We start from the raw sequence: 72,089 nt of genomic DNA, 5'->3' as shown, positions 1-72,089 counted from the left end.
GCTTAATCCTCAGTTTTGCATAAACAGAAAAGGCTGAAAGTGGCACTGTGGCTCAAGTAGTAGAGTGCTAGCCTTAAGCAAAAGTATCTCAGGGAGAGTGCCCAGGCCCCTAGTTCAAGCCCCAGAACTAGCATAATAAGAAGAAATGTATAGGAAAAAAATGGCACTTACCGTTTTCAGAACATCAGCTATGAATATGTTGAGGTCCCTTGTAAATGAAAGAATTTATAAAATATAAAATTAATTTTGTCCTTGGTACTGGCCTGTTTTTCCTGAAGAGCATATGAACACAAGTCTAGAGTGCCTCATGGGCATATAAACAGGTATAATTTCTTGGGTTTGGGGAAAACACCTGAAATACTAAATTTTACATTGTAAGAAAACCATCTAAGAAGAGACTTTGCTCACTGTATGTTCCAGCTGAAACAGAGGTTTTACCTGTGCAGGGGAAGGCCTTTTCTCCTTTCTGTTTCCCATTATTTGTACTTCTGTTTGATGAAGAAGCATCTCATAGAAAGCCTTGGCCACAGCATACACAGCGTTGTATATATTGTAATTGTCTGCAGACATGGACATGTCAAAAACATTCCTAGACAACCAATCCAAAGAGACATCGTGAGGATAATTCTCCCATATGACAGAGTCAGAATCAGAACCTGAGCAATTAAACGAGAGAAACCACAGCCAAGCAAGGGAAAAGTCTTCTGTGTATTTAGAAGGGTTAACTGACTTGACAAAATCTGTGAATCCAGAAACACCTGGGTGATGGTGTGAGAAAATGAAAGGGACATGTAATGAGCCTAGCATGAAATATCTCCTCCTTGTGGTTAACTCCCACTGTGAGTTCATGATAAAAACTTTGCCTTTTATGAAATAATGCTCAACACAGATCATTAAATGCAGTAGGGATTCATAATCACCATATATGATGGGGGCATTTGCTGAAGATTTATTAATCGGTTTAGAAAGTGCCATGAATTTAAATGACACAGAATAGTGTGAGAATGCTAGCTCAAAGGCTATACAGACTATGTTCTTGACCATGTCTTCTTTCAATTCAGGAAGAATCCACAAACCATTCTCATCTTGTAGTGTTAACAGTCTCACCCAGTTCCAGCGGAAGTGAAGCAGTAAGGAAACCATGGCAGTGGCTATTGATGTGTCCTTTGGGGCCATCTAATAGAGAGAAGGAAACTTGTATGATCACTCAGGGCACGATCAAAAGGCCAAAAGGTAATCTAAAGAGAATGAAAATTGGATGCTCCAGGAATGAGGATATTACTATCCATCACAGTTTCAATCATGATGTGCTGTATATAACAAGTTGTAGTAGATGGGAAGTATGTTTTTCTTTTAATATTTAATAAAAAAATATTTGTGGCCAGTCATGGGGCTTCAACTTTGGGCCTACTTGCTCAAAGCTAGCACTCTACTAGTTTAACCTCAGTGCCACTTCTTGTTTTCTGGTGGTTAATGGAAGGTATCATGGACTTTCCTGCCCTGGCTGGTTTGAACCACAATCCTCAGATCTCAGCTTCCTGAGTAGTTAGGATTACAGGCATGAGCCACCAGCGACCAGCAATAGAAAATAATTCTTTTTTTTACTAGTCCTTTGGCTTGAACTCAGGGCCTGGGAATTGTCCCTGGCTTCTTTTTTCTCAAGGCTAGTGCTCTGTCATTTGAGCTACAGTGCCACTTCTGGCTTTCTCTGTGTATGTGGTGCAGAGGAATCAAACCTAAGGCTTCATGCATGCTAGGCAAGCACTCTACCACTAAGCCGCATTACCAGCCCTATAAAATAATTTTAATAGTTTACTACATATAAATTTGTGCATACAATGCATATTGAACTTTGTCACTATTCCAATCATCTTTCCCATCTATATCAATCCTACACATTCCCAGTTTATTGTTTTACATTTCCAAACATGTATTCTCTATTTCTTTGCCCCTTTGCACATTCCCTTAATATCTACACCTCTCAGACAATATATGCTCCATTTTTCTTGCATTCATTTTTATTCTGTTAGTTGAGGGAGGATATAACAAGGTGTTCCAAGCCAATATGTTCTATATGGATAAACTTTGTTTATATGCATATTAATGTGTATTGATGTGGTCCATATTTATTTTATAGTTCATGTTCATATTTTAGGTTTAACTTTCACATATAAGAAAATACATGGCACCTATTTCTGAGACTGACTTACTTTATTTAACATACCTTGTACCTGAGTGTGTGTGTGTGTGTGTGTGTGTGTGTGTATGTGTGTGTGTGTTACAACTGTAATCCTAGCTACTCAGGAGACTTATGACATGTGAAACTGTAAGCCCTCTGTACATCACTTTGACAATAAATAAAGTAATTAAACTTGATAAGGTTTAAAACTTCAAATAATTCATTAATCTATTTTAACTTTCCCATCATCTTTGCTGAACAATGGGACTACATTTCCCATTACCTTGAATTCCTACTTTTGGGTATCTCAAAATTTCATAGGTTCATAAATCCAGTCTCTTCTCACCATTAAGTTCTAACACCTATAATGGCACCAAATGAGCTTTAAAAAAATATATCTCTACTCTTCCCATACTCACCTGTGGAAACCTGTAGATGTCCAATAATGTGCACATTTGGACAGATGTTAATCCTGATGGTCCTGTAAGGACTGCTATAGACTTGCTGTCTCTCATACAAGAGTACTTTGGAATGTTATAGTTCCCAAAGAGACTCATGAAAGGATTTTTGAATGTTTTCCAAGCTTCAAATTGAACATTAGAGATATCAAACCCCAGAGCCACGTTATGTAAAAGTGCAGGGTTTTTGTTGATCTCTTCAACAGCAAAAGTCAAGGCCAAAACAAACTGGTAATTCTTGAAGGTAAACCTGGGAAATGAGCATTGAAAATTAGGAGGCCTACTTCAGAGTTTATTACTTTGATGGGTTGAATGCTTGCTTCATTTCCAATGAGTATGTTAAACCAATACCCGCTATTGTGATGAATGTGAATGTAGTGTCTTATGCTTAGATAAGGACATGAATGAGATCCAGAAATTTACTTCAGCTGAAAGAGATCTCCCTTACTCTCCTTTACCACATTCACCTCAGCAAAAATCTCTTGTCCTTTACATATGGATAGGCTTTCATGAGGCACCAAATATTTTATTGCCTTATCTTGTTGTAACTAGCTTCAGCTGTGGGAAAAATCCTGCGTTCTGAGTGATTCAGTCTACATTATGATGACATCAAGTATGTAAAAACTCAACAGATATGATCTGAGCTGGAAAATCATGCTAGAAATATAATATTTAAATGCTGTTTCCCCGTGGTAGACATCAAGAATCAGATAATTCAGGTATATTAACTAATTTTAAATTAAATACTTGCAACATCCAGTTTTTTTTAAAGTGTTGCAAGAAGAGAGCCTAAAGTTTATGATCATAAATGTTCCCATGGAGAAAGAATGAGTGTACATTTTCATTCATTGCCTCTTTTTGTAAAGTTCTTCACATAAATGCAATGAGAAGTAGAGGCTATTCATTTTAGAGATGTCTCTTCATATATATATATATTTTTAAATTTTTTATTATAAAACTGATGCACAGAGAGGTTACAGTTTCATACGTTAGGCATTGGATACATTTCTCTTCATATATATTAATAGGTATTCATTTATACTTAAATCTACCTCAGTATAAAACAAACTAGCCCGTCTACATGTGAATGTTCTGAAACACAGAGCATCTCCTGAAATTCACTGCTTAATTTCCGTAGTAGTAAATATAATAAGATGGAGGCAAATTTGTTCCAAGTGTACTACATGCATGTATGTAAATATCACAGTGGCACCTCCTCAAAACATAATTTGTAATAATTCTAAAACAAAATAAAAATTATGAAGACATAAGATGTTAACTGAAAGGAACAACATGTTATGGAAACAAGTGTTATATCACTGTTGTAATTACTTTCAATATGCCATGTGAAACCATAGCTTTTTTTTTGTTAGTGATGATTGTCTTGTGTCCCCTGACTGTGGTTGTCCCTGCACTATCACTGTATCTCATTTGATTACCCTGGATACTGTATATACTGGTATTAGAACTAGGGAAGTGAAAGGTAATATCAAAATTGAGAGAAAAAGGGTAAAAAGACAAAGGACTCGAAAAGCAATACTTGCAAAACCATTTGGTGTAAAGCAACTGAACAACTCATGGAGGGAGAGGGAAAGGGAGTGGAAGGGGGAAATGAGTGAGGATGTCACAAATTGTACAAGAAATGTACCCATTGCCTTACATATGAAATGTAACCCCTCTGTACATCACTTTGAAAATAACTAATTTTTCAGAAAAAAAATCCAAAAGAATTGCAGTTTGGAGGATGGTATATAATAATTAAAAAATAGAGATACCCCATATGATTAAAATTACCTATATTGACACCAATGGTCAATCAGAGACAAAGCCAGCTGGAGGAGAAAAGCATATTGTCATTGTTATTCCCAGTTAACCAACCTAAAGCCAGAAGTGGGGGTGTGCCTCAAGTGGTAGAGCACTAGCCTCTGGAGAAAAGGCCAGTCAAGAGTATAAAGCAAGCTCAGCATTAATGACTCATACCTGTAATGCTAACAAACTAAGAAAGCTGAAAAGGAACAGAGAAAATTAGAGTCATGGGAGAGAAAAAGGAATGTAGGATTAGGTATAAAACGGTTATGCATAGAGACAGTGACTATAATCAAAGTACATGACATGGAACGGAGAGCTACAAAGCGAACCAGATAGTTGGCACAAATACCAGCTTGTATAAAAGTAAAGGAGCATTGTTGGAACATCAGTGGATAGAGAATTGAGTCAAATATTTAACATAACAATGTCTAATGGCAGTGGTCCACTGATACAAGAAAGACGTCATGAATAAATACAGCTATTTGTTTTTAATACTATGCATGAAAACCTACTTCACTCAGACCATAGTTCTCTTCATATCTGTAGATAGCTAAGAACATCCACCAGCCTGTGCCAAGCACTTGTTAAGGATCTTTCCACTTAACTTCGGCAAAAGTTCTTTGCTCTCTCTTATCCCAGAACCGCTGTGCTGCAGAGTGGCCATTGCAGTCCAAATTTAAAAAAATTAGTATGAATAAAGTATGAGAAAGTATATTAATGGGAGAGAAGGGGTATAGTTCCCCCCCTTTTAATTTAGAAATTTGGTGTTTTAACAAACCATTGGCCCATTTGACAATTCCTTGACCATGAGGATTATAGGGAATTCCTGTAGAGTGAACAATTTGGTAAGATTTGCAAAATGTTTGAAAAGCTCGTCCAACATAACCCGGACCATTATCAGTTTTAATTTGTTTAGGAAGTCCCAAGGTAGCAAAGCAGCGTAAGGCATGGGAGATACAATGTTTGCTGGCTTCCCCGCTAAGAGGAGTAGCCATAATAAAATTAGAGTAAATGTCTATTGTAACATGGACAAAGCGGAGCCTTCCAAAAGAGGAGATGTGGGTAACATCCATTTGCCAAACATGGTTGGCCACTAAGCCTTGGGGGTTAATGCCATTGGAGGGCATAGGTAGGAAGGTAGCACAGTTGGGACAAGTTTTTACAATCTGAGGAGCTGCCTCACGAGTAATATGAAATTGCTGACATAAGGCATGACTGTTTTGATGGTGGGCAGAATGTGATTGCTTTGCCAAGTCAATTTGTGTGAGAAAAATTTGGTTAGCCTCATCCGTAATAGCATTGCCCTCACTTAATGGTAAGAAGAGGCAAAGTGAAGTAATTTGTTGGAGGGACAATGATTTGAAATTGTGCCCACAAAATTGGCCCAAGCAATGGCCCAGGAATCACAATGAGTATAAAGCCATTCTTGCTGCTGTAAAGTATAGGGGATATAAATAACCTGTGGATCTTGTCCAAGATACTTACAAGATTCCACACGGCACATATGGACTAAGGTGGCTACCAATTCATAATAAGAAGTTAACACTTTTGAAGGAGTAGCAGGCAAGGAAAGCCACAAAAGGGGTCCCTTCTGCCAGAGGACCGCTGTTGGAGAATGAGGTGTAGTTAAAATATAAGCTTCCCAAGGGGCTGAGTAATCAATATAATTTATATATTGGGAAGAAATCACAGAATTTACTATGCTCTGGCTTTGGCTGCTTCAGTTGTCATTTTACTGGGAGATGTAGGGTCAGGGTCCCCCTTTAATCCAAAATATGTCTGAGGACCCAAAACTCCTTTCTCCTCTAGGGTTTGTGGTGGCTGATGCACCAACTGAAATTAAAGGAACAAGAACGAGCTGAGCAATTTTTTGTCCTGCAGGGATAGGGATAACACTAGCAGGCGCTGAAGTCATGATTTTTATTTTTATTTTTCTCTGTCTGGGCTGGCTTTGAACTGTCCAAGGAGTCTTAGTCATAAAAGCCCCTTTTTATTCCAATTAAAGCAACAGGAGAGCAAAAGGAGTAGAGTTTACCTGTAAGTTGCTAAGAATTGACCAACAAGTAGTTGTCAGAGTTTTACTGTAACACTTAAAGAACAGCAGACTGAATGGGATCCATGTGCCATCAAATTATATTATTTAACCTTACCTTACTGGCACGTGAAAGAGAAAACAAATGAATAACAATAAAAGTCTCAGCTTCAGTGGATCTGAAGTGGCTGTGTCTTCCATCCCAAATTAGCAGGCCAGCAGGAGAGATGGCTTGCATCTGGATAATTCTTTAGTAGAGTTTCCTGGATAGGCTGTCATATTTCCTGCTTGTTGCCTGTAAATTTCTACACAGACTGATTAAGGGCATTTTTAAACAGATTTTAGAAGGCTTGGGCCTTTAACCATCTTTTTAGTCACAAAATCCACAGATTGAAGGCCAACCAAGTCTGCTCTCTGTATCAGCCAGGGCAGTTTCTGAGTCACAAACAACTCCCAGTTTGGGAGCCGACTGTGGAGGCAGCTTTCTGTAGCCATAGACTGCCACGGTCCACTCAGCTAGCACACATGTCAACCTGTATCCTATAAAGCAAAATGTTAATTTGGGGTCCGGAAAATTTAGGTTAATAGTCACACCTGTGCAGTTATTTCAAAATGACTCTGGTCCCTTGATCTTGAAGAGTTTATGAGAGCACAGCGAAAAAAAGAGAAAAAAAATGGAGAACCAAAATCTTAGTCTATACCAAAGAATTGTCAGGATTACATGTACACTTGACTCAGCATAGATAGACATAAAGAATAACACACTGGTTGTACATTATTGTACTTATAACACGTGCTGTATATTAGAACCTTTTGGAGTTTTTCTTAGACACATTTGTTTGCTCCCAAACACAATCAGTTTGGGTTTGAAACCTGTTTTTTGTTTTGTTTTTAAGTTTTACCAACAAATAGACATAGACAGACAGACATACACATACAGACAATGTGCACACGTTTTGGGGCACGCTTAGAATTGTTCTTTAATTGGCCTTGTACGTTTTTCTGGAATTCCAGTGGCAAATGATATTATTTTGCCTATATTCTAGAACCACGTGGTTAGATAGTAAACAACAACAACAAAAAAAAACCTTTTCAGCAAACCAAAATTTTCAGATCATCCAAGAAGCCAAATTTTGAGAAACCAGTATAGCTCACAAAGGGAGCATATTGGAGACAGGATATGAACACAGACAGTGAGCTCACAGTAAGACACCTTCATCTTTCCACATTTGAATTGTAAGGCACCTTTGAAATGCAAGGCCAAAGGACTCCAAGTCCCTGCCCAGCCTCCAGGAATTTGGCATGCTTGTCACCTGGGGGATGGGCAGGCTTTTACTCCAACCAGTCCTATTGTCTACTATGTGCTCAATGTTAGAGAAAGCTTATGATTTAGCCAAACAAGCAGAATTTAACTGAGTCTCGAAAACTTAAACATCAATAACAAGAATAGAAACCCTTTCTTTAAGTCTTTTAAAGCAGATGTTAAACAAATATCGATACCCATCCTATGTCACAGGCAGGCAGGCAGAGTTTAGAGGGAGGCAGAAAAAGAGACAGAGAGAACTTCATGTGCCTGAGCGTTCATAGAAGTTAGGTAAGTCCTGCAAAATATTCCAAATATATATGATTGGGCTCAAACTTGAGCAGCTTTCCTGAAACAATTTAGACTTGATGAGCAACCAGCTGAGCTGAACTAGAGACCAGTTGTCTCCAAACACCCACAATTGCTGATCTCCTTGACTTAGCCCAGTGGATTTATGGAAAATGTAAGCTCCAGGCTAATGGTCACTCACCCTGGTTGGGGTTTCAAATCTCTCGTGGTGGATGGAAATAGAGCGCTTGGTCAGGAGAAGTTACCTCGGTGGTGTTAGCATTTCCCTAGCCTCAGATCCCTTCCCCCAGCTAACAGCCTGCACCTAGGAGAGCTGTAAGTCTGCCAGGACTGTTCATGGGGGCTCACCGGTATCTCCCTATAAAGGAGTTTGTTGTTCTGGATGAAGCTGTGATAATAGAGCTATACTGATTTCAACATATTCTCAACATGAGCCAATCTATCTTTAGTAGGCTTATTGCATAATTTCTCCTCAGTGCCTGAGCCATCTGAGTCTTCCTTAATATCTAGCCCAGTGGGTTCAGATCTTGTTAATTTTCTCAGCTCTTCCCGGGCAGCAGCATACACTCCCGGGGCTGGGCAACACTCATCAGGTCCCTGTTCAGTTTCTCCAATCGGCTGATCGAGTTTAATGTATTCATGTCTAATATCTAAGCAATCTTGGACCAGATACCAAAGAATAATAGCGTTCCCGAATATCCCCCCCCCCTCTCTCTCTCTTTTAAGTTTCTAAGTTATTGGTTCCTTCCTCCAGGAACTGGGGGCATCCTTCCTCAATAAAGTAAAAGAAAACGTTCTAAGTGACTTTGGCCAACTTTCACTGCCCTGGCATTAAGCATGCCTTTGGGGGCCTGCACGTATAGCATGCAGTCTATACTTTATCCCATAATTTCTTACTCCCGACAATACTCTCTCTCTCCCGCTCTCCTTCCCAATTGACCAGACGTCCTTACCTGAGCGGGGGTCCTCAGCCATCATCCCAGTCTTCAGGTCCCTGTTCGGGCGCCACACCTGCCGAACCAGCCGGCAGTGAATGGGAATCCTGACTGAGGGCGGCGAGGATTAAGGAAAAGGAAAAATACAAGACAAGAGAAAAAAGACAAGAGGCAAAGATGGGGTATGGGAGGTCTGCATCTCGAGATTGAAACTCAAGACTGCAGCCCAGTTTATTCTCAACTCCCAGCTTATATGCAGTTTTGGAACCAGGGATTAGCATAGGGTTGTTAAAATTCCAGAGCACAAAGAGGCTTAGAAGTTTGCAACATTTGATTACAGTAAACATAAGGTAACAAAGCAATTCCGGATAGTAGCTGTGGACAAATACCTTTGCATGTAGCATATCCTGGTGGCAACAGCCCAGCCAGAGGTGAGAATGAATTTAGCTGCAAGTTGGGCTCCCGACATTCTGGCGACATCGGCACAGCCAGAGGTCAGGATGAGCTTAGCTGCTGGCTTGGCTCCTGACAGAGGGGCGGGGAGACCCACTCCCTCAGACCCTGCCCCTATAACAACCTGGTTTAAAGGTAGACAATCAAACAACTGCTTGTGACTGAGCTAGATTAAGGCTTTGGGTATCCCTCAGCAATGCCCGATCTCCCACTCCAACCCGGGTCACTGGGAAGAGGAACCACTGTTATGTCCAAATGCTGGACCCCCACAAGGACCACAAGAGACCCACACCAATGCAAAAGCAAAAGGAGTCTTTATTGGAAACTCGAGCTGGGTCCTCCGAGCACTTGGCAACCAGATGGTAAGAGGCCATGAGCCTCGAGCTATCAGCTGCTTTATACATTTTGGGTGTGAAGGCAGGGACTTAGCAAACATCATAGCATCTTTTAACAAATCAACAGACACCGCGGGAAAATTCTAAAATAATTCTAAAGCATGTTTTGCGCATTTGGTGGCAGGAAGGAATCTGGAAAGGGTCATTGGTCAGATCAAGAGACCAACACATTTAAAATTGATTGGTTAAGCCATAAGGGTGTAGCCAGGGGGATAGTGCACAGCTACAGGGTTTTAGATACTGGAAACCACACCTGGCTGGGGGAGTTCTGGTAACTCTAAATCTTGTTCTTCTTCTCTGCTGGTCACTCTTATGGGTGTTTATGGTTTTCCTAAAAACTATCTGCCCGAGAGCATTTTATGGTCTTTCCTAGGTCCTTAGCCACAAAGCTGGTTACATAAGCAAAATTAGCAGTTAGTAACCTCAAAATGGTGATTACAAATTTTAGATTCTCCCCATGAAACCACTGGAAACCCCACCTCTTAGCCTGTAGGAACAGGTGCGAACTCAGTTGTAGGCACCACAGTTAGCACCACAATAAGTCAGTAGCACACATCAGCACGATTAATGAGTCTCTCTGGACGCTGGGGAGGGTGGGTGAAGTTTTCCCTTAAAAGTAGGGACTTTTAGGGTCCTTGACTTCATCACAGAATCAGAACTTCTGGACAAGTCGCCATGGTAAGAACATGGCAGAGCTTTATTGATTGCGCAGGCAAGCAAATACACAAGCAGACAAACAGATGAGCAGAAAGGAAGGGGCACTCTAACAGAGTGTGGGGCTGGGCAGGATCAACAGGGAGACAGATCCTTGGCTGTTAGGAGTATTTGTGTGGCATTCATAATCTGCTAGTATGTGCTACTGCCCTTCGGTTTGTCTGCTATATTGTTTGCTTACTCCATTAAATTCTGCTACGTTTTCTTACCATCCTGCCTTGCCCTGAAATTCTTATTCTGCAAAGTCAACAACCGTAAGTGAAGAGTCTCTACATTTAAAGAAAACTTCAAAACCCTCAACCGTGCACCGTTACAAGCCACTTCCCACCAGGCCACAAACAAAGAGAAGGAAGACATTCCCAGTGCTCCTTCCACACAACAGTGAACTGCAAGCCAGAATACATGGATAGTTTAATAGCAGGAGAATTTTCCGAGCAGTGACCACTACTTCAGCATCATTACTTGGAATTCCAACTCATGAACAAGTCTTCTTTGTTTTTAATATAATAATGCAGTGGAGCACTGTTGGCTCAAGGCTTTAAGCTGAGCCCACCTGAGCTGTTCAGGAAGCTGAGATCTGAGCATCCGGCCTCAATGCCAGCCCAGGCAGAAACATCTCGAGTCATATCTCTAATGAACCACCGAGAAATACGAAGAGGGGTTGTGGCTACCTGTGGTAGTGCGCTAGCCTTCAACAAAACAGGCCTGACACAGAGCTGAGGCCGAGTTCAAGTCCCCCCATTGACATAAAAACAAAAAAAATATGCAAAAACCCGATGCCAAAGTCTCATTTCTTTAAGGAAGGCTTTTGCTATTCACCGGGGACACCATCATCCCAAGACAGTCATCCTCTAGGCTTTCACTCCCAGGCAGTCCCAGCGCTATGCTGAAAGAAGCATAGAGGGAGGAAGAAGTCAGCACCTGCCTCCAGCCCAGGATTTTCAGCTCCTGGGAAAGTAAAGTCCTGGCTCCTCCCACCTGCACACCTCCACCCAATCAACAACTTTGCTCAACAACTCTGAGGAGCACTGGGTAAACAGTCATGCCCAGGGCTGTCTGTCAGCCAGCAGAGGCCAGGCCTCTGAAAAGCAGAGACTGGTTTTGTTCATTACCCAGAGACAGACGCCAGAACTGTGGTGCGGGGAATACAGTCGGCGAGACACAGAGAAGCCACATTTTGAGGTGGGATTGGGAGTGTTCAGTAAAAGGCCTGAGTCTGCAAGCAGACTCTTGTCACAAAGACTGGAGGCCCCGGAAATACACACTTAGCACTGTTAGAAAAAGGAGCCAGGAGAGCAAAAAGAGCTGAAAAACAATGCCAACAACACAGACCAAACCGAAAGGAGCTCAGATGAGTGACGCCTTGCTATCAGAAGCAGGGCTAGGAGGTGGGGCCTGCATGGAAGGCCTGGCATCAGGGTGTCTGCCCTGCTCTTCCCCGAAATTCTGGCCCCCTAGTGGGGTGGGGGATTGGTCCCAGGAAATTCAGGTCCCAGCCCCAGACTATGGGGACTCAAGTGGGGCCCATTGGGGTAAACCATACTATGTCTTTACATACCCGCTTTAGGTCTATGCAACTCACTACGTCTGCAATTCAAAGGATGGCTTGTTTCCCCTCTGGGCCTTGGAAGCTGGGTGGACAGCCCTTCTGAAGTTAAGTGAAGATCTGTGTTTACGTTTGATCTTCATCACCTTAGGTATGAATTTTTATTACCTGCGCTCAGGTCTCTAGGACTGACTTGTTCTTGAAATAGTTGACCATTCTATGTGGACATCCCTTTTAGGAGAGAATGCATCCTGCCATATATTTAAAAACAGGTGTTTGTCGTTGAGAGAGAATGCACGTTCCACAAGAAGGAGCTGTTTTCCCAAGTATTTGCTCTTCCAGGGTACATGTGAACATTTGGTATGTGAACAAGGACAGGTCCTGAACTAGGGCCTAGAATCTGATCCTGAGAGTCTTTTTTCCCAATGCTAGCCCTCTACCACTAGAGGTAAGGCGCCATTTCTGTTTTTTTTTTCTAAGTAGTTTATTGCAGATAAGAGTCTGGAAGATGTTCCTGACTGAGTTGGCTTAGGAAGTTGGTCCTCTGATTTTCAGCTCCTGGGTAGCTAGGATTGTTGTCCTGAGCAGACAGTGCCTAGTGAGATGTCTTATTTACAACCACCAGGGCTGGTTCATTTCCAGGGCATGTGGACTTCTATTCGGAAGATAATTGCTTGTGCTTGTATTATAACTTTTGCTGGGAAACTGAGTCACGAGGGTATAAGAATAAATAGAGCTAACTCAACAGACCAGATAAAGTTTAATGGAGAGTTGAAGAGGGCCATCGGAGCCACAGTGACCTGAGGAGAGTCAGGAGACCCTGCAGACAATTCTGGGCAGAGCTCAAGGGTCTTAAGTAGGGTTGGAGGTGGCCTGAAATTAAAGTTTCAAGACATGCTTTGCAAGTTTGTGGTTTTGCTTTCAGTAACTTACCCAGGCATGGTTCTGGGAGCCTGCTCTGCAAACTCAGTGAGCAAGCCCAGTTTTAACCAGCTGTGGCCTGCGTTGTGAACGCAGGTGCCTTTTACCTGGGAAGATCAGGGATATGCCTCCACATTTTGTAGAGTGTAGATTCCCATCAAATTGTATTACTCTATTTAACAGTGTTACGGGGTTCGAGGATCGATGATCAAAAAAGAGACCACTCAGTCAGATGACAATAAGGGATGTAAAGAATTTTTTTGAGCGAGAAAGTACGGGTAGGATCAAGGCTGGACCTCAAGATGGAGCCCCGAGACATCTGAGAAGGCTGTTTATAAGCCCCAAACCACAGGAATTTCCCCTTTGTTCTAACTATTGGAATCAGTCACACACAGGTCAGGGTGTCTTGACCTTTACTGGAAATCACCTGACCATCTTGCCCCGGCCCGGGGAGGTTTGTCAACAGGAGCACGAGGGGAAATTGACCTGAATGAGAGACAAACCAGACACAAGGAAGGAGACCGAGACAGGATTCTGATCAAGGTCTCGAATTTTATTTTTGCCCGACAGCTTATATAGTAATCAGCAAAGGGTAACTCATGTAGACAGGGTCGTTAGGTTGCTAGGTTACAGAACCATGGGATGCTCTTTCCCAGGACAGGGACTGGATGGAAAGTTCACAAGGTTGTTCATCAAGACCAGACAGAGTGTTAGGCTTAACAGGCAAGGTTATAAGAGCATCAAGTGTTCTTATCAGTTAAGGTTTATATTCTTTTATGTTACAACATGACAGCCAGCACCAGACATCCTTATCAGTTAAGTTTTATAGTTTCTATATGTTACAACATGATAGCCGGCACCAGAGTCCGTATAAGTTAAGTTTTATAGTTTCTTTATGTTATAACATGGAAGCCATTTGGCTCCAAGAATCTCCCCCCTTTTTATTATAATTAAAAAGCCAATTATTACTTTGGTGGGGGTGGAAGGCCCAGAACACAGCCAGCGTTTAGAAGACAGTTATTTTACAGTTATGTCAGGAATGTGGGCATTAACCCATGGAAGGAAGTAGAGACCCATCCCCCTAAGTGTTTCAATGATCCTTTTTGAGCGGAGAGGATTTTAAATGGATCCAACCTCTATGCAGATGGGTATGCTTCCACGAACCCAAATGGCAATTGTTTATAGCCCTCACTGGCAGATACCGCTAGGTTCTACCCTCCCATAGGTGCCCAGGGCATATGTGTGTAGCCGGTACAGGTTCCTGCTGCCTTGAAGGCACAAGGCTATCTGTTGAAGCCACACATGTAGCAGGACACAGTGACCCCACCGCTATTGTTCTGTCCTTGGCTGGCCAAATCCAGCCTATGACAGTGAATGTGAAGGGGTTTAGATGCAAGGGAGTCAATTTGCTGTTTTACAAAGCTCATAATTCAATTAAAAATACAGGGGCCGACAGCCACAACAATTAAATTTCCAAATAGAGGGCTGAGTAAAGAAAGAAGATAGGGAAGGAGTCAGTTTAGTCCGGTCCACAAGAGAATCTCAAGGAGTTAGTGGAGAAGGAGGTATTTGTGCAGGGGACAAGCCTCAGGAACTCGGCCTCGGATGGTGGGTGGTGGCTAGGAAGGCTAGGTTGCAAGTGTCGGGATGGGCGGCTCCCCTGACTGGAACAACGAGAAGAAAGAAGAGCCAAGGGATTTTGGAGCACAGGTCTACGCCTATCTCTGCCCACAGTACCTTGCTTCAGGGTGTAGACCAGAGCAGTAACGAATGCCTTCCCGGTTTGGGGCACTACTGGGGCGTAATTCCGTGGTACTGTTGCATTCACATGTCTCACCTTCATTGCTTTTCCCAAAGAGTTCTTTGCTACCCAGGTCGTACAGTGAATGGGAGACTGGTGAGGACAGCAGGGGGAGACACAAGTGCCAATGGGCTGGACAATACGCAGGGCTATGCTCCATAGCCACGCCCACCACAAGAACATCACCCTTAACTAGAAGAAGTAGGACCCAGTGCCCGGAAAACCCTGAGCATCTTCCGAGCCACTGTGTAATGGGTGTGCTCATTTGTGCGTGTGTGTCCCAGTGCTTGCCTGCATGAGTGCGTGTGTGTTCCTGACACTCTACATGGGTGTGCTCCTAAGTGGAAGTCTGCATATGTGTAAATAGGCATGTGGATGTGGATCCAGGAGGTCCCATCACAGTGTATAGTGCACCACAGTAGTTCCCCAACCTGGGAAGGCATTCGTTACCGCTCTGGTCTACAATCTGAAGGAAGGCACTGCGGGTAGAGAGCAGCACAGGCTTGTAATCTTTGGCTCTTCTTCCTTCTCGTTGATCCAGGGGTGGGGGTTGCCCGTCGTGGTGCATGCAACCTGGCCTTCATAGCCTCCACACACCATCCGCGGCAGAATTCCTGAGGCTTGTACCATGCACACATAGCTCCTTCTCCACTAACTCCCTGAGATTCTCTCTTCTAGCCCACCTTGTCCCTGTCTTGAAGCTGCTTGCACTCCTAGCACTAGCCTTTCTGCCTCCGGACTCCCTTCCACTCATGCATACCACTGCGCCATTGCCTCTTTGCCTCTGCCTCTGCTTCCCAATTTCCCCCTCATTCTATTGAGGTTCACAAGCTGCACAGCTCCCCACGCACCTCTTCAGTTCCTCTGGGGAAATCACAACTCCCTCACCCTGGCCTAGACCTTCTTATCTTCTCCCAATCTCCCTCTGCTCTCACCCTCTGCACTCCTGGGCTCTCTCGGTCCTCTCGTGCACACCGATCCCCATTCATCCAAGATGTTTTCTCCCTGCTATGTCTCCAAGTCCCTAGGCTCCTTTTCTCCACACAGGAGATGTATGTGTATAGTAGCAGGGTAGCGGCCTTCCTTTTCTGCCTTCTGGCTCCTGCTCCTGCCTCTGACATCCAATTAGTCTGGAAACAGCCTTTGCTCACTTGACCATGACCACCTGAAGACCTTGCCTGGCTTGCTAGGTAGCAGCCCGGTGTGCTTCTGAGCTTTCAGGACTGCGCATGTCTGGCCTGCTGTGCAGCTAAGCCTCCAGGACGTGGCCGGATGTTTTGGTTTTTCATACCTTCCCAGTGTGCTGAGGCATGCTTGCATTTCCATTCCAACAGGAACAGCTTTAGCTGGAGGGGAAGTGACGATCCTTAGTGGTGGGTAGTTGGTGCTTACAGGTCAGTAGGGCCTCCTGATGCTTCCCTGACTTCTCAATCATGCCAGGGGTGCTGGGAAGTCTCTGGGATTGCCCATATGTTTTGGCGCTCTGTGAAACGGCCCGGTTCTAGGCACCACCTGCATATGTGTGCCAGTGTTCCAAGTGGAGTTGCCATAGCGAAAGGGACGCAAAGTCCCTTAGGGGTTGGCACTTAGTGCTCACTAGTTCTCACAGGCCATCGGGGAAGCACAGGACCTCCAGAGCCACAAATTCCGCCCCTGGCCATCCCGCTGGGACTGGCTTGGGCCAGGGTCCTAGGCAAATACACTTTCCACCTCTCCTCCTGCTCCATCCGACCACATCCTGGCTGAACCCGTGTGGGACAGCGCCCCCACCGCCTCTGCCTTTTCTAATCCTGGAATCGGTCAGTGTCTGGATCCGCAACATCTCTCACCATCAAGGTCATCTGTCTTGCTGACAGTAGAAGGGAGATACAAGGTTAGCAGGTCAGGGGATATGGGTATCTCCTCCATGCACAGGTGTCCGCTCACCTCTTGTCTTCCCTCTTGCCTGGGACTCTCTGGCCCAGATCCCTGCCTGCTCCTTCCTGCTTCTGAGCAGCCAAGGGTTATACTGGCTATAGTCAGGAGCTGGCAATGGGGATACAGTTGGCTCAGAGGCATATGATTAAGCTTCTGCATGATGCTATGCTCAGACACCAGGGAAAGGGACATCTGAAGCTTCCCTGCCTTGGCCAATGCACCCTAGTGCCAGGCTAGTTTTACCTCCCCTGGTGCGGGATGCTAAGCTTACTCCCTTATCAGTGCTCCCCTTTTCACCCTCTCCCCTTTGCACCAAACCAGCGAGCAGACAAGGTGGAGCAAAGGGACATGGGCTAGCCTAAGGTGGATGTGGCCGAACGAGATACCCTTTTCCTCCCTCCTTACCAACCAAGGAAGCTAGGCGCAGACAGATCTCGGAGACGCTTCAGAGAGCAATCCAATTTAATCAGGAGGGGCTCACAGTAATATAGTAGTGATGATGAGGATTGAGTATGAGCTGGCAATAGGCTGGTGAGCTTGTCTATCCAAGAGCAGCTCCCAAGGACCTCCCTCATGGGATAATGTCACTTCCCATAGTAACTCCCTCTGGGCAAAGTGCTCGAAAGGAGAGTACATGTGCTCACTGGCACAAGGTGGGGGATGGTCTCAAAGCTACCTCTTCTGGTTCCGGACCCAGGCAGAGATAGGTGTGGCTCACTTCCACACAGCCCCAGGGCTGGGAGAAGGGCGGCATCTTGGGAGAGCTCTCCTCGCCCTTCCCCACTTAAGGCCAAGATGAATCCCCAACATCTGCCCCTTTTATTTCTTTTCTTTTTGAACAGCAGGAGGCGCCTTACTTGAGGGCATGCCATGTCTTAGGTTGCCCCCCCCATGGGGGATCTTACCCGTCTTCGGCCAACCTGCTTACCAGGCCGGCCAGCCTGATGAGAGGATTCGGGGAGAGTGGGATTGGCACTTGAAAGAAAGCCCTGTTAATCTTTTTTTCATGCCACCAGACCTTAGTGAGCAGTGGGTCCTATGGGGAGTGTGACCAACCTCATGGGGTTCCTAAATGGCTAAAGGCTAATGGCCACTTGTTGTCTGGACAGCTCTGGCTTTTCGCTCACAATATAAGAGACCAATTTGTCTAGTACAGAGCAATGCAGACATAATGCAAATGGAAGCATCAAGCAGACATGAGCATAAGCAATCCTAACACAAGGCAAATGCAACATGAGCAACTGTAACACATGAGCAATTATAACACAGGCACAATGCAATGGAGGGTCTCTTATCTGGCTCAGTCCAAAAGAGACAGAGGAGTCCTGGTCTATTTTGGTGTCACTCAAGGTAGTGCAGATGACTCTCCCTTCCCTTGATGGTGAGGTAGAGGCAGGTTCAGGTCCTGGCGATTTGGCAGCCAGGGTGCTGGTAACTTAATGATTGAGGTTAGTAGACACTTTATAGAAAACATTGCAGCAAGGTACCAATCCCTTGCTTGTTGTAAACATTTATCATAAAACATTAAGGTGTCCAAATCCTTTAGCTCCTATTTCCCTCCAATGGTGGCCCCTAAGATAAGCAGCAAAGGGGTGAGCGAAGGAAGAAACAACAGTGTGCAAAATTTCCCTTTAGTTCTTGTGCAACGCTGGGGGCCACACTGCCACAGCAAACTTTATGCCAGAAGGCGCCAGGCAAGGTCTAGGGAAGAAACATGGCCGACACTGGGTCCATTGCGGGTACAGGCAGGGTTTCCCATTTCTCTATGGAAAAATCCACCACGGTCTTTGTTTTCCTGAAGAGAAAGCAAGGAGAGATATCCCTCAAGGGGAGGTGCCCTTTGGTGGTCATTCAGATGAACAATATTTTAAGTCTCTAGCTGGTATCCAGATTGGATTTGATTCAGTTGGGAAAACGCATGCAAAGCCTCTTCCTTCACTGATAAGTGGGTCCGGGCCTCACCATGTTCCTGTAAGGGGGTCCTTCCAACGGACTTCCACCTTTAAGTAGGGTGTTTGGCTTGACCAATGTCTCTGGAAAGCCGACAGATGTGGTCCTTAGAGAAGTTGAAAATATTCAGTGTAAACATGGCTGTCCTCAGCTGGTCATGGGGGCTTCCCCCCTTTTTTTAATAATTGATCCTTCAGGGTCTTATTATGCCTCTCAATTATGGCCTGACCCTTTGGGTTGTATGGTATTCCAGTGGTATGTTTAATATTTCACTTTTGGAAAAAGGCCTGTAAAGGCTTGCTGATGAAACAAGGTTCATTATCTGTCTTTACCTGTAATGGGAGCCCTAGGATAGCAAAACATTGTAGAAAGTGGCTCTCAGCATGCCGTGCTCTTTCCCCTGAATGGGCCTTGGCCCAGCAGGCATGAGAATGTGTATCTGTGGACATAAATACATATTTCAACCTTCCAAAAGGATCATAGTAGGTTACATCAGTTTGCCAGATAACATTAGGCTTTAGGCCTCTGGGGTTGACCACCAGAGATTGCAGAGGAGGGCATACATGACTTGCAAGTCCTTATAATCTTTTTTGAGTCTTTTATAGGAATTGAAGGAAATCTCTGATGTAACCCTCTCCAGTTTTAAGTGTGTATGCTCATGGAGTCCTTGGGCCATTTGAAGGTTTTGAGGTTGTACAATAACCATAGCTACAATAGTCCCATTAGTGGCCACCTGGTCGGCCATAAGATTACCTTGTGCCAGGTCCCCAGGCAGTCCTTGGTGTCCGCGAAGGTGCTGTAAAAATATAGGCTCAGCCCGCTCTTTTAAAAGAGACCTGACTTGGATCATCAGAGGGGTGATTGGGTTTTCATCTAATTTGATATATGAGGACACCAGGTTTGGTAGCAAATTAACCACATACAAACTGTCAGAAAACAGGTTCATTGGCTGTTTGACATGGGTCAGTGCCAGGGCGACTGCTTACAGTTCCTTAAACTGTGCAGATCCAGTAACTGCCTCAAAATAATGGGTGTTTCCTTTCCCATTGGCAGGACGGGAGGTGGAGTGTAGAACCACGGCAGAGCCCACTCTTCCCCCATCTGTAAAAACATTGCCAGCCTTGACAAGTGGCCTGGTAGAGAAAAGTACAGGAGGGGTCCATTGTAGCCTGGAAAATGAGGTCACCCACCTCGAGGTGCCATAATGGCAATCTACCTTTCCCATAAAACCCTCCAGGGCACTGGACACCCATTCATTATTTCTTCTGACCCACTCAAAATCTGACAGTCTGTAGGGAATGGTTAGCATATCGGGATCTCACCCATAATGTCTCAGGGAAGTATCCCTGCCCTTGATTATCAAGTCACCTAACTGGTCTAGCTGGGAATAAACTCTGGGAGCTCCTCCCACTGATGCGTGCACCCATTGAAGAGGCTCGCCTGACTGGGTAATAGAGTCTGAGGAAAGCTCAGATCTGGGGAGGATCCAAAGGCAAAGTGGGCACTCAGGCTTGTAGTGGGCCAACCGTGCCATATTTATTGCCATTTGGATTTTCTGGAAGGCTGTTTGAAGTGATGGAGTTATTATAATAACATCAGTGGGCGCTTTGCCCTTCAAAGAGTCATGGAGCAGAAGCAGCTCCTCTGTAGGCAGGTGAAGCCAGGGTCTTAGCCAGTTAATCTCACCCAACCGTCTTTGCATCTCCACCAGAGTATAAGATGACTGGAAGGATAATGGGTTTAAGGGGCACACAGAATCTAGTTCAAGTTCTGCCCCCAAGATTTTAAAGGGGTGTACTTTCTGAACCCTGTCACTGGCTATAAGCAGTCCTCCTCTTTGTAGGAGTGTTTGTAGCTTGCTATAGACAGCATCTAGCACTTGGACATCTGCTGCTCCAATAATGATGTAATCCATATAGACATATAAAATAATATCTGACTGGCTCCTAAGTGGTTGGAGAACTTGTGACACATAACGTTGGAAGAAGGCAGGACTATAACCATGCCCTGAGGTAAGATTACTCACTCATACCTCTGGTCTGGCCCCTGGTAGTTAACCGAGGGCACGGAGAAAGCAAACTTTTCAAAGACCTGGGGGTCAAGGGAAATGGAAAAGAAACAATCCTTGATGTCAATTATAATGAAATTCCGATCCCGTGGAATGGAGGGGATCCATGGCAGCCCCCATAAAGGGGTGCTGGCGGGGATTACCTGCTCATTAATTTTTCTTAGGTCCATTTACCTGAGGCCTTTTGTTCAACAAATACAGGGCTGTTCCAAGGGCTCAGCGAAGGTCTAATATGCCCTAGGGACAGTTGTTCTGATATTATTATTTTTTAATCTTTCTAGCTTGTTTGAGGGAAGTGGCCACTGTTCCACTCACACCGGGGGACCCGGAAGCCATTGAATGGCAGGGACGGTAGGAACAGTGGCCGTTAGAACTGGGGGTGAGGCCCTGTAGAAGACACGGGAGCCTCCTGCCCCGAGGCCTTGGAGGGAGGCGCTCTCTGGCATCGACTAGGGCCACCTGACAGGCCCTGGCCTGTGATGATCGAGGCCTCAACTTTTCCCAAGTTATCCCATCTTAGCAGGTTATCTGGTAAACCTGTCATTATCAGGGGATGCACTATTTCCTTGCCACCGTTCATATCATCTGAGGGAAGCCAGTCCCTGGTTGTCTCACTCTCAGCTATGCCTCCCACCCCCGAGGTCTGGGGTCCGGGGATTAAGTCCCACCATGGAGGCACCCCCTCCTTCTTTAATATAGTCCGATCTGCTCCTGTATTGATTAAGACTCAGAACCTCTTTCCAGATATAATAATTTCTGTCTTTGGCCTCATTTCCGGGACTATTGGTACTGCCCAGATGGCCTCAGGCTGGTCATTAGGCCCGTCACTGGGCTGATCACTGGACTGATCGCCTCCTTTAGGTGACAGGGCTGGAGGGTGCCCCACTACTAGTTTAAAGGCCTCCCTTAGCATCAAATCTGGACTTACAGTCCTTTTGCCAATGAAATCCCTTTTTGCAGCAGGGGCAATGTTTTGTGGGTAGCTCCTTGGCCCAGCCAGAGGGCTGTCCTCTCGAGGCACCAGATCTTACAAGACCAGAAGGACACAACCTCTTGAAGTGGCCCTGGCCACCACATTGGTAACAGCGCTCCCTGCTTACCTCACCAGTGGGGGTAGGGGCCAGCTCCTTAGTAAGCAGAGTGGTCAACGGCTGCACCTGGTGGGCTCACACGCTGATGCCCCAACAAGCATAAATCCAGCTGTCCACAGATCTCTCCTTTACTCCTGCAAAAGCCAATCTTCATTCGGATGGCATCCCTTCCCACACCAGAGTCCTTAGAAATTGATTTACCTGGGACCCAGGAAACTTTCGGTGGAGATTGTCCCTCATTCAGCCAACAAAGGCAGCAAGACTCTCATTGGTCCCTTGGGAGCAGGAGGGGAGGTGGAAAGTGTATTTGACTAGGACCTTGGCCCAAGTCGGTCACAGCGGGATGGCCAGGGGTGAGATTTGTGGCTCCGGAGGTCCTGTGCTTCCCCAATGGCCTGTGAGAACTAGTGAGCACTGAGAGCCAACCCCTAAGGGACTTTGCGTCCCTTTCACTATGGCAACTCCACTTGGAACACTGGCATACATCAGCCAGTCTAGGTGGCGCCTAGGTGGCGCCTAGAATCTGGCCACATAACACAGCGACAAACCATCTGGTCACCGCCCAGGGGCTTCCCAGCACCCCTGGCGTGCATGCGCAATCAGGGAGGTAAGAGCAGGCCCTGATGGCCTGTGAGCACCAACTGCCTACCGCTATGGGGCGTCACTGCCCCTACCACTAAGGCTGTTCCTATTGGAATGCAAATGCAAACACACCTCAGCACAATGGGCAAGGCATGGAAAACCAACATATTCGGCCACCTCCAGGAGGCTTTGCTGCACAACAGAGCGCGAATGCGCAGTACTGCAAGCTCAGAAGCACACCGGGCTGCTACCTAGCAAGCCAGCCAGGTCTTCAGCTGGTCCTGGTCAAGTGAATAGAGGCTGTTCCCAGACTAATCGGATGTCAGATGCAGGAGCAGGAGCCAGTAGGCAGAAAACGTAGGCCGCTACCTTCCCACCTTAGACACACACCTCCTTTGCGCAGAAAAGAAGCAGAGGTACTTGGGGACAGAGCAGGGAGACAACAGCCTAGATGAATGGGGATCAGTGTGCACAAGAAAACTGACAGAGCCCAGGAGTGTAGAGGGTGAGAGAAGAGGGTGATGTGGAGAAGATAAGAAGGGCTAGGCCAGGGTGAGCAAGTTTTGATTTTACCAGAGGAAGTGAAGAGGTGCATGGAGAGGTGTGCTGCCTGTGAACCTCAAGTGGAGGAGGGGGAAATTGGGAAGCAGAGGCAGAGGCAAAGAGGCAGAGGCGCAGTGGGATGCATGAGTTGAAGGGAGTCTGGAGGCAGGAAGGCTAGTACTTGGAGTGGAAGCAGCAGCAAGGCAGGGACAAGGTGGACTAGAAGAGAGAATCTCAGGGAGTTAGAGGAGAAGGAGCTATGTGTGCAGGGGACAAGCCTCAGGATCTCCCTAGCCATGCTCACCACAAGAACATCAGCCTTGACTTGAGCAAGTAGGACCCAGTCCCAGGAAAACCGTTAGCACCTTCCAAGCCACTGTGTACTGTGTGTGCTCGTTTGTCAGTGTGTGTGCCTGTGTTTGCTTGCATGAGTGCGTGTGTGTTCCTGACACTGTACATGGGTGTGCCTCCTAAGTGGAAGTCTGCATATGTGTAAATAGGCATCTGGATGTGGTTCCAGGAGGAACCGTCACAGTGTTTTCTGAGTGAGCAGGTGGAGGCTGCCGTGAAGAAGAGATTATGACAGAGATAGAGAGTGTGCTTGTATGTTAGGAATTCTGTTAATGTACGGTTGCATGAGCATGTCTGATATGAGTTTGGCCAGATGGAGTTCAAAGTGTGTGCACGTATACTTGCTTGATTGAAATTTCTGGACACCAATCACATAGCCCAGGCTGCCCTTTCAGACTGTCTGCTGCACCAATGTCTCCAGACTTGAGTCCGGGGATGCTAAGCAGCCACTGCTGTTGGCGATTTGCATGACAGTGATGATGATGTGTGGGAATACCATTGCTGGGTGCTACGGTGCCTTGGCCGAGTCAGGGAAGTGTCAGATTTCCCTTTCCCTGGTGTCTGAGCACAGTATCCTCCAGGAGCCTTTAGCATATGCATGTGTGCTAGCAGCATTCACATGGCCAGCTCCTGCCTATAGCCAGTATAAACCTCGGCTGCTCGGTAGCAGGAAGGAGCAGGCAGGGATCTGGGCCAGATAGGCCCAGGCAAGAGGGCAGACAAGAGGAGAGCGGACAATGTGCACAGAGGAGATGCCCATATCCCATGAACTGCTAACCTTATATCTCCCTTCTGCTGTCAGCAAGACAGATGACGTTGATGGTGAGGTTGGTGGCGGATGCAGACACTGGCCACTTCCAGAAACTGCAACAGCAAAGGCGGTGGGGGAACTGTCCCACACGGGTTCAGCCAGGATGTTGGAGGGAGCAGGAGGGGAGTTGGAAAGTTCATTTGCCTAGGACCTTGGCCCAAGCCGGTCCCAGAGGGATGGCCAGGGGTGCTATTTGCGGCTCCGGAGGTCCTCTGCTTCCCCGATGGCCTGTGAGAACTAGTGAGCACTGAGAGCCAACCCCTAAGGGACTTCGCGTCCCTTTCACTATGGCAACTCCACTTGGAACTCTGGCACACGTCAGCAGGTTGCGCCTAGATCCTGGCCACATCATAGAGCTCCAAACCATCTGGGCACCGCTCAGTGGCTTCCCAGCACCCCTGGCGTTCATGCGCACTCAGGGAGGTAAGAACAGGCCCTGAGGGCCTGTGCGCACCAACTGCCTACCGCTGATGGGCGTCACTCCCCCTCCCGTTAAGGCTGTTCCCGTTGGAATTCAAATGTAAACACACCTCAGCACAATGGGCAAGGCATGGCAAACCAAATCATCTGGCCACCTTCTGGAAGCTTTGCTGCACGGCGGGCACTGCATGCTCAGTCCTGCAAGCTCAGAAGCACACTGGGCTGCTACCTAGCAATCCAGGCAAGGTCTTCAGGGGGTCGCAGTCAATTGAGCAGAGGCTTAATCCAGACTAATAGGATGTCAGGCACAGGACCCGGAGCTAGAAGGCAGAAAAGGAAGGCAGCTACCCTCTCTCCTTAGACACACACCTCCTGTGCACAGAAAAGAAGCAGAGGGACTTGGGGACAGAGCAGAGAGAAAACAGATTAGATGAATGGGGAATCTGTGTGAACGAGAAGAGTGACAGTGCCCAGGAGTGCAGAGGGTGAGAGCATAGGGAGATGTGGAGAAGATAAGAAGGTCTAAGCCAAGGTGATGGGGTTGTGATTTCCCCAGAAGAAGTGAAGAGGTGCATGGCGAGGAGTGCTGCCTGTGAACCTCAAGAGGAGGAGGGGGAAATTGGGAAGTAGAGGCAGAGGCAAAGAGGCAGAGGCACAGCGGCATGCGTGAGTTGAAGGCAGTCCGGAGGCAGGAAGGCAAGCGCTAGGAGTAGAAGCAGCAGCTAGGCAGAGACAAGAGGTCTAGAAGAGAGAATCTCTGGGAGTTAGAGGAGAAGGAGCTATGTGTACTGGGGACAAGCCTCAGGAACTGCTCACGAATGTTGGGGGAGGCTAGGAAGGCCAGGTTGCACGCATCGGGACAGGCGCTTCCCCCACCCCTGGACCAACGGGAAGGAAGTAGAGCCAAGGGATTCTGGGGCACAGGCCTGGTCCGATCTCTGCCCGCAGTGCCTTGCTTCAGGGTGTAGACCAGAGCGGTAATGAATGCCTTCCAGTGTTCCGGCACTACTGGGGCATAATCCCGTGGTCCTGTTGCATTCACATTTCTCACTTGATTGCTTTCCCACAAGAGTTATTTTTTACCCATCTCACTCCAGCTGCCTTGTACAGGGAACAGGAGACTGGTGAGGACAGCGGGGGAGACCCAAGTGCCAATGGGCTGGCCAATATGCAGGGCTGTGCTCCCTAGCCACGCCCACCACAAGAACATCACCATTGACTTGAGCAAGTAGGACCCAGTCCCCGGAAAACCCTTAGCACCTTCCAAGCAACTTTGTTCTGGGTGTGCTCGCATGTGTGTGTGTGTGCCCGTGGTTGCCTGCATGAGTGTGTGTGTTCCTGACAATGTACATGGGTGTGCTTCTTAAGTAGAAATCTGCATGTGTGTAAGTAGGCACGTGGATGTGATTCCAGGAGGACCCGTCACAGTATATTCTTATTGAGCACATGGAGGCTGCCACGAAGGGAAGAGAACGACAGAGATAGAGAGTGCACTTGCATGTGAGGAATTCTCTGTTCATGTGTGGTTGCATGTGTGTGTCAGATATGAGGTTGGACAGAAGGAGTTCAAAGTGTGTGCACGTATACTTGGTTGTTTGAAATTTCTGGACACCAATCACTTGGCAAAGGCTGCCCTTTAGTGCTGTCCGCTGCACCAAGGTCTCCAGACTTGAGTCTGGGGATGCTAAGCAGCCACCGCTGTTGGCGATCAGCAAGACAGTGAGGATGATGCCTACGAATACCATTGCTTGGTGCTAGGGTGCCTGGGCAGAGTCAGGGAAGCGTCAGATGTCTCTGGTGTCTGAGCATAGCATCCTGCAGAAGCCTTAAACATAAGTCTGTGTTCCAATTGCACCCACATTGCCAGCTTCTGCCTATAGCCAGTAAAATCCTTGGCTGCTTGGTAGCAGGAAGGAGCAGGCAGGGATCTCGGCCAGAGAGGCCAAGGCAAGAGGGCAGACAAGAGGAGAGCGGACACCTGTGCATGGAGGAGGCCCACATCCCCTGACCTGCTAACCTTGTATCTCCATTCTTCTGTCAGCAAGATAGATGACATTGATGGTGAGAGAGGTGGCGGATCTACCACCAGCCCCCTCCAGGAAAGGCAAATTCAGAGGTGGTGGGGGACCTGTCCCACACTGGTTCAGCCAGGATGTGGGAGGATGGAGCAAGAGGGGAGGTGGAAAGTGTATTTGCCTAGGTCTATGGCCCAAGGCAGTCACATCCGGAAGGCCAAGGGAGGGATTTGTGGATCCATACTTCCTGTGCTTCCACGATCGCCTGTGAGAACTAGTGAGCACTGAGATCCAACCCCTAAGGGACTTCATGTCCCTTTCTCTATGGAAACTCCACTTGGAATGCTGGCACATGTCAGCAGTTGGCGCCTAGAACCTGGCCACCACACAGAGTGGCAAACCATATGGACAATGCCCAGCACCCCTGGCATGCATGCCCAGTCAGGGAGGCAACAGTAGGCTATGCTGGCTTGTGAAGACCAACTGCCTACCGCTAAGGGGCGTCACACCTCCTCCTGCTAAAGCTGTTCCTGTTGGAATGCAAATGCAAGCACTCCTCAGCACACTGGAAGGCATGGAAAACCAAAACATCTGGCCACCTCCTGGAGGCTTTGCTGCACTGTGGGCCACACATGCGAATTCCTGCAAGCTCAGAAGCACAGCAGGCTGCTAACTAGCAAGCCAGGCAAGGTTTTCAGGAGGGCTTGGTTAAGTGATCAGGCTGTTTCATGACTAATCTGATGTCAGATGCAGGAGCAGGAGCCTGAAGGTTGAAAAGGATGGCCTCTACCCTCCTACCTTAGACACACATCTCCTGTGTGCAGAAAAGGAGTAGAGGGACTTGGAGACAGAGCAGGGAGACAACATTTTAGATGAATGGGGATCTGTGTGCATGAGAGGACTGAGAGAGCCCAGGAGTGCAGTGGGTGAGAGAAGAGGGAGATTTGCAGAAGATAAGAAGGGCTAGGCCAGGGTGAGGCAGTTGTGACTTCGCCAGAGTAAATGAAGATGTTTGTGGGAAGGTGTGCAGCCTGTGAACCTCAAAAGAAGGAGGGGGAAATTGGGAAGCAGAGTCAAAGAGGCAGAAGCGTAGCTGCATGAGTGAGTTTAAGGGAGTCTGGAGGCAGGAAGTTGTGGGGACCCTCCCCTCCTCCTGTCCTGGGGTTGTATGGCCGGGAGCCACTCCTATGCCTTCCGGGTCCGAAACGGGAGGGAGTAGTTCTGGCTCGGCCCGCCTCCTGTCCCGATCTCAGGTCCACGTGTATGCCTTCAAGATGGCGCCCCTGGAGCCCAGGGGCGGTCCTATTGGGGCATGACATCATCCTGTGGGAGGAGTCCCAGGATGCCACTCTTGCCGAGACAGCCCGGCTTAGCCAATTAGCCAAGTCCTTCCCTTCCCACCTTCCCGCCTCCGTCACAATAATAAATCCTTCCCCCCCCACCCCCTCTGCGCAGAGTTCAGTTCAAACCTCAGAGTGTCTCCCTAGAAACTTTCTTTCTGCGCCAATCTCTGACATGTGAGAAAGGGCAGGGCAGGAGGCTTCAGTAACTCACTCTCCTTGGCTAAATGTGGTCCACAAGAATATGCCTTTGCCTTCTGCTGGCAGAAGATAAGGCCGAGTGCTTTCATAGTTTTTGGGGTTCAGGCATTTTCCCCAGAAGATAGGGGAGAAGGGGTCCTCAGAGGCCCAGACATTTGGCACCCGAACCTGGGGCACAAGCGAGAACGCACAGCCAGGAATTTCGAGGTTCAGCGACCCCACAGGTTGCATTTAGTAATTGTGTTTAAGAGGAGAGGGACCCACTAAGATGGGCCACACACATAGCCAGTGGAGCAAATCAACGGTTAAGATATTATGGTTCATGCTCAAAAATACCGGACAGACTATCTCAGATCCTGCCACCAAGCGGATTCGGGAGAAGCTGACCCAGGCCATCCCATGGTTGGTTAAAGCTAACCCACTTTCCTGGGAAACCTAGGACCAGCTGGAGAGGGAGCTGGACGGCAAGGAAGAGGAGATAGGAAATGATCTACCTCTTGTAATTTTCCCAATCATCGCCTCCCTCAAAGCTTGCTTTTCTACAGGAGAGAATCCATTGGGTCGGGCTAGAGCTGCAAAGGAGAGCCCTGGGGAAGAAGGAGGCGACCCCCCCCACGGGCCTGCAGGAGGAGGGCCTGATGCCCCATCCTGACGGTCCCACGGATGGGCAGTGAGATGATCTCGATCATGGGCCTAGCTTCCAGAATCCCGGACTAGATGCCGCACTCCCGAGACATGCAGCCAGGGAAGGGGGTAGCCAGCAGCCTCTGCCACCGCTCTCCCCCTACACACACACATCAGGCAAATCGCCCTGAACCCACGATTTCCCGCCATGCTTCCGCCGCGATCACCGCCATTGTCGCTGTTTCCGCCGCAGCTCGAACAGCCGCTGCCGGACTTTCTACCAGGTATAGAGATGGTAGACTTTGATGTAGCCAGCATCACGGCTGGGTGGGAACCTGGGGAAGTCAAGTAGTTTCGAGATCTTAGGAAAATGGTCACTGAGAGGGGACCAAACTCTTCTTAGGCTCCTGCCCTACTCCGTTGCCTGAACAACTGGTTTTCCGACGCACAAACGTGGAGACGTGTAGGTCAGACCGTGCTTGTTAAGAAAGATTACATGAAATGGTGTGCATCCTTTAGGGATGCATTCTCTGCTCAGACTGAGAAATTTCGAGCAAACAATCCCCCATTCCCCATCACCTTCGAAATGTTGTATGGGCCCACCAATCCCCATGTTACTGACTTTCAACAAGCCCCTCTTCTCGCATCCTGTCGGAAGCGGGTGTGGGCCCTGGGGATGTGGGCATGGAGATCCTTAGGGAAGGGGCCCCCAAAGACCCCGACATTAGAAGTTACTCAAGGGGCGACAGAGGACCTCGCCTCCTTTATCGAGAGGGTGGAGGAAAATATTCAGGCAAAGGCTCCTTGGTCTCAGATGGACGAACTTTTCAGGTCCTTGGTGTGAGAGGGAATGGCTCCAGACCAAAAACTAGTTTGTGCAGGAATGAAAGACAAGCGACTAGAAAGCTGGATATTTGCCTATCGGGACCTCAATACTCATACCCGCCGGACACAGGCACTGACTGCCTCGCTTAATGAGGAGCTCGTTCCTGCCACAGCCAACGAGGAAAGCAAAGGGCGATGTTATGGGTGTGGTGGCCATGGCCATTTCAAGAGAGAATGTCCTTCAGGCTCTGTAAGACCTAGTGCCTCATCAGGACGAAACTCCAGCCAAACTAAGGTGCCACCTAAGACACCTTGCCCCTGGTGCAAGAAGGGATATCATTGGTGGAGAGAGTGCAAGTCCAAGTTTGAAGATGGGGGAAGCCTTTAAACTAGTAGTGGGGCACCCTCCAGCCCCGTCGCCCAAAGGAGGTGACCAGTCTAGCGACCAGGTCTGTGACCAACCCGGCGACCAGCCTAATGACCAACCTCGGGTCCACTGGGTAGTCCCGATAGTCTCAGAAGCCAGGCCAAGCATGAAGCCGGGAAAAAGTTCCGATGCTTACTTGATACCGGAGCTGACCGAATTGTATTAAGGAAGGAGGAAATTCCTGCTTGGTGGGATTTGATCACCGGGCCCCAGACGACAGGAGTAGGGGGCGAAATTTACAGTGAAGTAACTAGGACCTGGCTTGCCTGGAATGATATGGATGGTAATAAGGGAGAAATGCATCCCCTGATAATGGCAGGCTTATCAGACAATCTACTGGGATGGGACTAAGGCCACGGTCTCGTCAGGTCATGAGCTGTCACGTGGCCCTAATGACCATCAGGGAGTGCCTCCTCCTGAGACCTCAAGTCAGGAGGCTCCTGCTTCTTCTACAGGGCCTCACCCCCAATCCTAAAGGCCACTGTTCCTACTGTCCCTGCCATTCAATGGCTTCCGGGACCCCCAGTGTAGATGGAACAGTGGCCGCTCCCCTCAAACAAATTAGAGAAATTAAAGGAAATAGTGTAAGAACAACTGTCCCTAGGGCATATTAGACCCTCACTGAGCCCTTGGAACAGCCCGGTATTTGTTATACAAAAGGCCTCAGGTAAATGGAGGACCAAAGGAAGATTAATGAGCAGATAGTCCCTGTAGGCACCCCCTTAAGGGGGCTTCCATGGATTCCCTCCATTCCTCGAGATAGACATTTGATTGTAATTGACATCAAGGACTGTTTCTTTTCAATCCTCCTTGACCCCCAAGACTGTGAAAAGTTTTCCTTTTCCGTGCCCTCAGTTAATCACCAGGGGCCAAACCAAAGGTATGAGTGGGTGGTTATGCCCCCAGGGCATGGCTAATAGTCCAGCCTTTTGTCAGCATTATGTGTCACAAGTCCTTCAACCTCTTCGGAGTCAGCCAGATATTATTCTATATGTTTATATGGATGACATCATTATTGGGGCAGCCGATGCCCGAGTATTGAATTCGGCCTATAGGGAATTACAAACACTCCTGCAAGGAGGAGGACTGCATATAGCCAAAGACAAGGTTCAGAAAGTATACCCCTTTAAGATCTTGGGGGAAGAACTTAAACTAGACTCTGTGTGCCCCCTTAAGCCCCAGTTATCCTACAAGTCACCTTATACTCCGGTAGAGATGCAAAAGCTCTTAGGCGAGATTAATTGGCTAAGGCCTTGGCTTCACCTGCCTACAGAGGAGTTGCTCCCACTCCATGACTCCTTAAAAGGCAAAGCACCCGCTGATGTTATTACAATAACTCCATCACTCCAAACAATATTCCAGAAAATCCAAAGGGCCCTAGCTGAGGCACAGTTAGCTTGCTATAAGCCTGAGTGTCCACTCTGTCTTTGGGTCCTCCCTGGATCTGAGCTTTTTTCAGTCACCATTACCCAGTCCGGCAAGCCTCTTCAGTGGGTGCATGAATCGGTGGGAGGAGCTCCCAGAGTTTATTACCAGCTGGACCAGCTAGCTGATTTAATAATTAAGGGCAGGGATACTGCCCCGAGACATTATGGGCAAGATCCCGATGTGATAACCATCCCTTACAGGCTGGTAGATATTGAATGGGTCAAAAGGAACCATAACCGGGTATCTAGTGCCTTAGATGGTTTTATGGGGAAGTTAGATTGCCATTATGGAACTTCAAGGTGGGTGACCTCATTCTCCAAGCTACAATGGACCCCGCCTGTGCTTTTTTCTACCAGGCCTCTTGTCAAGGCTGCAAATGTTTTTACAGATGGGGAAGGGTGGGGTCTGCCGTGGTGGTATGCCCCGCCTCCTCCCCTGCATGTGGGAAAGGAAACACCCATTATTTTGAAGCAGTTACCAGGTCTGTGCAGTTTAAAGAGCTATACACAGTCACCCTGGCACTTACCCATGTCAAGCTGCTGATGAATTTGTTTTCTGACAGTTTGTATGTGGTTAATTTGTTACCAAACCTAGTATCCTCATATATTAAGTTAGATGAGAACCCAATCACCCCTCTAATGATCCAAATCAGGTCTCTGTTAAAAGAGCAGGCTGAGCTTATATTCCTAAAGCACCTTCACTGACACCAAGGACTGCCTGGAACCTGGAACAAGGTAATCAAGCGGCCGATCATCTGGCCACTAATGGGATTATTACAGCTATGGCTGTCTTACTGCCTCAAAACCTTCAAATGGCCCAATGACTCCATGAGTGTATGCATTTAAACTGGAGAGGGTTACATCAGAGATTTCCTTCAGTTCCTATTAAGGATTTAAAAAAGATTATTAGGACTTGCAAGGATGCCTTTTCTGCAAGTCCCTCCCCTGCAATCTCCTGGACTCAACCCCAGAGGCTTAAAGCCTAATGTTATCTGGCAGACTGATGTAACCCACTATGCTGCTTTTGGAAGGTTGAAATATATATTTATGTCCATAAATACCCAGTCTCGTGCCTGCTGGGCCACAGCACATGCGGGGGAAAGAGCCTGGCATGCTGAGAGCCACTTCCTACAATGTTTTGCTATCCTAGGACTTCCCCTACAAGTAAAGACAGATAATGGACCTTGTTTCACTAGCAAGCCTTTACAGGCCTTTTTCCAAACGTGGAATATTAAACATACCACTGGAATACCATACAACCCACAGGGTCAGATCATAATTGAGAGGCATAATAAGACCCTGAAGGATCAATGATTAAAACAAAAAGCGGGGGGGGGGGAAGCCCCCATGACCAGCTTAGGACAGAGATGTTTACATTAACTATTTTATAGTTTTCCAAGTACCAACGTCTTTCGGCTTTCCAGAAACATTGGTCAAGCCCATCACTTTATGTAAAGGTGGAAGTCCGTTGAAAGGACACCCTCACAGGAGCATGGCGAGGTCCGGACCCACTTATCAGTGCGGGAAAGTGTTTCACATGTGTCATGTGTCTTCCCAATTGGGGAACCAAATCCAATCTGGACATCAGCTAGAGACTTAAAATATTTTTCATCTGAATGATCACCCAAGGACACCTGCCCTTGAGGGATGTCTCCCCTTACTCTCTTCCTAGGAAAAACAGAGACCCTGGTGGATCCTCCATGGGGAGACGGAAAGCCTGCCTGTATACATTGGCAGTGGACCAGTGCCAGCTCTGCTTGCTTCCTGGGCATTGCATGGAGTCCTGTGGCGCAAAGTTTTGCTGTGGCACCGTCTGCAGTGTTGCTCAAGGACTAAAGGCGGATTTTGCACATTGTTGTTCCTTCCTTTGCTCCTCCCCTTGCTGTTTACCTTAGGGGCCCCACTAGGGGGAAATAGAAGCTAAAGGGTTTTGACACCTTAATGTTTTATGATAAATGTTTGCAATAAGCAAGGAAATTGGCACCTTGCTCCAAATGTTTACATTAAAATATTTACTAACCAATGCTTTAAGCTACCAGTGCCTTGGCTGCTGTGGACCAACGAAAGTCGCCGGAGCCAAAGCTTGGACCTGTTATTACCTCACTACTGGAAAGAGGGAATGTTGTCTGCGTCAATTCAGGTGGTACCAGATTGGATCAGGACTTCCCTATCGGTTATGGACTGAGCCAGATAAGAGACCCTCCATTGCATTGTGCCTGTGTTATAATTGCTCATGTGCTACAACTGTTCATATTTGCATCTGCTCCATTTTACAATTGTTAACCTTATAAGTGCCTTATGTTCACATTTGCACCCTGCTTACCTTACCCTCTGTTAGTCAAAACAGATCTCCGTTTGTGGCAACGGGCTAGGGCTGTTCGGGTCAACAGTGGCTTTTGTTTTCACCTATTGGGTATCCCACAAGGTTAGTCATAATGCCCGTTAGGACCGGCTACTGGCTGGGGCCCAGAGGCATGGAGCAGACACATGAGGGCTTTCTCTCGAATGCCATTCTCCCTCTCCCAAATTCTCTCATCGGGCTGGCCACCCGGCAGGTAGGTTAGCCTGAAGTGCCAGGGTGTTCTTTTGCCAATGACAGGTAAGATCTCCCACAGGGGAGGCAACCTAAGATAGGCGTGACCACAAGTAAGGTGCCTCCTGCTGTTTAAAAAATAAAAGAGGGAGAGATGTGGGCAATGCTGACTGCATACATAGAGGGGCTGTCTCCGATTGACCCTCCCCTCCTCCCGTCCTGGGGCCGTGTGGTCAGAAGCCACTCCTACGCCTTCTGTGTCCAGAACCAGAGGGAGTAGTTCTGACTCAGCCCGCCTCCCGTCCTGATCTTGGGTCCATGTGCATGCCTTCAAGATGGCGATGCCAGAGCCCAGGGGTGGTCCTATTGGGGCATGACGTCAGCCTGTGGGGGGAGTCCCAGGATGCCACTCTTGCTGAGACAGCCTGGCTGCATAGCATCATGCAGGAGCCTTAAACATATGCCTGTGAGCCAATGGCCCCCGCATGGCCAGCTGCTGCCTACAGCCAGTATAATCCTCCACTGCTCGGTAGCAGGAAGGAGCAGGCAGGAATCTCCGCCAGAGAGGCCCAGGAACGAGGACAGAAAAGAGGTGAGTGAACACCTGTGCAGGCATGAGATGCCCATATCCCCTCACCTGCTGACCTTGTATCTCCATTCTGCTGTCATCAAGACAGATGACATTGATTGTGAGAGAGGTGGTGGATCCAGGCACCGGCCACTTCCAGGACTGGCAAGGGCAGGGGCGGTTGGGGAGCTGTCCAACAAGGCTTCAGCCAGGATGTGGGATGGAGCAGGAGGGGAGTTGAAAAGACTATTTGCCTAGGACCTTGGCCCCAGCCGGTCCCAGCGGGATTTCCAGGGGCGCGATTTGAGGCTCTGGAGGTCCTGTGCTTCCCGGTTGGCCTGTGAGAACGGGTGAGAACTGAGAGCCAACCCCTAAGGGACTTCGCGTCCGTTTCGCTATGGCAACTCCACTTGGAACACTGGCACGCGTCAGCAGGTGACACCTAGAACCTGGCCACGTCACAGAGCGCCAAAACATCTGGACACCGCCCACAGGCTTCCCAGAACACCTGGGGCACATGTGCAGTCAGGGAGGCAACACCAGGGCCTGATGGCCTGTGCGCACCAACTGAATACCACTAGGGGGCGTCACTCCCACTCCCGCTAAGGCTGTTCCTGTTGGAATGCAAATACAAACACACCTCAGCACACTGGGAAAGGCATGGAAAACCAAAACATCTGGCCACCTCCTGGAGGATTTGCTGCACGGCGGGCCACCCATGCGCAGTCCTGCAAGCTCAGAAGCACACCGGGCTGCTACCTAGCAAGCCAGGGAAGGACTTCAGGTGGTCTCAGTAAAGTGAGCAGAGGCTGTTTCTAGACTAATGGGATGTCAGACGCAAGACCAGGAGCCATGAGGCATAAAAGGAAGGCTGCTACCCTCCCACCTCAGACACACACCTCTTGTGCAGAGAAGAGAAGCAGATAGATTTGGGGACACAACAGGGAGACAGCAGCTTAGATGAATGGGGAATGGTGTGCACGAGAGGACTGAGAGAGCCCAGGAGTGCAGAGGGTGAGAGTATAGGGCGATTTGGAGAAGATAAGAAGGGATAGGCCAGGGTGGGGGAGTTCTGATATCCCCAGAGGCAGTGAAGAGGTGCGTGGGGAGATGTGCAGTCTGTGAACATCAAGAGGAGGAGGGGGAAATTGGGAAGCAGAGGCAGAGGCAAAGAGGCAGAGGCCCAGCTGCATGTGTGAGTTGAAAGGAGTCTGGAGGCAGGAAGGCTAGTGCTAGGAGTGGAAGCAGCAGCAAGGTAGTGACAAGGAGGGCATGAAGAGAGAATCTCAGAGAGTTTCTGGAGAAGGAGGTATGAGTGCAGGATACAAGCCTCAGGAAATCGGCCGCCAATGGTGCGTGGTGGCTAGGAAGGCCAGGTTGCTGGCCTCGGGACGTGCGCCACCCCACCCATATACGAACGAGAAGGAAGAAAAGCCAAGGGATTCTGGATCACAGGCCTGTACTGCTCTCTGCCCGCAGTGACTTGCTGCAGGTTGTAGACCAGAGTGGTAACGAATGCCTTCCCGGGTTGGGGCACTACTGGGGCAAAATCCCGTGGTCCTGTTGCATTCATATGTCTCCCTTGATTGCTTTCCGCCAAGAGTTGTTTGCTACCCAGGTCGCTCAAACTGCATGGTACAGGGAAAGGAAGACGGTGAGGACAGCAGGGAGAGACACAAGAGCCAATGGGCTGGCCAATATGCATGGCTGTGCTCCTTAGCCTCGCCCACCACAAGAACATCAGCCTTGACTTGAGCAAGTAAGACCCAGTCACCCGAAAACCCTTAGCACCTTCCAAGACACTGTGTACTGGGTGTGCTCGTGTGTGCATGAGTGTGTCTGTGCTGGCCTGTATGATTGCGTGTGTGTTCCTGACACTGTAAATGGGTATGCTTCCTTAGCGGAAGTCTGCATATGTGTAAAAAGGCATGTGGATGTGGATCCAGGAGGTTCCGTCACAGTGTGTTCTGAGTGAGCATGTGGAGGCTGCGGCGAGTGACAGAGAAAGACAGAGATGGAGAGTGGGCTTGTATTTGATACATTCTCTTTTCATGTGAGGTTGATGAGTGTGTCAGACATGAGGTTGGACAGATGGAGTTCAAAGTGTGTGGACATATACTTGCTTGCTTGAAATTCCCGGAAACCAATCCTTTGGCAAAGGCTGCCCTTTAGTGCTGTCCGCTGCACCTAGGTCTCCAGACTTGAGTCCGGGGATGCTTAGCAGCCACTGTTGTTGACGATCTGCATGACAGTGATGATGACACCTACGAATATGTGCTGGGTGCCAGAGTTCCTTGGCCGAGGGAGGGAAGCGTCAGATGTCCCTTTCCCTGGTGTCTGAGCATAGCATTCTGCAGGAGCCTTAAACATATGGCTGTGAGACAACGGCACCAGCATTGCCAGCTACTGCCTAGTGCCAGTGTAATCCACGGCTGCTCAGTAGCAGGAAGGAGCAGGCAGAGATGTGGGCCAGAGAGGCCAGGCAGTAGGGCAGACAAGATGTGAGTGGACACCTGTGCAGGCATGAGATGCCCATATCCCCTGAGCTGCTGACCTTGTATCTCCATTCTGCTGTCATCAAGACAGATGACATTGATTGTGAGAGAGGTGGTGGATCCAGACACCGGCCACTTCCAGGCCTGGCAAAGGCAGAGGCGGTGGGGGAGCTGTACAACATGGGTTCAGCCAGGATAAGGGATGGAGCAGGAGGGGAGGTGAAAAGTGTATTTGCTTTGGACCTTGGCACCTGCCGGTCCCAGCGTGATTTCCAGGGTCGCTATTTGAGGCTCCGGAGTTCCTGTCCTTCCCGGTTGGCCTGGGAGAACTGGTGAGCACTGAGAGACAACTCCAAAGATACTTTGCATCCCTTTCGCTATGGGAACTCCACTTGGAACACTGGCACACGTCAGCTGGTGGCGCCTAGAACCTGGCCACGTCAGAGAGCGCCAAACCAATGGGCATTGTCAAGAGGCTTCCCAGTACCCCTGGGGCACATGCGCAGTCAGGGAGGCAACAGCAGGGCCTGATGGCCTGTGCGCACCAACTGAATACCGCTAAGGGGCATCACTCCCACTCCCGAAAAGGCTGTTCCTGTTGGAATGCAAATGCAGACACACCTCAGCACACTGGGCAAGGCAAGGAAAACCAAAACATCAGGCCACCTCCTGGAGGCTTTGATGCACAGCGGGCCGTGCATGCGCTGTCCTGCAAGCTCAGAAGTACAATGGGCTGTTACCTAGCAAGCCACGGAAGAATTTCAGGTGGTCTCGGTCAAGTGAGCAGAGGCTGTTTCCAGACTAATGGAATGTCAGACGCAGGAGCAGGAGCCAGAATGCAGAAAAGGAAGGCCGCTAACCTCCCACCTCAGACACACACCTCCTGTGCAGAGCAAAGAAGCAGAGGGTGAGAGCAGAGGTTGATTTGGAGAAGCTAATAAGGGCTAGTCCAGGGTGAGGGAGTTCTTATTTCCCAGAGGAAGTGAAGAGGTACATGGGAAGCTCTGCAGCCTGTGAACTTCAAGAAGAGTAGGGGGCAATTGGGAAGCAGAGGCAGAGGAAATGAGGCAGAGGCCCAGCGGCATTCGTGAGTTGAAAGGAGTCCAGAGGCAGGAAGGGTAGTGATAGGAGTGGAAGCAGCAGAAAGGCAGGGACAAGGAGGGCATGAATAGAGAATCTCAGAGAGTTTGTGGAGAAGGAGGTATGAGTGCAGGGAACAAGCCTCAGGAGCTCGGCCGCCGATGGTGGGTGGTGGCTAGGAAGGCCAGGTTGCTCACCTCGGGACGGGGGCCACCCCACCCATGTACCAATGAGAAGGAAGAAGAGCCAAGGGATTCTGGGGCACAGGCCTGCGCCATTCTCTGCCCGCAGTGCCTTGCTTCACGGGGTGTAGACCAGAGTGGTAACGAATGCCTTCCCAGGTTGGGGCACGACTGGGACAAAATCCCCTGGTCCTGTTGCATTCACGTGTCTCCCTTGATTGCTTTCCGCCAAGAGTTGTTTGCTACCCATGTCGCTCAAACTGCATGGTACAGGGAACGGGAGACTGGTGTGGACAGCAGGGGGAGACACAAGTGCCAATGGGCTGGCCAATACACAGGGCTGTGCTCCCTAGCCTCGCCCACCACAAGAAAATCAGCCTTGACTTGAACAAGTAGGACCCAGTCCCCCGAAAACCCTTTGAACCTTCCAAGCTACTGTGTTCTGGGTGTGCTCGCGTGTGCATGTGTATGTCCGTACTTGCCTGTATGATTCCATGTGTGTTCCTGACACTGTACATGGGTGTGCTTCCTAAGCGGAAGTCTGCATATGTGTAAATAGGCATGTGGATGTGGATCCAGGAGGTCCCGTCACAGTGTGTTCTGAGTGAGCATGTTGAGGTTGCGGTGAGTGAGAGAGGAAGACAGAGATAGAGAGTGGGCTTGCATGTGAGGAATTCTCTGTTCATGTGCGGTTGCATGAGTGTGTCAGATATGAAGTTGGACAGATGGAGTTCAAAGTGTGTGCACGTATACTTGCTTGCTTGAAATTCCCAGGAAACCAATGCTTTGGCGAAGGCTGCCCTTTAGTGCTGTCTGCTGCACCAAGGTCTCTAGACTTGAGTCCGGGGATGCTAAGCAGCCAATGCTGTTGGCAATCTGCATGACAGTGATGATGACGCCTATGAATACCAATGCTGGGTGCCAGGGTGCCTTGGCTAAGGCAGGGAAGCGTCAGATGTCCCTCTCCCTGGTTCTGAGCATTGCATCCTGCAGGAGCCTTAAACATATGGCTGTGATCCAACAGCCCCCGCTTGCCATCTCCTGCCTATAGGCAGTATAATTCTTGACTCCTCAGTATCAGGAAGTAGCAGGCAGAGATGTGGGCCAGAGAGACCAGGCAAGAGGGCAGACATGAGGCGAGCGGTCACCTGTGCAGGGAGGAGATCCCCATATCCCTTGAACTGCTGACCTTGTATCTCCATTCTGCTGTCATCCAGACAGATGACATTGATGGTGAGCGAGGTGGCGGATCCAGACACCAGCCAATTCTAGGACTGGCAAGGGCAGAGGCGCTGGTGGAGCTGTCCATCACGGTTTCAGCCAGGATGTGGGATGGAGCAGGAGGGGAGGTGAAAAAGTCCATTTGCGTAGGACCTTGGACCCAGTCGGTCACAGCGTGAGTTCCAGGGGCACGATTTGAGCCACCGGAGGTCCTCTGCTTCCCGGTTGGCCTGTGAGAACTGGTGAGCAGTGAGAGCCAACCCCTAAGGGCCTTCGCGTCCTTTTCGCTATGGCAACTCCACTTGGAACACTGGCACATGTCAGCAGGTGGCGCCTAGAACCTGGCCACGTCGCAGAGGGCCAAACCATCCGGTCACAGCTCACAGGCTTCCCAGCTCCCCTGGGGCTCATGCGCAGTCAGGGAGGCAACAGCAGGGCCTGATGGCCTGTGAGCACCAACTGACTAACGCTAAGGGATGTCACTCCCCCTCCCACTAAGGCTGTTCCTGTTGGAATGCAAATGCAAACACACCTCAGCACACTGGGCAAGGCATGGAAAACCAAACCATCCTGCCACCTCCTTGAGTCTTTGCTGCACGGCGGGCTGCACATGCGCAGTCCTGCAAGCTCAGAAGCACACCGGGCTGCTACCTAGCAAGCCAGGGACTGACTTCAGGTGGTCTCAGTCAAGTGAGCAGAGGCTGTTTCCAGACTAATCAGATGTCAGTCTCAGGAGCAGGAGCCATGAGGCATAAAAGGAAGGCTGCTACCCTCCCACCTCAGACACATACCTCCTGTGCAGAGAAAAGAAGCAGAGAGACTTGGGGACAGAGCAGGGAGAAAACATCTTAGATGAATGGGGATTGGCATGAACGAGAGGACTGAGAGAGCCCAGGAGTGCAGAGGGTGATAGCAGAGGGAGATTTGGAGAAGCTAAGAAGGGCTAGGCCAGGGTGAGGGAGCTCTGATTTCCCCAGAGGAAGTGAAGAGGTGTGTGGGGAGCTGTGCAGTCTGTGAACCTCAAGAAGAGGAGGGGAAAATTGGGAAGCTGTTTCAGAGGCAAAGAGGAGGGAGGCGCTGTGGCATGCGTGAATTGATAGGAGTCTGGAGGCAGGAAGGCTAGTGCTAGGAGTGGAAGCAGCAGCAAGGCAGGGACAAGGAGGGCTAGAAGAGAGAATCTCAGGGAGTTAGTAGAGAAGGAGGTATGAGTGCAGGCGACAAGCCTCAGGAACTCAGCCACTAATGGTGGGTGGTGGCTAGGAAGGTCAGGTCGCACGAATCGGAAAGTCTGCCCCCCCCACCCATGTTCCAAGAGAAGGAAGAAGAACCCAGGGATTCTGGTTCACAGGCCTGCACCGCTCTCTACCCACAGTGCCAAGCTTCAGGATGTAGACCAGAGTGGTAATGAATGCCTTCCTGTGTTGAGGCACTATTGGGGCGTAATCCCATGGGCCTTTTGCATTCATATGTCTCCCCTCATTGCTTTCCCCCAAGAGTTCTTTGCTTCCCTGGTCGCTCAAGCAGAATGGTACAGTGAATGGGAGACCTATGAGGACAGCAGGGGGAGACACAAGAGCCAGTGGGCTGGCCAATACACAGGGCTGTGCTCCTAAGCTACGCCCAACACAAGAAAATCACCCTTGACTTGAGCAAGTAGTATCCCGTCCACGGAAAACCCTTAGCACCTTCCAAGCCACTGTGTACTGAGGGTGCTCGCGTGTGCGTGTGTGTGTCCGTGCTTGCCTGCAAGAGTGCATGTGTGTTCCTGACACTGTACATGGGTGTGCTTCCTATGTGGAAGTCTACATATCTGTAAATAGGCATGTGGATGTGGATCCAGGAGGTCCTGTCACAGTGGTTCTGAGTGAGCATTTGGAGGCTGTGGCGAGGTAGAGAGAAAGACAGAGATAGAGAGTGGGCTTGCATGTGAGGAATTCTCTGTCCATGTGTGGTTGCACGAGTGTGTCAGATATGAGGTTGGACAGATGGAGTTCAAAGTGTGTGTACGTATATGTGCTTGCTTGAAATTCCCGTACACCAATCATTTGGCAAAGGATGTCCTTTAGTGCTGTCTGCTGCACCAAGGTCTCCAGACTTGAGTCCGGGGAAGCTGAGCAGCCACTGCAGTTGGCGGTCTGCATGACAGTGATGATGACGCCTATGAATACCTTTGCTCGGTGCAAGGGTGCCTTGGCCGAGTCATGGAAGCGTCAGATGTCCCTTTTCCTGGTGTATGAGCATAGCATCCTACAGGAGCCTTCATCCTAGGCTTGTGAGCCAACGGCACCCGCACTGCCAGCTCCTGCCTATAGCCCATATAATTCTCGGCTGCATGGTATCAGGAAGGTGCAGACAGTGATCTGGGCCAGAGAGTCCCAGGCAGGAGGGCAGACAAGAGGTGAGCGGACACCTGTGCAGGGAGGAGATGCCCAAATCCCCTAACCTGCTAACCTTGTATCTCCATTATGCTGTCATCAAGACAGATGACTTTGATGGTGAGAGAGGTGGCAGATCCAGACAATGGCCACTTCCATGAATGGCAAGGCAGAGGCGGTGGGGGAGTTGTCCAACACAGGATCAGCCAGGATGTGGGAGGATGGAGCAGGAGGGGAGGTAGAAAGTGTATTTGCCTAGGAGCCTGGCCCAAGCTGGTCCCAGAGGGATTTCCAGGGGCGCGATTTGAGGCTCCGGAGGTCCTGTGCTTCCCCGATGGCCTGTGAGAACTATTGAGCACTGAGAGCCAACCTCTAAGGGACTTCCCATCCCTTTTGCTAAGGCAACTCCACTTGCAAATGGGCACGCATCAGCAGATGTCGCCTAGATCCTGGCCAGTTCACAGAGGGCCAAACGATATGGGCAATGCCCAGAGGCTTCCCAGCATTCCTGGCATGCATGCACAGTCAGGAAGGCAACAGGAGGCTCTGCCAGCCTGTGAATGTGCATATACACAAAGACATATGAATACACATATCTGAAACTGTGGGCTTCACTGCCAGCCCAAATTTCAACATGGCAGAAGCTTCAGGGATGTGCCCTTTGATTTTCACACTCATTCTTCTCCAGTTTCCTATCCTTATCAGATCCTTGGTCGGCACTAGCTGCTTTTCTACCATGAAGCAATGAGCTCACCTGGATGGAGATGCGATGATTGCTGGGTTTTTTCCTCTCTACACTTTGGGAATAGATGGCAATAGCAGCGATGCTTCTGGGCCTGAAGAGAACATGCTGTAAGTCATTCATCAATTTATTTCCATTTACTGTTTTATTCTCAGGATGGGCAATGACAGAGAGAAACCTGGGGGAACACATGAATTTCCTCTGTCTTCTGTACCTTGAACCCCAATTCCTATTTCACCCAAGTCAGTTCTGTTTCACTATTAAAAAAAAAAAACAATGTGAGGGTTTTTTTACTTTTTAAATTTTTATTGTCAAACTGATATACAAAGCGGGTACAGTTTCATATCACAACTTTTATATTGCATGCTGAGTAATTTTCAGCCTGCTACGGGGTGAGGATTCTGGTTTCTTTTCATTTAGCTTCTCTTTACCAGGGCTGTAAACTCATCACTTTATTCCAGCATCCATGCATCTCCTCCATCTCAGGTGTCGTTGCAGAGGATGAATGTTATTACCAGCAATCTGGAATCCATGTTAGGGGTTCTGTAATAAAAGCCTGCAGAAACACTTCCATCCCCACAGGCCAGAGGTCGGAGAAGATTATTTTTGGTAACCTATTTTGAGAACACTGATAATAATTCTTATTGTAGGTTGGTGGCTCATGATTGTAACTTTAATTACTCAGGACATTGATATCTGAGGATCAAGGTTTGAAGCCAGCCCAGCAATGAAAATTTGTGAGACTTTTATCTCCAATTAACTCATTAAAATTTGGAAGTGGAGCTATTGCTCAAGTGGTATAGTTCTAGCCACCGAAGGACAAAGCCTAAACTCAGATTCAAACATTATGATTCCTATTTCACTCTTTGTTTCTCTCTGTGTCTGTCTGCCTCTATTTCTTTCCTTCTCTCTCTCTCCCTCTACAGAGAGAGAGAGAGAGAGAGAGAGAGAGAGAGAGAGAGAGAGAGAGAGAGAGAGAGATAGTATTTACTGTTTCTATCTAAGGTCTGAATAATTTATATCATGTCAGATATGCTCCACAATCCAAGAGTTACCAAGCATTATCAAAGATCCCTTATAGGAGAAGTTTATCTGCTCATGATATATTCTGCTTTGCTTATGCACATGCATTTCCTTGAAATTTTTTTTTTGCCAGTCCTGGGGCTTGGACTCGGCCTGAGCACTGTCCCTGGCTTCTTTTTGCTCAAGGCTAGCACTCTGCCACTTGAGCCACCACACCACTTCTGGCCATTTTCTGTATATGTGCTGCTGGGGAATTGAACCCAGGGCCTCATGTATACGAGGCAAGCACTCTTGCCACTAGGCCATATCCCCAGCCCTTCCTTGAATTTTTGTCTGTACCAGATGGTGTCACTCATCAATGCCTATATAAAAAAACATAAACAAAGCAAAGAAATGAAAAATAGCTCTACAGAACTGAAAATAGCTGGCAGCCTATTTGATACCTATTACAAAATTTAATGTCATTGCTTCCATGTGACAAGTGTAACTGTGCTGGATACCTACATTTAGGAGCTGTTTCCCTGCTATAGAAGATAGATGTCCTCATCCTGAGCACTCTCTGTGAGCTAATTTGGTCAACGCTACTGCTCTACCACTTGGGCCAGAGCTCCCCATCTGGAAGTGTTTAGTTGTTAAATATTCATAGGAGTCTCACAGACATCCCTGACAAAGATGGCTTCAAAACATGATCCCCAGATCTCAGCCTTCTGAGTAGCTAAGACTACAATACAGGCACCTGTATCTTCTGTTTTCTTGTACCCAGGTTTCTCTTATTTTCTCAATATATGTTAGAGTACTGTCTTCGTGTGCTACAATAGACACAGTGCATATTGCAGTGTGAACCAGTGAATATTTCTTAATGACCTACAGATATAAAAAGAAGTATTGTCTGGGGTTGGTAAAATTCTATGCACAGTCTTTATGATAGATAGCAATATTTATCTATGAGGGTCCATGTAGATACAGGGACCACTGCAATCAGATATCATCAGTAGGTGAGAGACTTGACTCAACTCATCATCCGTGGATATTCCTAGAATATTTCCCCATGCTCATACACAACTATTGGGTTCATATTTAAGTTCCACCTCACATAGTCTTTGATTATAGTCATCTGATCTATTTATTGCCATTTTATATGATGTCTGACATTGCCGGGCTTGGGTTGCCTCCCCTGGCGCGGGGGTTCAGGCTCTCCTCTCCTCTAACCACTCCCTTTCTCACCCTCTCCACTGGTCACCCGACCCGCAGGTAAGGCCAGAGTGGAGTGGGAGGCTAAGTAAAGACCTCAGGTGCACGCGGCCATATGAGATCGCTTTACCTCCCTCCTTACCTGTGAAGAAAGCCAGGCGTACGCGGATCTCGGAGACGCTTCAAGAACAAATCTGATTTAATAAGGGAGGGGCTAGCAGCTAATATAGTAGATGGCGAGGAGAAAAGGGGTCATCGACCAGAGATCTGGTGATAGGCTGGCGAGCTTGTCATAGGACCCCCTCATGAGCTAACGTCACTTGGATAGCGCCACCCCAGGGGCGAAAAGCCCGTGAGACTGGGGGGCACATGGGCTTGCGAGAAAGTTTGGGGGCTGTTCGCAAAGCCAGTTCTTCTGGTTTGGACCCAGAGAATTGTGGCCTGCTTCCGCATTCCCCCAGGGTTGGGGGAAGGGCGGCGTCTCCAATGCCCTTCCCCCTCAAGGCCAAAGCTGAACCCCAACATGACATCATTTTCTTCTCTCTCCTATCTGTAATTTCTTCTGTTCATATTTAACTCTCTGAGGGAGCTAGGATTACAGGTTTGAGCCACCAGTGTTTGGCTAGCTTTGACCTCTTGGTTGGTCTTTTTTCTCAAGGATGATGGTTTACCTCTTGAGCCACACCTCACTTAGGGCTTTCTGTTGGATAAGTGGAGATATGAGTGTCATGGACTTTTCTTTCACAACTGCCTATGACTCATGACCCTAGGGTTTCAGCCTCCTGACAAGCTAGGATTAGAAATATGAGGCACTAGCCCAGGTAGCTTTAATTTCTTGAGGTAGCTGCAATTTTTAATTTTTATGTTAATATCACCAAAACTTTATATTTTGGATTTAAAAATGTTTTTATTCGTGAATTGATATAAATTATATTAAGAATGTGTTTTATTATGACATATCCATACAAGTACATGGTACACTTGGAACTAAAACATGTACTCTTATATTGATTTTCTACTAAAGAAATTCATCATTGATTGTCAGAAGCTACCCCTGTGTTCTAGAAGTTCTGCAAGAAGAACTGGCTAGTTTCTTCTATACAGTTTGTTTTACAAATGTGCATGAATGAAAGAGGAGAGTAAGTAATTTACTTATGAATATATCTTAAAATTCAACTCTGAAATGAGAAGCCTGTAGCTCTCATGTCATTTATGACAAGATGTTTACCTAGGTAAAAATAAGCAATTAAAATATATACTCATTCTGTCTACATGGGACCTTTTAAGGCACTAACCTTAAAGGCTCTTTCCTTACATTAAATAAACCAAATGAGTTTTAATTATAAATTAATTAATATAAGTTCTACCACAGGGAAGCATCAATTAAATACCATGTTTCAAGCATCTCCAAGTTTTATATGCCTGATACTGTCACTTAAAAATGCATGTTCCTGGGGCTGTGGATATGGCCTAATGGCGAGAGAGCTTGCCTCGTATACATGAGGCCCTGGGTTCGATTCCCCAGCACCACATATACAGAAAATGGCCAGAAGTGGCGCTGGGGCTCAAGTGGCAGAGTGCTAGCCTTGAGCAAAAGGAAGCCAGGGACAGTGCTCAGGCCCCGAGTCCAAGGCCCAGGACTGGCCAAAAAAAACAAAAAAACAAAAAAACAACAACAACATAAAAATGCATGTTCCTTTCTTCCAACACTGCCATTCTCCAATGAATAAATGAATGTTCAGGTTTTGTTAGGGTGACCTAAAAACTGGAGTAACTAAATATAAGTTTTAGTGTTAAAATTATAACAGCTTCTAAACTCTGATGATGACTCCATGATAGAGGGCTGCACCCCCACCCGTGAGAGTAGTTTCTTATAGTTTGACATTTAAAAATGTAGGGAGCACTTGTTCACCTTTATACCTGGATAACAGCCATGGTAATGGACAGTAAAATTGATCATAGTCATAGACTATAAAAATAACCATAATAGTAGTAGAAATGTCACGGCAACTGTTGGGTTGGTTTACTTATGATTGAGTACTGGATTGTTTTAGTCCTCTCAAGCTTGCTTAGTGGTAATGGAAAAACATGGTTGCAATTGTTAAAATAAAGTTGGTACTAGGTCAGCCTGACCGCAATATTCTGCTACTGTAAATGGCTTGCTTAACCTATTTGTGACTTGCTCTACCCCCTGCACTAACCCCCTGCATCAGTCCTATGTGACCACCTGTTGTCAATTCCTGATATCGAGGCCAATTCCCAATATCAAAGCCAAAATAGATAACTGAAAGTGTAGATAGCCAATAGAAATAGGACAAGACTTGCTTGCTAAATGCCATCCAATCAAGTAATCAAGTATCTGCCAAGTTGGAAATACCCTGCCTCTGTTGTAATCACAATAAAAACCCGGCCTATCTGAGGGTCGGGTCTCTCAATCCAGATCCTCTGTGTCAGTGACAGTTGGGAGTCCAGGCTCGAGCTTGCAATAAAGACTCTCGTGCGTTTGCATTAGTATCGGCTACTTGGTGGTCTTTGGGGACTGGAAATCTGGCATAACATCTTGGGGGCTCATCCAGGACCCCCCAAGACCCTAGGACACCAGAACCGGAGAGTCTGGCACTGATCAGTGAGTTTGTTTGTCTTGTCTTGTTTGTCTTGTCTGTCTTGTTTTGTTTGTCTTGTCTGTTGTTGTGTCCAAATCAGTAATAATCTGTAAGGTTGGCATAAGACTTAAGCGGATGTGCAGGTGAGTCATCAATCATGGGTCTTGGAAGACGTTCTAGGCCTCCGTCTGAATAAAGTTCCTTCCTTATTCTGTTCTTCCTCCTCTGGGCGAAAGGAATCTCTTTCTTGAGGAATCTGCTTCCCTCCTCACTCTGTATAATTGGTAGTAATGAAGTGGGTTGCACCCACACAGAGGCATAAGGCTGATATTCCCCAGGCTGTTCTTTCTCCTCTGGGCAGAAGGAATCTGTTTGGTAGGGAATCTGCTTTGTGTCTTTTTGTGTGTCTCTTTGGTGTTTGTTTTTGGCTGTTTGTATTTACTTTTCTGAAACTCATGATAAGATGGGACAGACTCAGATAACTCTCTCTCTTCTGAGGGACAGACTCAGACAACTCCTCTTTCTCTTTTTTTTTTTTTTTTGGCCAGTCCTGGGCCTTGAACTCAGGGCCTGAGCACTGTCCCTGGCTTCCTTTTGCTCAAGGCTAGCACTCTGCCACTTGAGCCCCAGCGCCACTTCTGGCCATTTTCTGTATATGTGGTGCTGGGGAATTGAACCCAGGGCCTCATGTATATGAGGCAAGCTCTCTTTGCCACTAGGCCATATCCCCAGCCTCCTCTTTCTCTTTTGACAGACAATTTTAGGGACGTGAAAAGTCAGGCACTTGGTGGGCTGAGTCATAGCCCAGGGAACCCCCTTCTAGCTATCTTCAGCAGAAAAGTATTTAGTGTGCTAAAATGTCTTGCTAAAACTAACAAGCCCTGGTAAATGAGGCTGGAAAATGCTAAAGTCATTTGTTAAAAGTTTTGTCTTAAACTTTGGGTGGTTATTGCAAGAGTAAGATTGGCATAAATACCTCTTGCCACTGGAAAATGTACGACCAATATTTATTTTGCATGCTTTAAGATCTTTTACCTGTGTATGTGTGTGCATCTGTGAGTGTGGACATATTCAAGATTAAAATTATCAGTATAATGTAAAAATGAGGGAATTTAATTTTAAACTCAAAGGTCATCAGATTTGGGCCTCATCAAATGTTTTAAAGAATTAGTGCATAGTTAAAAAAACAGTTAAAAATATCTAAGGATTCTTTAATTTGCAGTTTTAAAAATCTGGTATCTTAATGCATAAGGGTATTTACACTGTAATCAAGTTATTTTGTTTAGCAAAAGACATTGGAAATGTAAATTTTATTCTCCTCTCTGTTAAAATTCGGGGCTATATGTCAGAAATTTGGATATTAATGTTTGATTATCACTGTTAAAAAATTGTTTGGGTTTCTCTGTTAAAGATGGGGGAAAAAAAACAGAAAAACTTAGGACAAGCCTGTGTGTCTATCCTTAGGAGTGAGGGGTGATCTGGCAAAGGTGCACCTTAGCCAGTCCATGTGGTGGGAAAGGCGCTGGGAGGAGTCCACACATGGTGAAAAAAAAAGAGTAAGCTGGCACAGAGCAATTCATCAAGCCCCAAGGAATAGGATGGGTAAATGGAGGCTTTTCTTTGTCCTGTATCTTTTCCTTAGAGGTGGACATAAAAATCTGATGGTAAAATAGGTGATATGATGATGCTGTTAAAATCTAAAACTGCCCCTTGTGAAGTTTTAATTTTTTTTTTTAAGTTTTCAAAAGAGAGTTAAAAGTTTATCTGTACAATGTAATTTGATTTCTAGGCTATGTTGAAATTTGGATGTATCTTTAAAAAAGGGACAAAGATGCTAAGTCTGTATTCTTATGTTTGTGATTCTGGTACTTGTAATTCTTACATTAAGGGAAAACTGTCATTTGAGTTCAGAGGTGTTCTAGGCAGTAACTCAGACTGCAGAAAAAAAAGCCAGCCCTTTCTAAATGGGCCACCCTGAGGCAATGGACTGTGACCAGTGCCTCTAGATTTCAGAGTTCTTTAAATACAATTGAAAGCTAAAGTGTAAATGTTAAAATAGAGGATAATGTTAGACTTAAAAAAAATCAGGAATGGATTTCTAGATATGAGATTTAAAAATAAAGTTGTCCTAAAGTTGTTTGTTTTAAATTGGACAAAAACAATTAAGACTGACAAAATGATTTTTTAAATTGCTATTCCAGTTTGCCTTGCAAGTTTTAAAACAGTTTCCAGGTATGACTACAGTAAAGGACAGATGATTCTTACAATTTTTTAAAATGTAACTTTGGCCTTTAATAAGTTCCAGGTAAGATCATGCTTAAAAACTACTTCTGTGTGGACCATCTTGTTGCTTTAATTGGAGTAAAGTGGCCTTTTGTAAGACTCATTGATCTGAAAACTGCGGTTCGAAGCTGGCCTGGGTAGAGAAAGGTCCCTGTGAGAGTCTCCATCTCTAATCAGCCAGCATACTGCTGGGAACAGAGTTGTGTGGAGCTCAAAGTGGCAGAGTGCTAGCCTTGAACTGGAGAGCTGAGGGACAGCACTCAGGCCCTGAGTCCAAGTCCAGTGACAGATCAAGAGAAATGCCAAAGGTGCATTTATCTCAGAATGGAAAAGTCACTCCTGGGACAAAAGTGATGGAGAATCCAGAGGCAGTAAGCAACTGCTTGAATGGCAGAGATGGTGTCAGATCCTACAGTCATGTGTGCTTGGCCCTTAAAAAGTTAATCACAGCTGGGAGGTCCTAGAAGAATAGTTTGTAAGCATGCCTTTCTAATACCCATGTCTGTCTACTGGGCAGGAACTTGCAGGCATCTCTGATAGTGGGTAGTAAAGCTTAGATTTTCAAATGGGGGATAGTTTAAAATCCCAAACCCCTGAATCTGCTCAAAGCCCTAGCTGGAAGTGAAAATTCTGAGTTGGCATATCTGTTCAGGAAAGGAAACTTGTGGACCTGAGATTGTGTCTCGATCAAGACCTACCTGAGGCCTACAAAGGTAATTTAGGCATTGTTAGGTTATCAGAGATCCGTTTCCCCAGCCAGTCAGGAAAATGCTTTTGCAAAATCAAATGTTAAAAGGCTACACTGATGTAGCCCCAAAAAGTCTGTATAGTTGTTAAAAGTTAAATGATGAATGTAATTTCCAGTTTGGAGTAAAGCTCCTAATAGACATTTAATCCTGCCACCTCTCGGTAAAGTAGACTAAGGTTATAGGTTCCTGGCTAGGTAAGGTCAACGCCCCTCAGCCAGCCTGAAGAAGTTACAGAAGATGAATGGTCTTTGCCCTTCAGCTCCCTTTAAAAGATGAAGCAGGATAAAGTAGGGATCCCCCTTCTCCCCCATTGTACTCCCACTTCAACCCCTCCTTCTCAAAGAAGCCTCAGGCAATAGACGCCCTCTTCCCCACTGAATTCCTTGGCAGGTAGGGAGTGGCTAAAGGTTTATCACCAGGCTCCTTTGGGGGGTCTCAGGGCCACCGGAAAGTGCCCATTCAATTTGTCTAAGGTGCTAGCTTTTGTAGACACTTTTTCAGGATGGATGGAAACTTTCCAAACCAAGTGGGAAATACCACAGACAGTAGCAAAGAAGCTGCTAGATGAGATATTTCCCAGGTTTGGACTCCCGGTAGCCATAGGCTCAGACAGTAGCCCCTCTTTTCATCACTCAGGTAACTCAGCTATTAGATAAATCATTGGGGGTTAATTGGAAATTACATTGTGCCTGTCACCTCCAAAGTTCAGGTCAGGTAGGGAGGAAAAGAGACCTTAACCAAATTAGCCCTTGAGACAAGCGAAAACTGGATGGCCCTCTTACACCATACTTTAAGGGCATCACACCTTATAAAATAATGTTTGGGAGGCCTCCTCCCTTATGCCCTAAGCTTGGTTCTGAAGCAATAGCTAAATTGTCTAACCAACATTTGCTAAAAGGCAACCAGGAAAGTATTAGGGGATTTCACTAGTCAGGCCTTAGGATAAAGTTCTTTAAACAGTCTATGCAGAAAGTTGCAGGCAACCCAGAAGAAGGTGTGACATTCTACTGGAGCCACTGGGAGATACTGCTGCCTGTTGCTGCCACATCCCCTCCCATACCATTTGGGTTAAGATCAAAGACGGCCTGACAGTCATCTGGAGCCAGTTTAAACTTCTCACTGCCCAAGTAGATTTGGACATCAGGGTTTACATGCATCCATTGATAAGCTGAAAGCATGGGATGATATGAGTCTTTGTTTAACTGGTCCCCTTGGCTGAAATTGTTAATAACCTCAGCAGCAGGAACTTTGATGTTGGTAATATTTATTTTAATGGCTGGTCTTTGTATTCTTAACAGGTTCACTACATTTGTAAGAGATTGTGACAGTATGGTACAGCTAATGATGCTCAGGTCTCAGTATCAGCCCCTGGACATGGAAGACATAGAAATGTATGATAATGAGGCCATGGTTGGTCTCCTCAGTAACCAGTAGAAGAGGACAGACTATTAGGGCTGACCTGAAAACAGGAGTAACTAAATATAAGTTTTCGTTTTAAAATTATAACAGCTTCTAAACTCTGGTGATGACTTCATGATAGAGGGCTGCACCCCACCTGTGAGACTAGTTTCTTGTAGTTTGACATTTAAAAATGTAGGGAGCACTTGTTCACCTCTATATCTGGATAACAACCATGGTAACGGACAGTAAAATTGATCATAGTCATAGACTATAGAAATAACCATAATGGTAATAGAAATGCCATGGTAACTGTCAGGTTGCTTTACTTATGATTGAGTACTGGATTGTTTTAGTCCTCTCAAGCTTGCTTAGTGGTAATGGAAAAACATGGTTGCAATTGTTAAAATAAAGTTGGTACTAGGTCAGCCTGACCGCAATATTCTGCTACTGTAAATGGCTTGCTTAAGCCATTTGTGACTTGCTCTACCCCCTGCACTAACCCCCTGCATCAGTCCTATGTGACCACCTGTTGTCAATTCCTGTTATCGAGGCCAGTTCCCGATATCAAAGCCAAAATAGATAACTGAAAGTGTAGATAGCCAATAGAAATAGGACAAGACTTGCTTGCTAAATGCCATCCAATCAAGTAATCAAGTATCTGCCAAGTTGGAAATACCCTGCCTCTGTTGTAATCACAATAAAAACCTGGCCCATCTGAGGGTTGGGACTCTCAATCCAGATCCGCTGTGTCAGTGATGGCTGGGAGTCCAGGCTCGAGCTTGCAATAAAGACTCCCATGCGATTGTTGGGGCTGGGGATATGGCCTAGTGGCAAGAGTGCCTGCCTCATATACATGAGGCCCTGGGTTCGATTCCCCAGCACCACATATACAGAAAATGGCCAGAAGTGGCGCTGTGGCTCAAGTGGCAGAGTGCTAGCCTTGAGCAAAAAGAAGCCAGGGACAGTGCTCAGGCCCAGAGTCCAAGCCCCAGGACTGGCAAAAAAAAAAAAAAAAAAGACTCTCGTGCGATTGCATTGGTATCGGTTCCTTGGTGGTCTTTGGGGACTGGAAATCTGGCATAACAGTTTAATTTCTCTGGCCCTGACTTCACAGCTCGATATTTTCCATTCCTTCACTGCCTAAATTCATTTTTCAGTTCCAGTAAAACTTCAATTCCTGTCTTGGGTGATAAGTAACTCATTATACCTTTGATTTCTATTGTGCTGATTGCCCAAATGGTTGATCTTTTTTTTCTGAATTGATTTTCCATTTGTAATTTTCAATTTTTTAATATTCTGCTCATATGTTTGTACTTTGATTGGACTTTTTTCCTACTAGTATTTAAATTTTAAGAGTTGCTTTACAGTAGGTTATTAATCCTCTGTTAGATGAAGAGCTAGCAATATTTTCAACCATTCATTTGGCTCTCCCACCATTTCTTTCATTTGTTACACAAATAACAATAAAATTCTCTCACCTCATTTTGAACCCTTGTTCTAGTTGATATTGCAGGAAGAGTTGTTCTATATGTCTGGGTCTGTGAGCTGAGTTGGATGTAAGATCTTCCTTAAATGACACTTTGCTATGGAAAGATGCTCTTAAATTGAACCTTCTTTAGTTAACTCTCCCTGTCCTGTAGCCACACAACATCAATGAGATGACTCAAATGCCGGATTTTTCAAACAGGTGGGGTTGATTACACCAAGAGAATGGCAATACAATACTTCTCCGCTGTGTGGGTAGGTAGGACGAGGCCCGAGTTGCAACTCACTTGAATAAAGCCTTGCCTTGCTTTTGCATTTCAGAACATCTGAGTCTCATTGGACTTCTTGGTGGTTGTTTTGCGACTTGGCACAACATGTATGTCTATCGGTAAAGAAATGTACTCACGGCCTTATATAGGAAACTGGAACCCCTTTGTACTTCACTTTGACAATAATGGGAAAAAAAATCAGGGCTATTGCATGGGATCTGTATTTATGCCCATCCCTGTACACATATACACCCATACCCACACAACACAGGAGTGTGACAAAGGCAATGAAAAAGTACCCCTCCACCATTGATCTGTAGTCAGGGGGCAACAGATGGAGTCCCAGGAGAGGCCAGTGCCAGAAGACACAGAGAAAAGAGGCAGCTTTGTGAGCAAGGCACATTACCAGTATGGCAATTTGGAGTTTTAAAGGAAGCAAGTAAACAGGCAGATGAGGGAGAAAAAGGAAGAGAGGAAAAGAGAAAGAGAGAGAGAGCCTGAATGTAAGTAACTTCTGACCATTTACCGTTGCTGTGACAAAAACTGTGTTTGAGCTAGTATTTCGAGCAGGCCTCACTGCACTGTCAAGAGGTGTGCTCCTGAGGACAAATGATTACAGGGATGAGCTACCAGTATCCACTTTGCTTTTTTGGAGGTTAAATGAACAAAAGAGTCTCAACAGGTGTTCGTGATTGAACTGACTTCAAACCATGATATCCACATCAAAGCCACCTGAGTAGGTTGTATTTCAGGACTAAATTGCTGGCATTCAACCACATATACATTTCAAGGGTGAATTTGGCTTACTTATATGTCTTTAAAATCATTACAGTTAAACCCAACCCACCTCTGTGGTTCCTATGGCCCAGTCTACCATATCTTCTGATAAAGACAGTTGATGCGCATATGGAGAAAACATTCCGACTTTCAATTGAAGTTCAAGACCTTCTGGAAAAGTCCAAATGTTTACAATGTCATACTCTGCTTCCAACTTTCTTTTCTCATCCCAAATCACTTAATCTCCAGCAGGATTGTGAAATTGGATGTTCTTCAGAAAACCATGCAGCTAAAAGAGATTCATCATCTTATGCTGAAGTTTATTCCAGAGTTAAGATAAAAAACTTGACCTAAGAAAAGCTTCTCATTGCCTTTAACTTATGATACGGAATTGAAGAGAAGCCAATTTCATGTAAATTTTCATGAATGAGACATTCTCACTTGCCTAGGTACAGTTTGACACAAGCTCATATATTATGAATGTCTCCAGTGTGTGCTTTTTTCATGATTAATACCTAAAGTATGTCACTTAATACTAATACCTAAACTATGCCACTTATGAAAATATATTTAATTTCCTTCAGCAGGTCATCCTTTGCTTTTATGTATGAAATTCATAGGGAGGGGCTGGGAATATAGCTTAATCCTCAGTATCACATAAACAGAAAAGGCTGAAAGTGGCACTGTGGCTCAAGTGGTAGAGTGCTAGCCTTAAGCACAAGTAGCTCAGGGACAGTGCCCAGGCCCCTAGTTCAAGACCCAGAACTAGCAGAATAAAAAGAAATGTAAAGGAAAAATTTGCACTTACAGTTTTCAGAACATCAGCTATGAATATGTTGAGGTCCCTTGTAAATGAAAGAATTTATAAAATATAAAATTAATTTTGTCCTTGGTACTGGCCTGTTTTTCCTGAAGAGCATATGAACACATGTCTAGATTGCTTCACAGGCATTTAAACAATTATAATTTCTTGGGTTTGGGGAAAATAACTGAAATATTAAATTTTACATTGTAAGAAAACCATCTAAGAAGAGACTTTGCTCATTGTATGTTCCACCTGAAACAGAGGTCTTACCTGTGCAGGGGAAGGCCTTTTCTCCTTTCTGTTTCCCATTGCTTGTACTTCTGTTTGATAAAGAAGCATCTCATGGAGAGCCTTGGCCACAGCATACACAGCTTTGTATATATTGTAACTGTCTGCATACATGGACATGTCAAAAATATTCCCAGGCAACCAATCCAAAGAGGGATCATGAGGACAGTTCTCCTACATGACACAGTCAGACTCAGAGTCTGAGCAATTAAAAGAAAGAAACCACAGCCAAGCAAGGAAAAAGTCTTCTGTGTATTTGGAAGGGTTAAGTGACTTGACAAAATCTGTGAATCCAGAAACACCTGGGTGATGGTGTGAGAAAATGAGAGGGACATGTAGTGAGCCCAGCATGAAATATCTCCTCCTTGTGGTTAACTCCCACTGTGAGTTCATGATAAAAATTTTGCCTTTTATGAAATACTGCTCAACACAGATCATTAAATGCAGTAGGGATTCATAATCACCATATAAGATGAGGACAATTGCTGAAGATTTATTAATAGGGTTAGAAAGTGCCAGGAATTTAAATGACACAGAATAGTGTGAGAGTGCTAGCTCAAAGGCTATACAGACTCTGTTCTTGACCATTTCTTCTTTCAATTCAGGAAGAATCCACAAACCATTCTCATCTTGTAGTGTTAACAGTCCCACCCCGTTCCAGCTGAAGTGAAGCAGTAAGGAAACCATGGCAGTGGCTATTGGTGTGTCCTTTGGGGCCATCTGATAGAGATCAGGAAACTTGTTATGATCACTCAGGGCACGAACAAAAGGCCCAAAGATAATCGAAAGGGAATGAAAATCAGATGTTCCATGAATGAGGATATTACTATCCATCACAGTTACAATCATGAGTTGAAGTAGATGGGAAGTATAGTTTTTTTAATATTTAATAAAAAATATTTGTGGTCAGTCATGGGGCTTCAACTTTTGGCCTAGGTGCTCAAAGCTAGCACTCTACTACTTTCGCCTCAGTGCCACTTCTTGTTTTCTGGTGGTTAATTGAAGAGTATCATGGAGTTTCCTGCCATGGCTGGTTTGAACCACAGTCCTAAGATCTCAGCTTCCTGAGTAGTTAGGATTACAGGCACCAGCCCCCAGCAATAGAAAATAATTCTTTTTTTTTTTTTTTTTTTTTACTATTCCTTTGGCTTGAACTCAGGGCCTGGGCACTGTCCCTGGCTTCTTTTTTCTCAAGGCTAGCGCACTGTCATTTGAGCCACAGTGCCACTTCTGGCTTTCTCTGTGTATGTGGTGCACAGGAATCAAACCCAAGGCTTCATGCATGCTAGGCAAGCACTCAACCACTAAGCCTCATTCCCAGGCCTATAAAATAATTTTAATAGTTTACTACATATAAATTTGTGTATACAATGTGTCTTGATCTTTGTCACTATTCCAATCAGTTTTCCCCATCTATATCAATCCTACACATTCCCAGTTTATTGTTTTTTTTTTTTTTTGGCCAGTCCTGGGCCTTGGACTCAGGGCCTGAGCACTGTCCCTGGCTTCTTCCCGCTCAAGGCTAGCACTCTGCCACTTGAGCCACAGCGCCGCTTCTGGCCGTTTTCTGTATATGTGGTGCTGGGGAATCGAACCTAGGGCCTCGTGTATCTGAGGCAGGCACTCTTGCCACTAGGCTATATCCCCAGCCCCCCAGTTTATTGTTTTATTTTTCCAAACATGTATTCTCTATTTCTTTGCCCCTTTGCATATTCCCTTAATATCTACACCCCTCAGACAATACATGCTCCATTTTTCTTGCATTCATTTTTATTCTGTTAGTTGAGGGAGGATATAACAAGGAGTTCCAAGCCAATGTGTTCTATATGGATAAACTTTGTTTATATGCATATTAGTGTGTATTGATGTGGTCCATATTTGTTTTGTAGTTCATGTTCATATTTTAGGTTTAACTTTCACATATAAGAAAACACATGGCACCTTTCTCTTTCTGAGGATGACTTATTTCATTCAACATATCTTGTACCTGAGTGTGTGTCTCTGTGTGTGTGTCTCTGTGTGTGTGTGTGTGTGTGTGTGTGTGTTACAACTGTAATCCTAGCTACTCAGGAGACTTATGACATCTGAAACTGTAAGCCCTGTATACATCACATTCACAATAAATAAATTAAAATTGATAAGGTTTAAAACTTCAAATAATTCATTAATCTATTTTAACTTTCCCATCATCTTTGCTGAACAATGGGACTACATTTCCCATTACCTTGAATTCCTACGTTTGGGTATCTCAAAATTTCATAGGTTCATAAATCCAGTCTCTTCGCACCATGAAGTTCTAACACCTGTAATGGAATCAAATGAGCTTTAAAATATATATCTCTACTCTTCCAATACTCACCTGTGGAAACCTGTAGAGGTCCAGTAATGTCCCCATTTGGGAAAATGTTAATCCTGATGGTCCTATAAGGATGGCTATAGACTTGCTGTCTCTCATACAAGAGTAGTTTAGAATGTTATAGTTCCCACAGAGGCTCATGAAAGGATTTTTGAATGTTTTCCAAGCTTCAAACTGAACATTAGAGTTATCAAACCCCAGAGTCACGTTATATAAAAGTGCAGGTTTTTTGTTGATCTCTTCAACAGCAAAAGTCAAGGCCAAAACAAATTGGTAATACTTTTTTTTTTTTGCCAGTCCTGGGCCTTGGACTCAGGGCCTGAGCACTGTCCCTGGCTTCTCTTTGCTCAAGGTTAGCACTCTGCCACTTGAGCCACAGCGCCACTTCTGGCCGTTTTCTGTATATGTGGTGCTGGGGAATTGAACCCAGGGCCTCATGTATTTCTGTATATGTGGTGCTGGGGAATTGAACCCAGGGCCTCATGTATACGAGGCAAGCACTCTTGCCACTAGGCCATATCCCTAGCCCTAATTGGTAATTCTTGAAGGTAAACCTGGGAAATGAGAATTGAAATTTAGGATGACTATTTCAGAGCTTATTACTTTGATGGGTTGAATGCTTGCTTCATTTTCAATGAGTATGTTAAACCAATACCCCCTATTGTGATGAATGTGAATGTAGTGTCTTATGCTTAGATAAGGACACGAATGAGATCCAGAAATTTACTTCAGCTGAAAGAGATCTCCCCTACTCTCCTTTACCCCGTGCACCTCAGCAAAAATCTCTTGTCCTTTACATAAGGATAGGCTTTCATGAGACACCAAATATTTTATTGCCTTATCGCGTTGTAACTAGCTCCAGATGTGGGAAAAATCCTGCGTTTTGAGTGATTCAGTCTACATTATGATTACACCAATTATGTAAAAACTCAACAGATATGATCTGAGCTGGAGAATCATACTAGAAATATAGTATTTAAATGCTGTTTCCCTGTGGTAGACATCAAGAAGCAGATACGTCAGATATATTAACAAATTTTAAATTAAATACTTGCAACATCCAGTTTCTTAAAGGTGTTGCAAGAAAAGAGCCTAAAGATTATTACCATAAAGGTTCCCATGGAGAAAGAATGAGTGTACATTTTCATTCATTGCCTCTTTTTGTAAAGTTCTTCACATAAATGCAATGAGAAGTAGAGGCTATTCATTTTAGAGATGGCTCTTCATATTTATTAATAGGTATTCATTTATACCTAAATCTACATCAGTATAAAACAAACTAGCTAGTCTACATGTGAATGTGCTGAAACACAGAGCATCTCCTGAAATTCACTGCTTGATTTCCATAGTAGTAAATATAGTAAGATGGAGGCAAATTTGTTCCAAGTGTACTACATGCATGTATGTAAATATCACAATGGGACCTCCTCAAAATATAATTTGTAGTAATTCTAAAGCAAAATAAAAATTATGAAAACATAAGAGGATGTTAAATGAAATGAACTCCATGTTAAGGAAACGAGTGTTATGTCACTGTTGTAATTACTTTCAATATGCCATGTGAAACCGTAGCTTCTATTGTTGATGATCCTCTTGTGTCCCCTTCCTGTGGTTGTACCTGCAATATCTCATTTGTATCTCTGTATCTCATTTGAGTACCCTGGATACTGGTATTAGAACTAGGGAAGTTAAAGGGAATATCAAAATAGAAAGACAAAAGATAAAAAGGCAAAGGACTCCAAAAGCAATACTTGCAATACCATTTGGTGTAAATCAACTGAACAACTCATGGAGGGAAATGGAAGGGAAGGGGGAAATGAGTGAGGAGGTCACAAATTGTATAAGAAATGTGCCCATTGCCTTGCATATGAAACATAACCCATCTGTACATCACTTTGAAAATAAATAAGTAATTATTCAGAAAAAAAATTCGAAAGAATTGCAGGTTGGATAATGGTATATAATAATTAAAAAGTAGGGATACCCCACATGATTAAAATTACCTGTATTGACACCAGTGATCAATCAGAAACAAATCCAGCTGGAGGAGAAAAGCATATTGTCATTGTTATTCCCAGTTAACCAACCTAAAGCCAGAAGTGGGGCTGTGGCTCAAGTGGTAGAGCACTAGCCTCGGGAGAAAAGGCCAGTCAAGAGTATAAAGCAAGCCCAGCATTAATGACTCATACCTGTAATGCTAACAAACAGAAAGCTCAAAAGGAACAGTGAAAATTAGAGTCATGGGAGAGAAAAAGGAAGGTAGGATTAGGTATAAAACAGTTATGCATAGAGATGGTGACTATAATCAAAGTACATGGCATGGAATGGAGAGCTACAAAATGAACCAGATAGTTGGCACAAATACCAGCTTTTATAAAAGTAAAGGAGCATTGTTGGAACATCAGTGGATAGAGAATTGACTCAAATATTTAACCTATAATGTCTAATGGCAGTGGTCCACTAATACAAGAAGGACGTCATGAATAAATACAGCTATTTGTTTTCAATACTGTGCCATAATTCTCAATACCCAGACCACACTTCTCTTCATATCTGTAGATAGCTAAGAACATCCACCAGCTGTAACTGCAATACTTAATGAATCTATCTTAGTACATTAACAAAAAGATAGAAACATATTTTGGGAAAGCAAGAGAAGGAATCTCAGCAAACAAGGGTAGATAGTAAGGGATTAAGTCAAATACACTACCCCAGGCACAGGTGATTCATGCCTGAAGTCTTACCTACTCAGGAAATGGTGATCTGAGGATCTTGTTTTGAACCCACCTAGGGCAGGGATGTCTGTGAGACTATTAATCCCCATTTAACAACTGCAAAATGCCAGATGTGGAGCTGGGGCTCCAGTGGTAGAGCACTAGCCTTGAGAAAAAAACAAAAGCTCAGGGTCAAGTGCCCAGGCCCTGGGGTTCTGGGACAAGCACAAAAGAAAGATAAGCAGAAATACCAGTGACATATAAGATAAAGACATATACCTTCTACAGCAAGGATGGAAATAATTGTATCCCAGCCATCTCAGCTCCAAATTGTGGGCAGCTACCTCAGGATGCACTTGTCAAACCAGCACTTGAAAAAGAATTAAAATGATGGTGGCAATGGCATTTTTGATTGTGACAGGTAAGGAATATGCTGCTAGAATATCTTGAAGTTCCCTATAGACATTTTTCTTTTTTTAAGTTATTTTTCATTTTTTATAGTTAAACAACTTTATTAACATAGTCAAGCAGTGAATAACATTACATTAATTATGTCACATCATAAAATGTAAATACAAAATTACTTCAGTACAATATATATTCTCTGCATGATCCAAAATATTTGGTGGCCGCAAAAAACTCTTTAAAATTCAGCAGTTTATCAAAAATTAAAACCGTATTCTATTTAAAATGAAGATCTGTTAGCACAGAGTTAGAGTTCAAGAAATATCAATGTAGTGCAGTTTGAGAAATAGCAGGAGGATATGTTTGAAGGACACATTCTAAAATAGTGTGACAGGTACAGGAAACATCAGATTTAAAGCTTTTAAGCATAACTCAAACAACTATTTCTTGACTTTTCTTTGCATAGCCATTTCTGAGACCCTCTGAGAAGGTTTTTCATGTGCATGAGTAAATCAGAACTCACTGTGGGCAGATAAAATTCTCTTTTAAGGCATCGTTTATAATGCCTGCTTATGTCTGTATTGTACCACTTATCTGACATGAAATAATTCCACAGTTCTTAATTTGAGAGTACTTTTCTATAGTAAGAGAGAGAGAGAAAGAGAGAGAGAGTCCTACCACTTGAAATCAGAGCCCAGATACTATGCTTGAGCTTATTTGCTCAAGGCTATCACTCTATCCCTTTATCTAGAGTTTTCCTCCCAGGTATGGGTGCTTAATTGGAGATGAAGTTCTCACAGATCTTTATGCTCGGGCTGTCTTCAAATCCCAATCCTCAGAGATCACCCTCCTGAGTAGTTAGGATTACAGTCATGAGCCAGCAGACAACAATAAGAATTTTTATCAAAATCCTCACAATATAAGTGTTAGCAAATAAATATTCTCAGACTGCACGTTTGTGGGAAAGGATTGTGTTTGAAGCCTTTTAGTAGAGAACACATGCCACTGACTCAGGTTTTTAAATAATAACAGCCTTTGCAATGAGAACTGGGCTGCAGAGATACAGTGGTGCTGAAATAAAGAGAAAATGTTACCTCAACTTCTCTCCTAGTAGCAGGCAGAAAATTACTCTACAATAGTTGCCCTATAGAATAATGAAATAGAGCTGTTTCTGGTGCCTAGGGATGGGAGATCAGGATAGAGAAGATGGAGAGCATTCATCTATGCAGCCAGAGTTCCCACAGCCATGGCCCATCCAGAGAACCAAACACTAACTGGAAATAAACTGCTGAGCTACTTACGGCTTGTTCTGCTCATCCTTGGAAGCATCACTGTGACTTCCCTCAGTTCCCAAAGTGTAGAGAGGGAAAAATGCAGCAAGCATCGCAACTCCAGCCATGTGTGCTTGGTGCTTCATCGTAGAAAAGCAGCTAGTGCCAACCAAAGACCTGAGAAGGAGGGGAAACTGGAGAAAAACGAGTATGAAAATCAAAAGGCACACCCTGAAAGCATCTGCCAAGATGAAATTCCCACTGGAGGAGAGACTCACAGTGTCTGCTAAATATATATATTCATATACCATTGTATAGGTGCACATGAGTCTTTTAATTCACATTGACATTAAAGCCTCTTGTGAATCCCCGTGAAGAATGTGTAAAACTTTCTAGGGGCTCTGCATATGTGGCTTTGTGTCAAGGAGAAAAACATGAGTTGGACAACATGTTTACAGATTCTCCTTCTTCATCTCAGGTGCTGATTTCCTCCAACGTCCTAGATAGTGAGGCCCCAGGGATGAAGTTAACTTTCATTGATTGGGTTGAAATCTGTGTGAAGCCATTTGGGATGATGCAACTGGACTGCATCAGAAGATGTCATGTCAGACGCAAAGCGATATGGCCACAAAAATATCTTTGCTAGTGACACATCACCCAAAGTTATTAGATTATCATACCCAGATGGTCAGTTCATAATCTAAATTCTATAAAAGACACAGAACAATTCAAGTATGTTCCCATGAGAATTCTGTGTACACAAATGTGTCTGTTTACTATTGCCTAAGGGAGGCAATGATGCTGTTGAAACCAGCAACTACATGTCAATAAGTCAAAGTCAATATGGAAATTCTGTTGCATGTTTATATTCTCAACTTTCCCACTCAAGGAGGAAATTTGCTGTTGATTTTAATGTAAGATATGCAGTTATTTCCTTTTTCTTAATTTTTTTCCCTTATGGTATGCCCTCTGTTGTCACTGTATTTGATTTTTGTACCTTGGGTATTTTATTTACATTTATCTTAACTAGGGAAGGGAAGGGAAACAACCAAGTGGTAAGAAAAGAGACAAAGGGCAAACCAATGCCACAGCAATATTCACAAGACAATATGTTGGAAATGAACTGTACATCTTTGGGTGTGGGGATTGAAGGAGGAGGGAAAGGGGAAAAACATGAGGAAGGGTAACACGTTTGACTGGAAATACACTCACTGCCTTATATAGGTAATTGTAACCCCCCTGTACAAAGTAGTAAATATGCTTTTGAGTACCAAACACACATACACATATTGAGGATAAAACAACAATAAGATGTAACATAGTTACATTTTATCTTAAAATCTTCATAGCTGGCATAGTACCCTATGGCAGAGTCATTTAAAAACCTATACTTAAAGAAACGAAATAGTTCATGCTATCTTTCCTGTCACCATAAATAGATTTGCAAACGTATTTAAATTAAAACAACAGGTAATTTTTGCTAAACTTTCTATATACATAAATGAAACAGTTATGTACTTGTCTGAAAAAATGGGTAAGAGATGAAATTCTGCTCTATTACAAGCCTTAAGAAATATTAAAGCCGACATTATATCTTCTTCTGGTCAAACTACGTTATACCCAAATTCCCAGTAGACACCATAATTGGCCCTAAGAACAGAGCTACTTCAGAGCTGTGATCACACTGTCCTTTCTAATGAGATTGCTAATAATCTATTAAAATGGCATATTCATTACATTTTACAAAATTTTTGTCACTTAATTTTTAAATTCTTATGATGATATGTTATACATACATACATACACACACACACACACACACGCACACACACACAGTAGCCTTAGTCCTATGATGTAGTAGTGCCCATGCTTCATATCATAAAGTTTTATAAAGATTCTTTTGGGACCTACATGCTAATTTCCCTACGCATGCATGATGTTACAAGAATCATATGTAATTGTTCCCTTTCTCTTCATTCTTGGCATCATTTGTTCTTATTCTTCATAGACATTGTCACTGGTGTGAGATTAAATTCAATGTTGAGGAGGAGATGATGGCCCAAAGAGAACAGGAAACAAATTTATCTCTGTGCAAAGAAGCAGAGTTTTAGGTTCCCCTCAGGCTTTCCACATCCACAAAGTCCTGCCCAGTAAGCAATAATTGTACAGATATATACGCCAAAGAAATGAGGAGCAGAATTAGAGGTGGCAACAGCGACAGCCTAGCTCATGGGCTTTACTTGTACCTTCAGGATGAATTTAAACAGCAGGAATGGAATCCCACAATCCAGCCAGTCAAAGCTGGACATAGAGACAATTCATCTCAACACATGGGTACTGAAATACCAAGGGGAAGTGTGAGTGCTTCCCCCTCCAAAACCATCTGGCCTTTCTCTCAGAAAACAGCATTTGGAAGGGCATACCTCCCACCAACTTAGAAAAATGCCAGAGAAAAGTGGCAGAGAGGCTATTGGGGGACCTGGCCAGAAATCCTCACCAGAGAAGCATGGCCATTTTTGAAAGGGGCAAAGGAATCTGATTCCCCTGCCCCACACCTCTCTAGTGACAAATGGTAGGCCCACACAGGAAAAGGGAAACTTTCATGGAATTTTTATAACTGAGACTTGAAAAAACTTACAACCTAACTGCTATTATGTCATTATGGACATTATTTGCTCAACCAAACTGGCTGCCCTTAATCACAACATATAAAGGATTTGTTGACTTCTGTATACATTATTAAACATGCCTGCCTGCCTGCATTCCTAACCATAAGTAGATGAATATTGACTTGAGTTTCTATGATGTTGTTTATTGAGCAGGCAAATTGCAAAACTTTCGTGGAGTTTTTATAAATTAGATTTTAAAAACTTACAACAAAACATACCTACTATTATGTCATTATGAACCTTATTTGCTCAACCTGTCTGGCTGCCCTTAAGCAAAATGTACAAAGGATTTCAGGGCATGGTTTATACATTACTAAAATTCTTGCCTGCCTCCCTGCTTGCTGCTGCCTGCCTGCCTGCCTGCGTAACCCCTAGTACCTAAATATTGACCTGAGTTTTTGCAATGTTGTCCATGAGCAGGCAAATAGCAAAGCTTTCATGGAATTTTTATAAATTAGACTTGAAAAAACTTATAAAATATAGCTACTATTATGTCATTATGGACATTATTTGCTCTACCAATCTCGCTGCCCTTAAGCACATTGTGTAAAGCATTTGGGGGCATGTTGTATACATGATTAAAAATGCCCACCTACCTTCTTGCCTGCCTGCCTACCAGCCTGCCTAATCCCTAGTACCTGAATATTGACTTAACTTCCTACAATGTTGTCTATTGAGCATGCAAATAGCAAAACTTTCACAGAATTTTTATAACTTAGACTTGAAAAAACTTACAACAAAACATAGCTACTATTATGTCATTACTGACATTATTTGCCCAACCAATCTGGCTGCCCCTAAGCACAATGTATAAAGGCTTTGAAGTTCTTTTTTTTTTTTTTGGCCAGTCCTGGGGCTTAGACTCAGGTCCTGAGCACTGTCCCTGGCATCTTTTTGCTCAAGGCTAGTACTCTGCCACTTGAGCCACAGTGCAACTTCTGGCCATTTTCTGCATATATGGTGCTGGGGAATTGAACCCAGGGCCTCATGTATACGAGACATGCATTCTTGCCACTGGGCCATATCCCCAGCCCAAGCACAATGTATAAAGGATTTGATGGCATATTGTATACATTGTTAAAAATGCCTGCCTGCCTGCCTCCCTTCTCTATCCTGTCTTATTTAATAAAACTTTATATAAGTACTGAAATTACTTAGAGTGTGTCCGACAACTTTTCTTTTTCAATATTTTTGTGGCTACTTTTAACTTCCTGATTATTCATATACTTTTTAGAATCAGCTTCTTGATTACTTTTTTAAAATAGCATTACCAAGCACCAGTGGCTCACATCTGTCAACCTAGCTACTTAGAAGGCTGAGATCAGAGGATCACAAGGTGAAGCCAGCCACAACGGGAGAATTTGTGCGACTCTTATCTCTAATTAACTAACCCCAAAAAGCTGTAAGTAGAGCTGTGGCTCAGATGGTAGAACATGCTAGCCTAAGTAAAACATGGTCAAAAATTGTGCTCTAATCCTGGGTTGAAGCCTCAGAAATGGTGCATGCATTCTCATGCAATCACATGTAAGCTATGTGTCATTTTGGGTAAATTGGTATCCTGAGAATTTTGACTCTTCATATAGGATGCACTCCAAGTAACTAGATCTTTTCTTATTTCTGTCATTTATACTTTTACATTGTTGAACATATTTTGTTGAGTTGCTTTCTAAATATTGTATGTTTGAGGTCCAATTTCGAATAGTACTCTTAAAATACACTGCCAATGATCAGTTAGTTGTCTCTAGAAACACAGTGTAATTTTTGGTTGTTGTTGATGCTTGGCTACCACAGTTTTGCTCAGCTTCTTTCTTGGGTCTAGCAGTGTGTTGATAAGTTCTTCGGGGTCAGCTCTGGAAATATGTCATCTGAGAACATAAGCAAATTTTTTTTATTTACAAAATGTGTACCTTTTGTTTCTGTTTCTTTTTCTTTTTTGTCTTAGTACACATGCTACATTTGCCAGTCCAACATTGCAAAGATATAGTGAGAGTAGAAATCGTCTCTTGGTTTTGCTCTTAGAGCAAAAATATTTAGTCAGTCATCATTCTTTCGCTTTTTGTTTTTTATAATATTTGGTAGATGAAAACTCCGATGTGTTTTTTTATTGTTTTTTTTAAAATAAGGTTTTTCAGTTACTTTTTATGAGTAACCCTTGGCCACAGTCAGAACACTTTACAGGTGTGTACAGGAAAGCATCCACTGCAGTGCTTTATAGGTATCTCTTATTACATCTATGATTTCTTCAAACTCTCAGTGGAATGAAGTCCTAAACATTGATTGTAATCTCTCAACACCCATCCAGTTGGATTAATGTAAACTCAGAGGGGGAAGAAGTACAGCAAAATGTTATCTTCACAATTCTGTTAGCTATTACCTGGGTTGAAAGGGTTATGATGCATACATGACTTCTCGCCAACATAAAATTAAAAAAAAAATTGAAAATAACAAAACTGCAATGACATTAATCTTTCCAAGCGTGGTTCAACTTGAACATTAGGGAACTTAAGAATTCAAAGATGGGGGCTGGGGATATAGCCTAGTGGCAAGCGTGCCTGCCTCGGATACACGAGGCCCTAGGTTCGATTCCCCAGCACCACATATACAGAAAACGGCCAGAAGCGGCGCTGTGGCTCAAGTGGCAGAGTATTAGCCTTGAGCGGGAAGAAGCCAGGGACAGTGCTCAGGCCCTGAGTCCAAGGCCCAGGACTGGCCAAGAAAACACACACACACACACACACACACAAAAAAAAAAAGAATTCAAAGATGGTATGCCATCACTGCACCAGAATTTCTTTCATCATTCCAACAATTACAAGGATTCTTTTTCATTTTACTGAAATTAAAGCATGATAAAATATGATTCTTAAATTATGACAAAAGAACAACTACTTAGCCAGAGATATCAGTTCCTCCTGAAAAAGCAGTGTTTACCTCTCTCACTGTAGTTTTTCTCATGGTTATCTTAGTGATTTCTATAGAATTAAAAATCTATCTTAAGAATAGAAACAAAACAAAAGGACCACTTAAGCCAACAAAACTACTAAAAATATGCTAAAATTTACTGACAAAATCATGGGCACTACATACAATACTTAGAACTCTACCGGTTTTAAGTAAAATAAATAAGTAAAAAATTATAATTACAAAGGCAGTCTTTCCCCTTGGGGAAACAAAAAGCCACTTTTGACCAATTGTTCCCTAAATATACATATACTGTTTATTATTATGTGCTTCTTCAGAGAAGCAAGACATGTTTGTCTTCCTGACACTGGACTCGAGTATTTATTAGTTGTTGTTGTTGTTGTTGTTGTGTGTGTGTGTACACGTGTGTGTGTGTGTTTTAAAACATTAGGAAGGCAACTGCAAGTGTTGGGCCCAAAAGTACTTCTGGTTTATACTTGAAAAGACCACTGAATATGATTTTATCTATATTGAACACTGGCAACATATATGCAGTGTGTTCACCATCATTTCTTTCCATTATCAATCAACCAGCACAGGTTCCAATTCATTTTACTGCCCTCCCAAGGAATTCAAATCATTATTGGTGCAATTAATAAAGAGAAAATATGTGCCAATAACAACAGGAGCTGGTATCGGTTTTCATTTTCTTGTATGGAACTTCACAGACAGCATGCTACCTGGGCAAATAAATGAACTACCATAATAGGAAGGGCTCCTTAATCCATAGCTTTGCTTTATTGTGTGCAAAGTGTGCTACTGTCCCCTGAGCTTCCTGAATGTCTCTTTTCATTAGAAATCAGTGCTTGATCCTTTCCATAATAACCAGAGAAGAAATGAGGCAGGAAGTATCTCTTCATCATGGTTCTCCCTGAGTCCAGAGACTGATAGAAAAGGATGTATCCTGACTCAGAGTTCTTTGTGATATCTGGTGTCAACCCATAGAATTCTTCCATTGCTTGGGCATCTATTTTTTCTACAATGTCATCATCAAACAACAACCAAAAATAATAACTCTTAACTACTGCAATATAATGGCCATGATTGGGACCACTTCCACAGTGAACCACAACAGCAACAAGGTCATATATCCTGTCAGGATTGGTTGCATCTCCTTAAGTGTTAAACAGACGAAGTTCTAAAGGGAAAACTACCCCGTATGAAAGTTTTGTATATCGATGAAGTTGATCCATACATTTAAATCTCTTCAGGTGGAGAGCTAGAATCATGGGCAGTTTCTTAACTTTCATCCGTTTGTGTGCTTCCTGCTTGCTGCGACATTCTTCACAGTAATATTTATATTTACTGCAGAGAGTTTCTGTGTAGCTAAAACCTCTTAAACAGTGAGTAATTGATGTGTTTTGTTCCACATCAACAGAAAGGTCTAAAAAATCTTCATCTTTGCTGCTTATAGTTTCACAAGTAAGACATCTGGTTTCATTAATTAACGTTCTCTGAAAAATCTCGTGAACCCACGTTGGGTCTGGTGTGCTGTTGTTATTTTTACTGTCAATATTACCATTAGGCAAGCAACCATTTTGTTTTTCTTGCTTTCTCTCTTCTTGTAAAATATCAGCAATTGTATTTAGTAAGTAATTTAAGAATTCATGAGGGCTGGGGATATAGCCTAGTGGCAAGAGTGCCTGCCTCGGATACATGAGGCCCTAGGTTCGATTCCCCAGCACCACATATGCAGAAAACGGCCAGAAGTGGCGCTGTGGCTCAAGTGGCAGAGTGCTAGCCTTGAGCGGGAAGAAGCTAGGGACAGTGCTCAGGCCCTGAGTCCAAGGCCCAGGACTGGCAAAAAAAAAAAAAAAAAAAAAAAAAAAAAAAAAAAAAAAAAAAAAGAATTCATGGGTATCTTGTTGCATGTAGTTGTCAAAAACCTCATTTTCTTTCCGTAATCTTGTGATGAACTTCTTGGGAGGTATTACTCTGACCTTTTTCTTCTGAGTTGCTGTGCTATGGAAGAGATCTGCAAAGCACGTAAGAAGGTTCTCCTTCTTCCTAGGCTGACTCTTGTATGCCAGAACTTTTTCCCAAAAAATAAAGTGCTTGAAGAACAGAATTACAGTAAGCGGGTATTCCCAAAATTGACTCATCTAAAATAGTGCTCAGTTGACTGAAAACTATTCTGGAGCAATCTTTTTCTCTAATGCCGAGGCATTGGCGCCCATGTTATAGATGGAGGCGAATTTGTAGACTGTCATTAGGAATTCCATCAGTCCAGCGCCTTCTTCCACCCAATCACAGTGGCTGCGGGCAGGGGAAGAGCGGAACCAGGCAGCCCTCACACACCGCAGCCCCCGGGCGGGCCCCCAAGCTGCTGCCTACCCATGCTCTGAACCAGCAGAGCCACCGCTTCTACCGCCATTGCCGCCTGCCTTCCTTTCCATCTCTAAGTTGCTAAGGGTTTTGATTTTTTGAAGTCTTTTTAAGATTACTGAGATAATCATTTGGCTTTTCCTTTTACTTATTTTTGTGTTGGTCCTTGGGCTTGAACTCAGTGCCTGGGTGCTATCCCTGAGCTTTTGTGTTCAAGGCCAGCATTCTGACATTAGAACAACAATTATACTTACAGGTTTTCTTGGTGCTTAATTGGAGGAAATAAGAGTCTAATGGAATTTCCAGACAGGGCTTGCTTGCTTTGAACTGTGCTCCTCAAATCTCAGCCTTCCTAGTAGATAGGATTATGGGTAGTGGCCAGCTGGCTTTTTACTTTTAGATTGTTGGCCTTGAAGTTCAATTGAATCAACTTCCCGCTTCCAGGAGAATGTTTCCTTGCTTATTTTCTATTAACATTTGCACACATACTAATCCATTCAGTTTGCTAACACTTCCTTAAAATTTTTTACATGTGTTTACATAAAGGATATCAGCTACTGATATCACAAATCAGTTGGGAATAATTTTTTTCCCTTCAATTTTCTGCAAGACCTTTGTGTGAAAGTGGTTCATTCTTTTTGAATATTTTGCTTTTGTTTTTTTTAATATTGAGCAGAACTCATGAGTGAAGTCATCTGGGCCAAGATGGTTTATGTTTATGGTTTGTATTATTTTAGGGTAGGGACAAGCCATTTAACAGATAATGAATGATCCCTGTTATTTGTTCCTTAAAACTTGACATTTTTCAAGATAACATTTTGGCATGTTCACTTTTAACAGACAAACTAAGAAATTACAGTTCTTCGGTAGTTTCTGTTAGATAAACAAGCTCTACAACTGACTTATATACCAACCTTAAGATTTTATATGTTTAATGTAAATAAAATGTGAATTCATCAATAAAATATATATAAATAAATAAATTCTCCTGGAGATAACTTTTGTTCTATATATGAGTCTAGATTGTACCTTACAGTCCCAGGAAATGGATAACGATACATAGATTACTATATAGCTGCAAGTAACAACTTTCTGAAGAGGGGTCCAATAGCTCAGGAAATAAGAGCAAGAATTAATAAATGAGATTGCAGTAAATTAAAAGGTTTTTGTCCAATTACCAGAAAGAAGAGACAGCCTCCATAATGGAGGAAAAATCTTTGCAAGATATTCACCAGGCAAGGGACTAATATTCTAGAATATATTTGTAATTCTCAAAAATAAAAAAAAAAACAATCCAATTGCTAAATGATCAGATGAATTGCATAGACAGTTCTTGGAAGTACAAATAAGCAATAAATAAAGAGATGATCAACATTCTAGCTATACAGGAAACGCAAATCAAAAGTACACTGGAAAAAAAAACTACACTGAGTTCAGATGCCTGTGGCTCACACTATAATCCTAATTGCTCCCATAATCTCAAGATCAGAGGATCACAGTTCAAACTCAGCCCAGGCAGGAAAGTCCATGAGGCTCTTATCTCCAATTAGCCACCAAAAAACCTGGACAGTGGAGCTCTGGCCCAAGTGGTATAGAGTTCTAGCATTGAGCAAAAAAGCTCAGGAAAATCACCCAGGCCCTGAGTTAAAGACTGGAACAAAACAAACAAACAAACAAAAATACCCCCCTCACACACAAAGATCAACTCCACTTCCCATCTCAGCACTGTCAGAATGGTAGCCATCCACAGAACAAACAACAACAGTGCTGGTGAGGACCTAGGCATAAAGGAACTCACACACACTGTTAGTGGGAATGCAAATGCGTACAACTCTGTGGAGATCAGTAGGAAGGTTCTTAAAAAAACTGAA

The 72,089-nt window shown here is 45.0% G+C and overlaps 1 pseudogene; it reads right to left on the bottom strand.

The window, feature by feature from the left end:
• Positions 1 to 33,873: 33,873 nt before the first annotated feature.
• On the bottom strand, positions 33,874 to 70,115 carry LOC125366947 (annotated as a pseudogene).
• Positions 70,116 to 72,089: the final 1,974 nt, after the last annotated feature.

This window comes from Perognathus longimembris, chromosome 18 (genome assembly GCF_023159225.1).
Source record: "Perognathus longimembris pacificus isolate PPM17 chromosome 18, ASM2315922v1, whole genome shotgun sequence".
In the NCBI taxonomy this organism is placed as follows: domain Eukaryota; kingdom Metazoa; phylum Chordata; class Mammalia; order Rodentia; family Heteromyidae; genus Perognathus; species Perognathus longimembris.
Note: the sequence above shows the minus strand (reverse complement) of the source record. Positions and strands in the feature narration are given on the sequence as shown.